Source organism: Seriola dumerili, unplaced genomic scaffold (genome assembly GCF_002260705.1).
Source record: "Seriola dumerili isolate Sdu_G_001 unplaced genomic scaffold, Sdu_1.0 BDQW01000378.1, whole genome shotgun sequence".
Taxonomy (NCBI): Eukaryota; Metazoa; Chordata; class Actinopteri; order Carangiformes; family Carangidae; genus Seriola; species Seriola dumerili.
Window position 1 is genome coordinate 968,684 of NW_019174633.1, and position 71,614 is coordinate 1,040,297.

Sequence of the window (71,614 nt, forward strand, 5' to 3'; positions counted from 1 at the left end):
ACACTCAAAGTTTGGGGGCAAAAAGTCTTAGGCTTACACGTTTAGACAGTCTATCCTTAAAGGCTTCATACTGTTGCACTGGGAACAAAAAGTGATGAAAGAATTTGTGTGAACAAATGAAAATATAGAGATTGTGTTGTCTCCTGCCTTTGCTTGTCAAATTGCCAATTTTGGAAATTGTCAGATGCAGCTGTCTCTGCAGATTACAATGTCAGACAGGTGTGTTTCATGCACTTTGATTGAAGCGCAGTAACCACTTCAGCAAACTGCCATATGATATAGGAGAGGTCTGACTGGACTGCGGTTTAAGAAGGATCATCAGACCAGGACATCCCAGTTAGATGTAAAGTGCGATCCTACACAGCTCCGCTCCTCTCCAATGAAAAGTGGCTGCCATATTTGCTCAATGACAATGTCTTTTTTTTTTCTTTCTTTTTTTTTTTAGTCCCCTCCTTTCGTTCCACAGCTACACATTTGTCTCGCCGAGTCTTTTATCCTGCGAGGTAAAAATCATACATTAGTATTCAAATGGTTCCCACAAATCTCCCTCTCGCACACACCAGGAATGATCAAATGATCCACAAGAATATTCTAAAATCACCTACTCAGCGTCTTACATATCGGCCCCGCCACCTGGTAGATATCAGAAAGTGAGAGGGAGACAGAGAGAGACGGCGGGAGAGAGAGGGGGCCCCAGTCGTCAGATAAAAAAGTAAGGAATGGACAGTGCTGAATGGATTTTCAACACTATATTATGAAGACATATCTCCTCTTTTCCATTCACGCCCCACATGCACTGACACACTGCTCTCTCCACACACTATCCTCCCCATGGCGTTATCTCTCTCACCCTTTATTACTCTCACACAAAGCACTGAGCGCAGAGCCTTGCAGATGTTCTCTCTCCCACAGGCAGCCCAACCACATTCTCACATTTCAGCAGACTAGCCTTATTATCATATTGGGTGTAATTGAATTAAGGATCAGTTTAAACTGGGTATATTTGTGCAATCAAATAAGCGCAATCAAAACTAAAATGGTTTTGACGCTTCATAATTGAGTTTTTACTCTGCAAACATGCTCCTTGATGCTATTAGCCTCTTTACGTGGTGCGTGTTATTTTTATCTAAATGTGCAAAGGACTTTTTCTCTTGTTGTGTTGTCTACCTGCAGAGAGCTGAATCCTGCTTGATGTTTCATCATGAATAGCCTGCCATGGAGATGATGCAAAACAGGGCAGACATTTGCCTATGAAGCCTCTTTGCTGGATAAACTACAATCTCCCTACAAATGAAAATGATCTAAAAAAAAAAAAGAAAAAAGCATTCAGCACACAGAGATGTGTAGATCTGTAGATGGAGTTCTCTTAACTGCTTCAAAATCTGGTCACAAAAACAGCCCCTGTGGACCAAGTACAATTCACAAATGCTGCATCTTGTTTTCAGACACAACTAAAAACCTCATCTTGATGAAATTGCACTTAATCAACATCTAGTTGTTTGCCCTCATCGTGCTGTAGCAGCTGTATTGTTAATTTGCTTGTAGGAAGTGCAGTGTGGTTTCTCAATATTGCTGACTCAGCCTGGATGGGCAATGGCCACTAATGAGGTCGACAGTATGGGTCTTCCTGTTTGTTAATTTGAATCCTTTTCTCTCTTTAATTCACTGGAATTTGAATTTGGATGGGAAAAACAGGGCATTGATTGCAGGGTTCGTTATATCTAAATTCATAGCCGGTGGAGAGTGGGAGACTTACAGCAGAAGTGACCCTTCCCCGGTGAACATCAGTTTAAAACCCCTTCGGTTATACGCCTTGCTTTGCTCTTATGATTCCATTACAGAGGCAGTCTTTACTGTATGGCATTGACTAATGGATAGCCTTTGCTGCTCTGCAAAGTGTAGGCTGCTGGATGATGTGCTTCAGCAGGCTTAGAAATGAGAAAGGTATAAGAACTCACAAAGGAGGCCCTGTGAAATCAGACACGATGAGTCCCAGCTACAGCCCTTCGGACTGGATCTGAGAGCATTTGAATGCTGCCTCCGTAGCACAGATTGGCGCCGCGTGTTTGTGTTATTTGATACCGGTGGAGAACTACTATCCAGCGAGCAGTGTCCTCTGATTTATCTCTGCACCAGCACACCTGCTGAAGGCTGTGAATTCTCAGCCCTTGTGGCTCGGCTGAGTGAAGCTCAGCCCTGTAAGCCCGTGGCTACTCTGTGAGTGCATGAATCTATGAACAATATTTATTCTTGTCTGCTCAGAAATTGTAATCATGGGAAAGTATCTCAGCCATGCTACAGTTGACTTGACCTCCCACGCTCTCTCTAACAGGGGGAAAGAGCCAGTCTGACAGCAGCGAATGCCCCATTATTTCTATTTTATTTGTACAACATTGCCCCCTAAAGTTTTTTTCTGGTCTATCTCCCCAGGCTCCCACTGAGGTCCATGTCAGAGGACAATGCTGCATCACAATATAGTGCAGTAATTTTCCACTACCTGCTCCCGGCAAATTGACCACAGATGCACCTCACCTGTATTACTCTGTCACATTCAATTTGAGAAAAACACTGGGGATCCTTGGCTGTTCACACACACGGCATCTCAAAACCTGAGGGAGCCATGCAGATCCAAGACGGAGAGGTGCCTGAACAATGCTGGAGGGTGTGCAGAATGGAGCGAAGGGTGAGAAACAATGACTTTGTAAGAACACTGTATTGTAAAATCATGTGTCCTCTTGTACTCCCCATAATAACTGGTCTGGTACTTGAATGATGATTAAATTAGCTTGCAATTTAAACAATGTTTCCAGCTGAGAATTAAACAAACCCAGTCCTAATGTATATAGTTATTGTTTGGGTTATGTATTGCACCCATTAGTGAAGGTGGGTAAATGTGAGTAAAATTATTTGTGAGGCTGGTGCGTCCTCTGGTGGCAGGAAGTCGCCATTATATTTTGACGTTTCCGTCTCCGGCAGACATATTGCTTACAGGAGCAGATTCTGGAAAGCTAGAAGAGGAAAAGGACCGAAAATTGATTTATATCATCGCGACTTGACACACTCACAACACGTAGGAAACAATGGGTAAGCCGTTCGACCACTCAGGAGTACAGATATACCTTGGGTTGTTAAAAGATTTAGCTGTGTCGTCGGGGGTAATGATTATGAAATCCTCATCCCTTCACTGTTGTTTAGCTAGTTAGCTAACTCATTAGCTAGGTAGCTCGTTGCTACGTAGTAGCGCAACACGAGTTGCTATTTTTTGCCAGTTCACTCGGTGTATATCAAACTGTCACCGAACAGTATAATCTTAGGACAGTGTTGAATGTGTAATCATTTGTCATACAAGATGTACTACCATTATTTAAACCCGAGAAAACAACCAGTACCATTTATTAACCAACTTAGGAAACTTGGCTAATAGCTACGTTAGCACGGCGATATGCCATCTACTCGTAATTAGATAGGTGGGGAGACACCCTTATAGCTTCGATTTAAAGTTATAGTCAGTGATGTCAACATATTGGTTTGCTTCTCGGCAACCGCAACGATATAAATCGCCAGTCACTCTGGCTCCAGTCCTTTACAACGCAGGTGCTGATAGCGGTAACATTAGCAAAATGTTGTGGTGCAAATCTTACGCTAGTGCTGTTTAGTGGAGATTTCTAACGCAACGAAGCTGTTTATTGGAAAGAAACATTTAACAACTAAGACAGATATTTAATTCTTCACTTCAGATGACACAATTCAACAATTGTATTATTAGGCGATTTGTGTGCGCGCAGCGGCTAGTGCTAACGTTAGCTTAGCTGTGTTAGCCGTGTCATTTAGCCTTATTCTCCAAACCTGTAAAATTACCATATATCGTAAATACAATTATATTAAATTTGTTATTATTTTTGATTATTTTGACAGTAAAATGGAAACCATTGAGCTAGTAAATTATATACTAAAGGAAATCATGAAACACTTTTGACAGCTTGCTAACATTAGTGAGCAATAATACTCGTATGTCTGACAGTACACTCATAAACCAGCGCGTACATGTGACATGAGGGTTGCCCGTGTTTTCCAGACTATTCCCGCACAGGATTATACTCGTTTTTTCCCTTCGACATTAGTTAGTGACGGCAACATTACTGGCGATTAGCATTTCTAAAAAGACAAATTAAATGGGTCGTCAGTATGCAAACTGTGAAAACACCATCCAGCTTAATTTGAATATGTCAAATTTAAGTTCTACATGCAGAAGTCAAGTTGGACCACACGTCTCTAGACATAATGTTTTATTACTGTAACAGGAGTCCTGTTCCTGCCTCCCGCAGGCTCCATAAGGGTTTTAATATTGGATGTCCTTGAGTAGGGGCACTCTTGGTGCTGGACCTGTCACCAGAGCAGGCTGTTGTACTTAACTTATTCAGACTTAAGTAAAGCTTCAGATGGCTCACCAAAATCACATATACACCGTCACATATAACTTCAGATTCATTTGTACAGGCACTGCTTTTGAGATTTCTGTCACCACTCTACAGCAGAAGGTTTTTCTAGTCGACAGCCATTGTAGTAGCCAGCATATAAAACTTCAGTGTGGCTAGATACCAGTAGGCATAAGTGGGTTTTTTTCCCTGATTTGAGTCAACAAACTCTTAAACACCTCCCACCTTCTGCTCTCTTTCCTATAGAGACTCCTTGCTATAGGTAGGGTCTCCTGTGAAATGCCAGTGTAGACATGTGCTCTCAGCAGGGCTATTTCTGTGCCATCCAGCACAAATAACAGTCAGTGCAGTTCACATACAGCAAATCTAATCTAGCTAACACAGTACAGAAACCAGAGCATCCAGCTGCAACCTGTGCTCGTGTGCCGTCCCCGCCCTGTGGCTTTACCATCTGGACACATTACACACATGCATGAGCTTTTTATGAGGCTGGTTGTGCTGATGCCCTCAAGCCATAACATGACCTCAATTTGCGCCACTTGTTCCGATATTTAACCCCCGGGAACCCCCGCTATTACGATTGGGGGCTCTTTGGCACAGAAGGATGGCACCAGTCTGTGCTGGTGGCAGGTTTTTAAATGTTGTTCCCACCTCTTTCTCTCCCCAGTAGCCCCCGGGTGACTCAGGGATCTGCCCAGTGCCCTGTTCTGGTGGCATGACTGCACAAATGCTGAGAATGGGCAGTTTGTCCTGTGTGGGCACCAGTTTATGCTAACTCTGCGATTTAACTCTACTGAATAAATACGTTTGTTCTGCCCGCCAGCTGACTGGTTGATGAATAGCTTAGCTGTGTGTGTGTGTGTGTGCGTGCGTGCGTGCATGTATGTGTGTATTTTTAGGCTGTGTTGTCTAGTTTCTATGAGGTTGTTTATACAAGGCCTTTTTATATATAGACCTGTGTACAGGCAGTTTCATCATCATGACCTATTATTAGAGATGTCAGTGGAAACAAACTCTTTTCTTGGATGCTCACTTACTCTTTCTTAACACATGGTGTTCTCGTTAACTTCAATTTAGATGGTGCAAATTCTGCACAACTTTGTTTCCTCATTGTGTCTTAATCATGATGTTTACCTGTGTCTGTGGCCCATCAGAGCCGTCAGCCAGTCCGGCCAAGGATAACTACAGGATGAACCGCTACAAGAACAAAGCACTGAACCCAGAAGAGATGAGACGCAGGAGAGAGGAGGAGGGCATCCAACTCAGGAAACAGAAACGAGAACAACAGGTATTACACCAGACCTGTTCTTTAACTGTTTGAGATTACATCAGTATGTAGTTTATGTACTTGAAAAGAGACAACTTGACTCTTTGTGGGCTCTGACAATTTTTTTGTAATCGTAGCTTTTCAAGAGGAGGAATGTGGACATTCTCAATGAAGAGGAAGCTATGTTTGAGAGCCCACTAGTGGACTCCTACCTTAGCTCTCCAGTAACAGTGAGTATCTATTGTCCTAATACCACTCTGAGTCTCTCACACCCTAGACAAAGAGAGACCCATGCAGGACCCACCAGAGGTTTATTTTACATTGTATTTCAGTTTGTTATTTATTGTTTTCTAGCCTCTTTAGAATTGCAGAGTCTGTGCTGAGTGGATCAAGTGTTTAGCGCGTGTGTGTGTGTTGTTGTTGTTGTAGGAAGGAGTCATTACCAGAGACATGGTTGAGATGCTTTTCTCAGAGGACCCGGAGCTTCAGCTCGCCACAACACAAAAGTTCAGAAAACTACTTTCCAAAGGTAAAGACTGTGCACTTACAGGGGCTTTATATCACTGTGGTAACAGCCACTAATACACTGGACCAAAACCAAACCAAAATGCTCACATCCAGTTTTATATTTGTTCATTTCAGAGCCCAACCCACCTATTGATGAAGTTATAAACACACCTGGAGTAGTGGAGAGGTTTGTTGAGTTCCTGAAGAAGAGTGTCAACTGCACACTACAGGTCAGTTTGTTAAAACACTCACTCGCACAGTCAGAACATCTTCTGTGTGTGGGATGTGTTCATACCAAACTGAATAGATGTGAAGTGAGAAATTTTGGTAAACTTTGTGTCTCACTCACACTGATAAAACAGGGAGTGTCACCTTCTTTGCAGGGTGTTGCCCTTCTCAAACAAGGGCAGCACCCTTGTACCACCCAATATCAAATGCATTCCATTATGTTATACACAGCATCCTATGTTAGATTTTGCTGAATGGAGGCCACCATACACATTATCTTCTGCCACTCTGCACAAGGCACTCAGGGGTAAACTCTTATCTGTGGTTAAAAAAAAAAAAAAAAAAAGTTTTAAATGCTGCTTATCTTAATGACATTCTGTGCCATTGCAGTTTGAAGCTGCTTGGGCACTGACCAACATAGCATCAGGCACATCCATACAGACAAAGACGGTGATTGAGGCAGGAGCCGTGCCAATCTTCATAGAATTACTTAACTCGGATTTTGAGGATGTCCAAGAACAGGTAACGCACAGTGGGACTGGCATGATATTTTATATTATATTGTGCCTCATGTGTTTTGTCTTGCATTGTTCCATACTCGTATATCCACCATGTTTTTTTTTTGTTTTTTTTTTCTGCAGGCTGTGTGGGCCTTAGGTAATATTGCAGGGGATAGTGCAGTTTGCAGGGATTATGTGCTAAATTGCAACATCCTTCCACCACTATTAATGTGAGTTCTTTCTTTTCTTTTCCTGTTTAGAGACATTACTTATTCAAGCCTCGAGCTTTACAACCTATAATATATGCTTGCTGTTCTTTGTAATTTCAGGCTTCTGACCAAATCCACTAGATTGACCATGACTAGGAATGCAGTCTGGGCCCTGTCTAATCTCTGCAGAGGAAAAAATCCTCCACCTGCTTTTGAAAAGGTAGCACTTCGCCTGATGACATTAACACCAAACACATTGTGACAATTTATCATGACTTAACTACAACTGAAGTTTGATAGTTACCATTGTGAAACCATACAAAAAATGCATCTGCTTCTATATGTTATCAACTCTCAGCTGAGTCATTGTGACAATATTTACACTGGAGAGTGACTGTTGCAGACGGTGCAGGAAAAGTATTGGAACTCCAGAGGATTGCTTTTCTTCCTCCTAAATGAAAAAGTAACTCAAACGCATACACTCTGTTAAAATCGTCTATGTCAACTGGAAATTCAGCCGCCGTAAACCTCAGAGCCAGACGGCACTGCTATTTACCTCTGATATCACACAGCCAGTCAGGTTATTAAAACTGTATTTATCCATTCAGACCAACAGATCTGATTTATCCCAGGTCACAACTGCAGTAAGAATGATCGTTTTTAAATAACTATACAGGCCCATATACTGTATTTTTAAATACCTCTACACTCTCATACCCAGCACTGTGAGTATCTGAAACAGTATTTACAAGGATTTTTTTGTCTGAATTCCAGTCTTCAGTTTACAGAAGTGTTTGAAACTTGTGTTGAATCTTTTCACTTAACATAATGAGTAATAATTGATGCATGTGTGAATGTAATAATCATCTAAATCATAAGTATCATGTTGAAAAACCTGTTGCTCCCTGTTCATATTTTGGTGACCTTGACAAAATTAAATGTTATCGAGCCAATCTGCTTTTCCCCTCAACTGCCAGTCTGCTACGAAGCCTTGACTTGATTTTTCTGTGTGACTTATTCGCGTTGTAGAGTGCATGTTGTTTCTGAAAATAAATAAGCATTATGTTTGTTCTGTCTAGGTGTCACCCTGTCTGCCAGTGCTGTCCAGACTTTTATTTAGCAGTGACCCAGACTTGCTGGCAGATGCCTGCTGGGCCCTTTCCTACCTCTCAGACGGCCCCAATGACAAGATCCAGGCTGTCATTGACTCTGGCGTCTGCAGGCGCCTTGTAGAACTACTCATGTAAGTCCCGCTATGCTCTCTGGTATCTTTGTCACAGTAAATATGGCCTGTAAATTCTTAAAATTCTCTCTCTATTAACCCTCCCTTTGTGCAGGCACACTGACTATAAGGTGGCCTCCCCTGCCTTGAGAGCTGTAGGAAACATTGTCACTGGAGATGATATCCAAACACAGGTGAGGGTATATTAAATTTAAGTTTCCTTCATGCCCGTCTGCCCACAACTTACTAAGACAAAAACTATTAAACATCTGAGAGAGCCAGTTTTATAAACTGCTTGTATGTTTTTTTTTTACCCTCTGTGTTGCTGTGTATAGGTGGTGTTGAACTGCTCAGCCCTGCCCTGTCTGCTGCACCTTCTCAGCAGCGCTAAAGAATCGATTCGCAAAGAGGCTTGCTGGACCATCTCGAACATCACAGCAGGAAACAGAGCCCAGATACAGGTGACACATACCACAAAGCTTAGAAATGAAATGAGTACCACCGGCAGAAAACCCAAATTTACCCATGAGAAGTGAGTAAATTTGCTTGGGTTGGTTGGGATATCCTGATCACACTTCCCGATACTGGGGCCCAATCTGATATTTAGGGGAAAAAAGCAAACAATTTTGTTGTACATGAAACAAAAGCTTCTTTCTGGTCATTTTTTTGTATGCAACACAATTGGTTAATTTATGTATGTGGTTATATGTATGAAAAATAGACAGACTGGATTAAACATCATGGTTCCAGTTCAGTCAGTTTTGTTATTTTGCCATATACCGAACATTTATCTGTAAAGACGTAGATCATGTTCTATTTGATATTGGTGTTTGAGACACAGTACATAAAGGCTGATGGCTCCATCTATCATGGCCCCAACAGGTGCTCCCAAGGTTTGCCTCTGTGAAGCTCGATCACAATAAAGCAATATTTCATGATACACTTCATATCTTTTTCTCACCCACAGACGGTAATTGATGCCAACATCTTCCCAGTGCTGATCGACATTCTACAGAAAGCCGAGTTCAGGACCAGGAAAGAGGCGGCCTGGGCCATCACCAACGCCACCTCCGGAGGAACACCGGAGCAGATCAGGTCAGACTTGCACTAAATAAAATACTATCCCATATTATCCCCTAGTATCCCCTCAGCAAATTACAAGATCGATTTGGACAAGATTGCCTCCAGTTTATTATGTCTTTCCTTGAGTAAATGAATCATGTCAGTACCACATCTGTTGGATCAATGTTTAATGCTAAAGCTTCTGTAACATCTGTTCCTAAATTGGCACAAATCATTCACCCAAAAAATAAAAACACATTTTGGCTGGTTGGAAATAATGAGTAAAAATATGAGGTGATGCTCTAATTGTTAAGAAATTAGCATATTAAATGAAGACTGACTTGAAATGAAGATCCCCATGGAGAAATAAAGTGATTAAAATAAGACAATTTTATGCACAAGGAGTTGCCATGGTGCTGAAAATATAGGTGATAATAATTAGATGAATTAAAGAAAATATTTTTGATACAAGTAATTAAATGTGTAGCATAATCAGGTCATTATGAAGAACACTATATTTTAAATTGAGTTGTGACCTTGAAACATGAGAAATCTTTAGTCACTTAGTCTTCAAACACCTGTGTTGTTTGTGTGTCTGTTCGCATATAGATATCTGGTGAACCTGGGCTGCATTAAGCCACTGTGTGATCTGCTGACGGTGATGGACTCGAAGATCGTTCAGGTCGCTCTCAACGGGCTGGAGAACATCCTGAGGCTCGGGGAGCAGGAGGCCAAGCAGGAGAACAACGGCACTGGAGTCAACCCTTACTGCAGCCTCATCGAGGAAGCCTATGGTACAGTACAGGAAACGCATGCAAACACACGCATACTGGAAATTCATATGATATGGCTCTGATAAACTGTACATACTACAAAGTTATTGGAAATGAAGCCGCTGATGACAGAATTGTGGTGTACACACACTATATTCAGTTTTTTCAGACAGCACTAAGATTATCATATGATACTTTAAACCTGTATTGAAACCAAACACACACATGATAAAAACACAAGTCATTTATTCTCAAGTGGAATCCCATTCAGAAACGGGGTTAAATTCAATTTTTGTGATTTTTGTTAGGTCAACAAAAACCAAAGACATTTTAGTCTAGTTTTCATCTGGGGGATTTTAGTGGTGAATTGTGTTCTTAATACTATGAGGCAACAGCTGTCACCATCTTTATTGTGTACAGTTAGCATAGTTTCAGGTGTCGTTCTTGTCTATTGTGAGGTTAGAACATTGTCTACTTGTTCAGTGTCCATGTGACTCCGCTCTGAACTAATACAATGCACTGAATCTCCTCAGTGAATCTGGTTTTCATTTCCAAACTCTGGATGTTCGTTCTTGGTGACCTAGCATTAGCTTTAGCATTAGCAGTGATTCATTCAGGAGCTGGGTGGGCTACAGTACTGTTCACTGTCCGGGTTTAGCTTGAGAGGAGAAGCTAAGTGATATTTCAGTAGTAAAGATTTAGAGTAAGGTTGTAATGGTTGATTGCTGATGTTACTTCTGTACTTTCTTAAAACAAAAGATAGTGAGAGACTGAAGCTGACTGAAAACAACTTTAACCATATATATCCACGTCCACAGCAGCTGATAATGATATGTAAGCTTACCTTTTTATAAATGCCAGTTACCAGTGCTGTTGTTGTAATCATGAGCTAGAGATTACAGTGCAATGCCACCCATGCATATATTAAGCTGTTCATTTGTCCATTCATCCATCTTTCAAATTATTTGGTATTTATTTATTTTAGTCTAGTATTTTTTGTATTGATGAAGTTAACACTGCCTAGAGTACTGCGTCACCACTGACAAATGTGTAGTAGTGGTATTTTTGTTAAAGCAATGTCATCTTTAGAATTACTTACTTATTGGACATTAACAGGTAGCAGTAACAGGCCCAGATGTAACTTCAATTTTTTTTTTAATCAGTGAATTTGAGCTTCAGCATGAGCACCAAGACAATGCTATATTGAGATGATTAAAAATCTTTTATCCCCTTTTTCATTGGTTGCACAGACCTAAGACAACAGTGATTGGTCTTGAGCTGATTATTTTTTGCTTCTAGAATAAAAGTCACATTTCTTTGGCAGATAACTTTGCAAACATACGTTGATTTAACGATTAACATTATTTGATTTCCCAGGTTTGGACAAGATCGAGTTCCTTCAGAGCCACGACAACCAGGAGATCTACCAGAAGGCCTTTGACCTAATTGAGCACTACTTCGGAGTGGAGGACGAAGACACCAGTCTAGCCCCTCAGGTGGACCAGGCCAACCAGCAGTTCCTTTTCCCCCAGCAGGAGGCCCCCATGGAGGGCTTCCAGCTATAAATCAGCACCCCTCTTCTCTAAAATACACCATTTACCCCCACCATATCTCTCTATCTCATGGAGGGCCCATAGATACCTGAGTAGTACCTCCAAGCCCCCACCCCACCCTCTACCCCCCACCACTACTATCACCACAAACACACACACAACTTTGCCCCTTGGAGGAAAACAAAAACTGTCCTGCTCTCCAGCCTAAAAGAAATGCCCCCTTCGCTTCATACTCCTCAAGCAGTGGGCCGACTTCTCACAGGGTAGACTCATGTGTTTCCTGATCAGTAAGGAAGCACAGCACAAACTCCATTATTACACTTAGAAGAGGAAGTGATCACCTCACAGCCCAAAGTGTGAGTCTGCCCTGGCTTAAAATGCACACACATCCATCTTCCTGCCATGTGACAGTTCTTAGATTCTCTCATTGGCAGTAACGGTGGCTTGTTGGTTGATATCTTTATATACACTTCCCCCCCCCCAATGGGACATTCCTATTTTCAGGACTACCCATGCATCCTCATGCAAAGTCTACAGACTGCAGGGGTGCATGAGGTGAAATATGCCCAGCTATTGATGTCAGTTTGACTTAGTGCAATTCAAAAAAAGAAAAGAAAAAAAAAGAAAATACGTGTAACATTATCCCTTTGTAGTTATATGATAAGTTCTTTTTCCCCCAGTCTTATTTATCTTCTTATTAGTGCTGGGGACTTTTTTTCTTTTTACTTTTTTTTTTGTTCTTTTCTTTCTTTAATGGAAAGCAAGTGGTTTGCTACCAAGAAACTGTCTGATCATTAGGCTTAGGGCTGGTCTCTGCATATCTGCTCATGGGGAAAAAGATTCCTATCTTTTATGGGGGAGTTCAGAGACACAAATGTCCAACAAAAGTCAAGGGCTGTCCACTGCCCTGAGTCTGATGCCCAAACTAAGAAGTGTGTTCCTTTTTCTTTTTTTTTTTTTAGGTTTTAGTTTTTGTCCCCACCCCCCCCATCTATCAATATGTTTTTTTTAAGTGGGACAAATTTCAAGGGGGGGGGGGGTTCCAGGTGGGAAGATGTGAAAAACTTAAGAAAACAGAATTATCTAACCATAGGAAGGGCTCTGGATGGGATACTGGAAATGGGATTGGGTTTTTTTTTAGATGATGTGTTAAAAGATCTAAAAAGAAAAAAAAGAAAAAAAAATCCAGGTTTCGAGGGTGGTATAGTTAGAGATCCAATGTTCGTCGTGTGCTGTGTTATTAATAACAATACATTTGAATTATGAAGTGATTTAACTATTAAACAAGGCATAGCTGGGGTGTTGGGGGGGGGGGGCCAACAGCAGCAAACCAAACTTATTTTTATATTTAAATAAATTGAAGGGATTGCAGATGTTTGAATCAGAGTGACAGACGCGTCATGGAGACGGCATAATACGATATGATTTTAGTTTCGACTTTCTGATTCCACTGAAGCCCAGTGGAAATGGGTTGCTGCTCGTTCGCTAGGCCCCGTGCTCCCCCCCCCTACCCAGTGGTATGTGGTAGGGTTTTTGCATGGTGTTATATTACCCTGCCTACAGTCACTGAGTATCCCTGGCCAAACACAGACGGTTGGCGCAGAGAGATGGAGAACAGTGTGAACAAACACTGTGAGACATTGCTGTATGCTGCTCGTCGTTCCTTGTTGGCAGCATTTGGAGTTAAAAAGCAGGAACTAGGCCATAACTAATTGGTTTGGTGGTGTTAACAGTGATAGTGTAGTGACGGTGGTGGTGTTTTGTATAGCGGTAGAGTTGATATATAACCCTATGGCATTCTATATCACTATATTTATGAGGAATGGGAATGACAACTGATAATGATTTTGCATGGGTCCATTGTGATATGTACAGGTATTGATGTAAATAGCCTATCCTCTGCCTGGCTAGGAAAGTCTGTGCCGCTTCTTCGTCCCCTCATGGGTGTAACAACAACCAGAGTTTGGCTAGGGATATATCCGAGAAAAGTGACAAGCCTAACTGCAACAAAAAATTCAAGTATAAATATATATTTGAATTTTGATGTATTAGCATTATATATATATATATATTTGCGCACACTTCATGTACACTTGCATACAACACCAGCAGACACTGTACACACACCTCACACAGATGAGTGGCTAGTAGCAAGTAAAATAGTTTCCATAGTCATTTTATTTTGAAGTTTAACTTTAAAAATGTGAAAAAAGCCATTTTGGCTTTGTTTGTTTTTCTTTTTTTTCTGTTTCAGAGCACTTAGTATATTTTCCTTATTTTTAAAAACATTGGCTCCTTTTTTTAATTTAGGTTGGTGTCAGTTTTAATTGAGACAATGAAAAGAAGGGTTTCTTGAATTCGTTGCACACGTAGATCTTATGGAAACTTTTTTGCTGTTTCTAGCCACATGACTTATGATGGATTGAATTAGTCCTGTAAACCCTGACCTCAGATCAGCGCTGCCTCTGACAGAAGCTGATCTTGGTTCAGAGTTCAGGCTTTGTGGATGGAGCAGTGGTCGTGTGATGTTTGACTGACAGGCACTGTGTGAGGAAGAGGTTGATTGACTCTATGACTATGTAACCCATCAGAGTCTGGGAGCCCCTGTTCTGTGGATCACAGCAGCAGCCCTAACATTTAATTATGGAGCTGTGTGCAAAATTATGGTTCTGTTAACCAAAATAGAAATGCTGTAGTCTGTTGAATATTGCGTAAAATCGAGAACATAACTTTTATCTTTTTGGATGCAAAGGCTTATCTTCTCCATTTGGTTTGTTCCAGTATTGCATTTTTGCATTTGCCTTCAATTTCCTATGTCAATGCAAAATATCTTAGTGTAAGATGCCACTATTACACACAACGGTTCAAGCATTCATTGACAGACGACTATATGTTAGAGAGGCTGTCTGTTTTGGCTTCATGAGTTCAAATGTTGTCCACAGAACATGTGTGCTCCCAGTAGACATAAGAGGTCAAATCATGTATAATTGAGCATCAAGAACTTATCTCTAAATGACAGATGTGTAGAGCAGCATTTATAACTGAAGTCTTCGATTTCACGGCCGATTCTGTGCTTGGCCTACAAATAATGCCAGAATTGCAATGTTTAAAAAAAAAAAAAAAATCAGTGCATCAACCAGGAAAAATATTATATATATTATATTTCTGAAAAATGAAAATGCACTCCTATTCACAAAAGTGCCAACCCGACCAACAAAGACTGGAGGTTCTTATGTATCTGTCTTTGACTTATCGATTTTGTTTTTCCTTTATATCTTTTATTTACTTGAATGTGCACACATTTTGTGCAAAACATTGCTGCTCTATTTTCCTTATCTTTAAAGTTACATTATTAGCCATTATTTCTTTGGAAAAGTGGCATTCTTTACTGTGGGCACCTAAATAAGGAATTAAGGAAATGTAATTGTCTGGGGCGGGAAAGGACTCGATTTACTGCATAAAACTGGTCTCTCCAGCGACTTGTTGTCCGTTGGTGTGATGGTCCCCACTCTTACAGTCTTCTAATGGTTTTCACTGTGCATAGCTAAGCTGCAAATGTTTTTGGAATTAATTAATGAATTGATTTCATGTGGTGGATACAGTGGAGTATAATATTTAGCATTTCCTTGAGGTCACGGCCTGCAGCCAGTCCCTCTTTGTTCAAAAAGAAACTCTGCGCCGACAAAAAATATTGTAGTACTTAAATGTGGCACATGATGCAAATTGTGGAAACTGAAGCGACTATCATAGCGGACAATTGCAGGTACTAACCTTTTATTGTCATACTTAGTTTACCAAAGTTTTGTCATCCTGAAGGCTGGTTTAAATTATTTTCTTGATGTTTTGTTTTCAATAGTTGATGTAATTGGCTTGTGTTGACCCAGTCAGTATGACTGAGAGATTGCTTCAGGCCATTTAAAACTTGCTTCTTTTCATTAGAAGCTGCATGAGCTCAGTCCCTCTTATCTCAGTTTTCTTTTCTCTTGAGTTTATGTACTGTTTAGGGAGGTAGATTTGCAAAATAATCCAGAAGACTGCAATAAATACTGTCCAAAAATCAGGCACCCTGGAAGCAAAGATCCACCTACAAACTGCTCTCAAAGGTGACACTCCTTCCACTGGGTGGAGCTAAAAGAGGCAACTACTTGACACTTTTCTAAGATAAAAAATCTGGGATTCAGAAATTGTGCAGTGATTTACATTAAAAAGTATTATAAGTTAAACTATATGTATGTTCTGATACATTCACAGGGATTCAGATGCAATTCTAATCACTTCTGAGAAGTGGAGAAAAAGTCTCATTAGAACATGTCACAGGAAAAAAAATAAAATAGGAGGTGAGGATAAAAGCCTTTTCTGCTTTTCTTGATCTTTTTCTTGATCAGGATATTCTGGGCTATATTTTTGGATAATTGTGTTTAGAGTAAAAGTTTGTCTTAGTCAGGCTGCATGATCAGGAACCTTGTTGTCTGGGGGATTGAAGAGACATCACTAAATATATCAAATCTGACTTGTCTTCCGTCCTAGAAGCTGTTAATGTCTATATCAAAATCTAAAGCCATGCTTGGCTTGGTCAAGTAATGTTGTCTACGCTACAAATGTTTACAATGCTACATGTTTGTAAAGTACTTTTCATATGCCATCACTGACCAGTCCTGACATATTCTCGACTCTGGTCCTCTCATTTCTTTTACATGTATTTATTTTCTCTTTTCCTGTTGATGATTTTTCATTTGCTCAAAATTACCCATCTTAAACTGTGACTTGACTTGACTTAACCGACGGTATGAATGAGTGACGAGAAACTAATACACTTCAGCTGAACATGACACACAAACATGAACATGAAAAAAAGAAATACATACAGGAAACGGCAACAATATTAAAAATGTAAAGAAAATATATTGAATTTAAGATTGTTCAGTGGAAATACTGTACAAAACAAATAAAGTTATGTTGCAACTCTTTAATGCTCATTTTTCTTATATTTCTGATTTTTGTGTGTGTATATACTGCATTTAGCCTACAAGCCAATCAGTGTCTTTACCTCAGGGAGAAATCATCCTCACTCAGTGGAGATGGATATATATAAATGTTAATTTGACTTTAAAAAAAGTAAATGTGAAATAAATAAACCTAATGTGAAATGATTTGCCCCATATACTGTATACTATGATGAAATGAGAAATGCCTGCTGTTGCATTTTATAGGACTTATTGATAAATTTAAGGCTCAAACATTTAATCAGGCCATTACTGAATATTTTGTTAATTCAAATTTGCTTTAACTTAATTGGAGTACAATTTCTATTTTACATATCACTGTCCATGAATTTATGAGAGCAAACTGCAAAGGCATGTGTTTTCCAGATGTTTCAACCTCATGTAATACATTTCAGCAGCAAGTGGTTAAAATAGATTTTTGTTGTTTTCTAAAAAGAGACTGAACAGCTTGAGAAGGGGCTATCAATACAAAATAGCTTGGAAAAGATCTAATATCTAGTTTTGAAGGTATTTGTTTAATTATTTAATCCAAAAGAGTGTTTTTGTTCTAGGTTATGCTGTAATTTCTTAAATTAAAATTGTATTTTCATTTTATTCCATTGAAACACATGTATTAATCTATTAGTCCTGCAGATGGCAGCATAGCATCAAGCTGGGATGTAAACTGCAGTTAAAAAGTATGACGAAGAAGAGGTATCCAAAGTTATGACCGGAAGTCATTTTTTTCAGTCTCACGCCGTTGAGGAAACCTGCAGTTCACAGGCACATTAGCTATTTCCTCCTGGAGTCTGAAGGTAAACAATTCGCTAATACCTTGGAATGCAAGATATACTTCAGAGACAAGTACATGTGTAGTCTACCTATGTTTGTAGATTTTAATGTCCAGTATACATGAGCTACCAATGGCTAACGGCTAGGCGTGTAAGCTATTTTAGCTGCATCTGGCGGCGAGTTAGCGTTAGCGTGTGCTAGCTAACATAATGTGAGTGCTCGATAGCAAGTGGGAAAACGAAAGCTAGTGAGGACAGGACAAGACTGGATATGAAATCTAGCTGAAATTTTCTATGAAATTTGTTAGTCCTCATGCCAAGCTTGAGCTTAAAATATTTAGGTATGTACATGTCGTACATTTGTAACGAGTAGGTTCACTAACTAACTAACCCAGCTCAGAGAGGGCTGTTAAAGAATTGATGTTAGCTTCAATTATGGCAGTTGAAAGTTTCTCTGCAAATTATCCAATACACATAGATATTAGAAGAATCATAATTAAACTTCCAGGCATCAGTTCAGCGTTCACCAAACACGAAACAGTGGTTATCTTTAACATTTCAGTATGTTTGTGGCTCCTAATACCAACGTTAAACATCCCTGTACCGCGGAGGACGACAGTTAGCATAATTAGGTTCACATTTCTTTAAATTTATTGTCAACTTGGTGCTTCATTTGTTTGTTTTTTTACGTGAGACTGTAACCTCAGAGCTGAGCCGGTATTGGACCCAGGAAAGAAAAGCATGTTTATGGTGATTCATTTTTCACTGCGTCATTGGGAGGGATTTCCAAAAGCACCGAAACAGTCGGTTTAAATATCAACAAGTCACACTACATGTTGTTTAAAAATTGAAACTAGATATCCTTGCCCTTTTTACTTGCCATGCAGATGAAAAAGCAAGACACTGATGAGTCTGCCACCCAAGGCAGTGAGGACTCTCCACTTACAGCAGAAGGGACTGAGTCGCCTCCAGCTGCAAAAGACAGCTCTGACAGCAACAGCCCCAAAGAGTCTGAACCACAGACCCCACAGACAGACACACCTCCGCAAGGGGAAGAGGCTGTAAGTGAAGGTAAACTTGTGATTATTTTCAATGTAAATTGTATGTTGTTGACATGACTGTCTCACTGTCTTTTTTTACATGAGAATTTACAACATGGTCAGTAGGATTGGATTTTGCTGTCTGTCACTGTGGTTGTCAAATCCTGAAAGGATAGGTTAATTTGTAATTTTATAAAGGATATTTTGTAATATGACTCCTTCTGATAATCTACATCAGGGTCCCTGTGTCTTGCACAATTACATGTTGAATAAAACTGCACACCAAATCCCATTTTTAATTTTAATATGGCGCTTATTACCAGCCATATGTACCCAGTTGTAGATGCTTATACAAACTTTAAAGGTTCTAACAGTAATTACAACATGTCTTATTGACCACCGGGTGTATCAAATAGGTTCCTATCTTTCTCTAGAAAGGTAGATAAACATTTGCCTTCTTTTTGAATCATGGTTTTTCCTTCCATTGTGTCTAGTTGCAACAGCAGCACTGTCTAAGTGTGACATGGCTGAGGAGCTGAGTCGTCAGTTAGAGGACATCCTCAGCACCTACTGCCGGGAAAGCATCTCAGACGATGCCAGCGCCCTGCCCAATGGCCAGTCACACAGCCTGGAGCTCAATGGTCTGACCAATGAGAAGGAAGACAGCAAGTCAGAGAAGGGCAAAGTCAATGGAGGTGACATTGGGGTGGAGAAGGAGCAGAAGAAGACTCAGGAGAAGAAGAAAGTGAAGGGTCTGGGTAAGGAGCAGCTCACAGTTTCCATAAAGAGCTCTGGAGAGAGACTTAATATCTTTTGTGCTGCCCCCAAGAGAGGAACTGCTTTTTGTAGAGACACTCTGTATATTTTAATGGATTTGTGATACTATTAGACTATCACAGATACAAAAACTATCATCTTAAAAGTATGGTATCCTATAAACAGGGTAGTTTGCCAAAGGAACTTAACACTATTCTGTCATCTAGCTGGTTCCCTGATTCAGTCATATCTGTTTTTCTTCTCTGTGTAGGTAAGGAGATCACCCTCCTCATGCAGACTTTGAACACACTGAGCACACCAGAGGAAAAGCTTGCAGGCCTCTGTAAGAAGTATGCTGAACTGGTGAGTGGTTCCTGAAAATGTGATTAATTCTTAAATCTTGTTGGTGGCACTACACTTCACCTTAATCTTTTTTAAATGGACTTAAAACATTGTTAGTGTGCAAATGCATAATTTTCTTCAGTGTGTAAAAGTTAGATCCAGTCCATACAAATTTAATTAAGAATGACTCAAGAGGAATCTGTTTTTATTTTTTTTATCGAAATTAGTATTTTAGACACTTATTTTACGTATAATAATTACTTGAAGACATTACTTTGGTTTTCTACTTTCAACAACTCATCTGCTAGTCAGTAAACCACCAGATGTCACAGATGAAATATGGGTTTAGTCAGTCAGATCAGAGAATGTGGAGTTGAACAGCTCCATATTCCAAAACAACTATGTAGACAACCCTCAAATCAAATTAAGGAGAAAAAAGTAGCAATAACAAAGTGCCTGGTTCAGCTGCCTGATAGAAATGACCACGTGCTGTTTATTTAAAAAGGAACATTCTTTATTTGTAAACATTCCAAACTTTATCCTAAAATAAAGGACTTAATTAAACTGTATGTATATACATTTGTGTTTGTGCTGACTTAAAATAGAAAAATAGGAAAAAAAATGCTCTTCTTATCATGTGAGTCAGGACACACAGTAGTGTGTGGGTGCAAACAGGGAGTGTACTTGAAGGTGATGCAGTGATCTTTGTCAGACACAGAGTGGTGCAATGAAGAGCCTTGTCCTATGACCTCAATATGTGTCAGGGTGTTGTGTCGCATTTTGCAGTTTTAATGATGACCACTTATGTTCTACAGTGTCTGTAGGAAGTTTTTATATTGATTTTGCTTGTGCATATAGGTTTGCAAGACAGATCATCTGTTTGAATGTGTGTGACTTTCAATGAGAAACAAAGCAGCAAAAAAAATGAATTGATGAGCTTAAAAAACAGCTCAATACATTTTAACTTTAAAACATGCATTTAATCAACAAACAGCATAATATTAAAGGAAACTATGGTTGGAAGATATTTCAGTATTCAACAAAAGCCAATATATGTCTAATCTTGCATTTGTTCGTGACAGCTTGAAGAGCACCGCAACACCCAGAAGCAGATGAGAGTGCTGCAGAAGAAGCAGAGCCAGCTGGTGCAGGAGAAAGACAACCTGAGGAACGAGCACAGCAAGGCCATCCTGGCTCGCAGCAAGCTGGAGAGCCTCTGCAGGGAGCTGCAGAGACACAACCGCACACTCAAGGTACACAACAGACACCAGTCATAGTGAATATAGACTTTTAACTGTTGCAGTGATTTGATAAAATACTTCCTGCAACAATAGTGTCTCTATACTCGAGTTTCTGTGTATTGATCAGTTTATTTGAAAGTGGTCTTGGGTCGGTCTCTAATTTAAGTAAGGATTAGCTATAACATACAATGTTTTTGAAGTAATTGACTTGTCAGACAAATGTTTTACAAACTGTAGTTGTTGGACATCTATTACAAGAGTGAAATGCCTGCTGCATCTTTCTTATCAGAATTTCTGTCCTCAGATTATGATTTTGAGGTAAGGCAGCTTTCTGAGGGGGAAGCAGGTAACACAGCATGAATGTTCCTTTCACACAAATTATATTTGTCATGTTCCACTTCTTCCCCTCTGCAGGAAGAAGGGATGCAAAGAACGCGTCTAGAGGAGGAGAAAAGGAAGGAGGTGACCTCTCATTTCCAGGTGACGCTGAATGACATCCAGACTCAGATGGAGCAGCACAATGAAAGAAATGCCAGCCTCCGGCAGGAGAACACCGAGCTGGCTGAGAAACTGAAGAAACTTTATGAGCAGTACAAATTACGGGAAGAGGTGAGTGGCCAGTTTCCCTTTTTCTCCACATCTGCGTGTTTAGGTGCAGTATGTGAGTTCTCTTTCATTTCAAGCTGCCAGTTTAATGTCTTATAAACACAATCATGTCAATTCACCCCATTGATACAGTTAGTTTAGCAGGCATTTTTATCCCTCTGCCCTTGTGTAACCCTCTCCAGCACATAGACAAAGTGGTGAAGCACAAAGACCTGCAGCAACAGCTGGTGGACGCCAAGCTGCACCAGGCTCAGGAGCTGCTGAAGGAGTCGGAGGACCGCCACGACAGAGAGAAAGACTTTGTAATGATCCACTTTATCAACACACTCAAATACATAAATAGAATATAATCATGAGGACAGTTTTTTTTTTCCTGTTGTTATACACAAATGTAACCATTATGTGTCTGGTACCCCCCCCAGCTGCTGAAAGAAGCTGTGGAATCTCAAAGGATGTGTGAGCTGATGAAGCAGCAGGAAGTTCACCTCAAACAGCAGGTTTTCCACAAGTCTTTATTCTTACTTTTTATAGTTAAACTGTGCTTGACTTCACATTGACAACATTTGTTTTGGTGCAACAAGTGTCTTTATATGATCAAACCATGTGTTGTATTGTTTTCCAGCTGTCACTGTACACAGAGAAGTTTGAAGAGTTCCAGACAACTTTGTCCAAGAGCAACGAAGTCTTCACCACTTTCAAACAGGAGATGGAGAAGGTGAGGTGTCAGTGCAATTGTGAGGGTGTCGGAGAGAGAGAGAGAGAGAGAGAGAGAGAGAGAGAGGAGTTGTTGACAGGAAGATGTGACAGTCTTGTTTTCTTTGATTCACAGATGACTAAAAAGATCAAAAAGCTGGAGAAGGAGACGGCCATGTATCGATCCAGATGGGAGAGCAGCAACAAGGCTCTTCTGGAGATGGCAGAGGAGGTAAAGCAGCTTTTGGATTTATTATTGTTGTGCGTAGCGTTCACAAAAATGCTAGATGCTGAATAACTCTGGCCAGATAAATACTGTATATATTGGGCACCAACATCAGGGAATCTCATAGATTTTCTCTGATCACTGAAAACCAAAAAATCTAAAACCAATCCAGAACAAATAACCAAATAAAGTCTGTAAGCTTTTCCATTTGTTGTTAAAACACTTTGATATTTCCACTGTATTCATCTTCCGTAAAAGCACATTATGTGGTGATTTTAACACAATCGTATGAGCTACACTTTTGTGTTTGTTCAGTTTTTGATGAATGTGTGCTCCACACTCAAATGAAATAACTTCAGTCAGTGCTAATTATTTTTATGTTATTGGCCTAATAAATACAATGAGAATGTGACAGGGAATATTATACTAAGTTTGTAGTTTTTCAAGTTGTGTCAGTTCAAGTAACTATTACGCAAAAAGCATAAAGACACATATTTTGATGTGTGTGTATGTGTGTACAGAAAGCTGTGCGGGACCGGGAGTTTGAGGCTCTTCAGGGTAAAGTCCAGCGGCTGGAGAAACTGCGGCGGGCGCTCAAAGTTGAGCGGAACGAGCTCAACAAGAAGGTCCAGAACCTCAGTGGTCAGCAAGGTGGCACCGCAGGAGCCCCCACCTCCGACCCAGGGACTGACTCCCCCTCTCCACCACCTACAGACTCTCTGCTGGAGCCCAGCGCCTGTCCCGTTCCGGACACCACCCCCTGCTCCCACTCCTGCCACTGTGACCCAGAACTGGACACAGAGCCCCTAGTAAAAGAGGCAAACGCTCAGCCTGTCAGCGTGCAGGAATGAAGCTACGCTGCTCACAGATCTCCACTCCCCCCCCTTCAGCATCAAGCCACCAAAAGATAAGCCACCAGCCTGCAAGCCGCTACTCCTCTGCTGGAAGAAGCTGACGTTAAACACTGGTCCAGGAGCAGATCAGAAAGTCACACCTTCATATATTTTAGGCAGAATATCTGATCAACTTTTGATGGAGGGATTAACTTGTTTCCTCCCACTATCCTGTGCAGGCTTCATAAGGTGATGAAAAGATTGTGCCTCATCTGTCAGCACATTTACATGCACATTATGAATCAGTAACTGTGAATGATTTGATTAAGATAATAGTATGATTAAAGCATTTACATGCTTTGCAATAAGCCAATTTCCCACTATAATCAGATTTTCATGATTCATTTATTATTCCTCGAGCATGCCTGGCAGCCTACAGGAAAAATAGAGAAAGACCAACGAATTTTGCGTTTCTTTTTCAAATTGGTGAATCATTTTATTTATTAGTTACAAAATAAAAGCTCCAAATAAAGTCTCAGATATCCATTCCCAGAAATCATACTAAAGGTGTATACATATCAGAGTAAATTAGAAGATCTATAAGTTATCCAGCTCTGTTATACTTTCCCTAACACAACACTGTTTACATGATAGATTATTAGTGTGTATGTAAATGTACTGACTGATTCTGTGTTGTGCTGTTTGACTACACATTCCCTTTCTAACTTGCATCAACCATAGAATTGCTTGACAAGATAAATAACATTGCTGCTTGGGATGACACAAGCCTAACAGGTGTATGGCAAAAGGAGTCATCAGAGGTTGAATGATTTGTGTGTTTGTGTGTGTGCATCCACTCAGTCTGTCTCATTTGCATCGTGAGCAACAATTTGTTTGGGAAGGGGTTTAATTCATAGCTTGCAGTACTCTAAAGGCCACTTTTAGAAACGTCATGTTTTTCTTTCAGGTGAGGTCTTGACGGAGAGGTCAAACAAAATATGTCTTTACAGCGTCTGTGTTTTCAGTTTTTGCTCATAGACCACTTTAGGGAAAAGTTGTTTTCCTGTTTGTGTCACACTTCTCCATGTGCAGTGTTTGATTTTTTTTTGGGTCTGTATTTATTGTTTTAAACATAATCTCTGATATTGAAATGTATCTATTTTACAGAGCACCATTGTAAAACTAAATCAGTTTAGTTTTTATTGATTTAGACTGTTTATAAAGGTGGTACTTATATGACAAACTTTTCATTCCTAACCTGTCTGGGTTCAGTTGCCCTTTTCTTGTTTTACATGTTTTTCAGTCTGCCTATAACCATGTAATGACGACCACTTTATTCCCATCTTTATGTTTCGGTGTGGATGCTGTGTGTGTGGGTTGGGTGGGGTGGGGTGGGGTTACGTGGCGAAGATTGTGTCCTTCCAGCCCTGGTAATTGCAGTAGTTTGTAATCAGGTTTTATCAAGAGAATGTTCAAGGACCTCTATGCAATGTTTGCCTCTTGGTTTTATTCTGTGGCAGTCTGAACTGACAAGCACTTAGCTGAGAATGTATATTCATTATATCCACTGTCCTGCATGGATGTACTGTATAAACAGACAACATATCTCACAGCAGAACTTTTTTGCTTAAGTTTGAACCCTGTTTGTTGAGCTACTTTCAGTTGTTTGACATCGAGTGAAATATTGTGCATCTCCCAGATGCTTTAAAAGGTGACTGTGCCAAGTGGGAATAAGGAGGAAAAATTAGAGAAAATGTTATTGGAATTCTGAATTGTAGTTTTACTCCAAAATGTGTCCATTTCTCTTCAGACATTCTTATGTATTAGTCAATATGTAGCATCAATAACAAGGACAACTGATCAAATCAGTCATTTTCAACTTGAATATCAATGGCAAACCTAATTTCTTCCATTGTCCCACAGGACATTCATTATATCTCCAGTCCCGTGTCAAATATCGAAGTTCATTGACCATGAGAAGGAACCAAAGATGTTTCCTTTTTTGTCTTTTGCAGTACTTTTATCTGGCTGTGTATATTTTGTTTCTTGTTAAATAAAAGATGTAACAGTGTATATTTGATTTGTTGGCTCATTTAAAAAAGAATACATGTATCAATGTCTGCAATTGCATGAGCAGCCACTGTTTCTTCAAATTGAGCTTATGATATGTGTCAGGGATTCCTCAGATCTGCTCACATTACACCAGAGTCTGCCTTGAAAGTTGAATTTTAGCAACATCTTGCACTGAGCTGTATAATTACACTCCTTCAATCCATGTTCTTGTTGCTTTCAAAAGTAAAGTTCTCAATGCCGTATTCCTCTACATGGCAAGGTGTTGATGCAGCACCAGACTAGACTAAAAACAGTGAAACCTTGCACCTTGTTTTAGTTACAACACTTCTCAAGCAAAACACACCTTTGGACACCCCATTCTATTATATTATTTATCAAAAATATATGTTGTTCATATTATAAAATTCATATGTTCATATTATATGATCATTTAATTTTTATTTGTTATATTTTGGGAAAAAATTTTACCCCTTAAAAATCTTAAACCAGGGAGAAAACCCATAAAACACCGTAACGTATTATAGTGCTACAGTGCGGTATTATAGCTAGGGGGCGCACTGACGCCATCTTGCTGTTTGACACAGGAATTACGTCACTTTCCTTTTCCGCCGCGGCTCTGGCGCTTGAAGCACGAGTGTTCATCTTTTCTCTCTTTACGGGAGACGTAGTGAACATACTGGACAGAGTGGCAACACATAGTTGACAAAAATGGTTAGTGTATTCCTTGTTAAAGAATTTCCTACGACTTATATTTTGACCCGAATGATGCTCATTGTCTTTCTGAGACTGTTAGCTCCGGTTTAGCTAGCATATCTGCCTTGGCTAACCGTTAGCTTAGCTTCCAAATGAGCCAGCGTTTACATTAATTTTAGCTAGCTAGTGTTAGCGATGTGATGTAGGTGATGCACGATGATTCACCGGCCTGTATCAGCTGGTAGACCTGGACAGATGTACCTTATATAGTAATGTACAAGTAAATATAACATTACTTGCTAGTTTGTTAGCACAGAGCCAACATGTTTACTTGTTAAAAACACGTTAACTTTTGGACGCCTGTTCAGTGGAAGACTTATAACTGACCCAACATCTAGTTGACAGCTGCTGGTGTTTTTATAAATCGGTAAGACTGTCCAAGTGTTGATGTCTATTCCTCCCCACAGAAACCCATTCTGCTCCAGGGCCATGAGAGGTCCATCACTCAAATCAAGTACAACAGAGAAGGAGACCTGCTGTTCTCTGTAGCTAAAGACACGGTGAGTTGATAGCTATTAAGATATGCACTGACTCCTGTTATTATCACATTGTTCACCATGCAAGTTTGTTTAGTAACTCATTTGTTATATCTGCTGCAATGTTCCCCACCATAGGTAACCAACGTGTGGTACTCTGTCAATGGTGAGAGGCTCGGCACCTACAATGGACACACAGGAGCTGTGTGGTGTGTTGACTGTGACTGTATCCTTTTCATGAAGTGCACTTCTATGTGTTGTTTTTATCACAAACATATGTATGATCTCATATTCCAGTGATAGTGTCTGTAGCTATGCTAGCTGATGTTGTACATGTTGGGTTCCTTAACGTCCTCTCTCAGGGGACACTAAAAATGTATTGACAGGATCAGCAGACAACAGCTGTCGACTATGGGACTGTGAGACCGGTAGGTGAAAACAAGTTGCAGACTGAGATTGAAGCATGTGTGTTCTGTGTTTCACAATCTGTCAGTTAGACTTCTCCATGTCAGAAAGTGTAAAGTGTCCAGTTCCAGCAGTAGTTTGAGATCCTACACCTGAAAAACTCTGTGCCTCTGTGCTGCACAGGTAAACAGCTGGCCCTGCTCCACACCAACTCTGCTGTTAGAACGTGCGGCTTCGACTTCAGCGGCAACATCATCATGTTCTCCACAGACAAGCAGATGGGTTATCAGTGCTACCTGAACTTCTTTGACCTGAGGGATCCACAGCAGATTGGTACATACCACACACTGCAAACAAACTGATGCTTCACTCAGCAGGAGCTTTTCTTTTTTTTACCTTAAAGATAGTTACTAGACCAGACACATCAACCTTTTCTCAACATTTACCTTGGGTTAATGTGTTTGTTAAACATGGATTGTACAAATATCTGTTACACCCTTCTTAAACTAACTACATCGCATACTATGAAGTAATGATTTCACATATTCCTCTTTTTGTTATTAGTTGCTATTAAATGTTAGCTCACATGTGGCTGTTTTAGAATGTAAGGAGAGAGTTGGATATTTCTTGATGGAAATTCATGTATGATGACTGAAAAACATTCTGTTTAAAAAAAAAATGTCATGTCATGTAGTTTTAAACAGTATTTAACAAAGCAATGAGGTCACAAGTCACTGTATGAATACTCCCTTATGTATTTACCTTTTGACAGTTACACTGTTGAACATAGTGATCAGCAGGAATATGCTCCTCTTAGTGCTATAACAAGTGAATCTGTCTTTCTGTCTCTGCAGAAGACAACCAGCCCTATCTGTCGATACCCTGCAGTGACCACAAAATCACCAGTGCTGTGTGGGGACCTTTGGGAGAGTTTGTTATTGCCGGCCATGAGAACGGCGAATTCAACCAGTTCAGTGCTAAGGTACTGGGAACTTATAGGAATGTACTAAACTGCACATGTCACTGACTGCAAAAAAAAATCTGATATTGATTATGAAAAACCATAAATTACCTAGAAATACCTACGTACTTTGCCAGCAAATATGTTTAAATAAATGTCAGTAATTAAGGATATGAAGCGTATAAATGGGCAAATGTATCCTGGAGGTTTGAGAGAACTATTTTGAAGTTTCTACGTGAATTTACTGATGTTTGTCTTATTTGTGGACAGTCTGGAGAGATCCTGAAGAAGGCCAAAGAGCACACCAAGCAGATCAATGACATCCAGACATCAGTCGATCTCACGATGTTCATCAGTGCGTCAAAGGACAACACTGCCAAGGTAAGACCCCTATCTACTCTCAAGGTCTGTGGGCACAGCCATAAACACACTGTTTGGAATATTTGGGTTATACTTGAAAAGTAAAAGTTGTCCTGTATCATGTTTTTTTATTCTTTTTCTTCTTCTTTGTGTAGCAGCTTCAACACTTAAATCATTTTGTCTGTCTTTGTTAGACTAGACATTTATGGGTAATTATATTGTTTACAACTACTGGTGATAGAATGGCAACTGAATTTATAAGATGAATGCTCACACAACCTCTGACTCTGTCTGGTATTGCAGCTTGTAGAGTTGATTATTCATGGTTCCCTGAAGGGTAGATGGTAGTCTATGTGAAGGATTTAATTTATCAAACATTATTATGACTGAAATTAGCTCAGTTAGAGAGTCACCATTCCCTGGTTAAATCCATAATCCATTTATTCTGAATCTGATTTTCACCTTGACTTGCCCACTCTATACTGTGACTCAGTATTGGTCGTCTTCTGTGTTTCCTCTCAGCTGTTTGACTCCACTTCTCTGGATCACATCAAGACTTTTAAGACAGAGAGACCTGTCAACTCTGCTGCCATCTCCCCCATTATGGAGCATGTAAGATAAAACTCTGTCAGTACAATATGTATCCAACTATGACATACATTTACTTCATTTGGTGTTTTCTTCATTGAATCTTGCAACAAAAAAGCTGTATCTCATAACTGACTTTTGAAACTTGTGTATGGTGTGTGTGATTCAGGTGGTGATGGGAGGTGGACAGGAAGCCATGGAGGTCACCACTACCTCCACCAGGATCGGCAAGTTTGAGGCCAGGTGAGGTCAAATGTGGGGAAGGTGGATTAGAGGTCAAGAACGATAACCTCCTCCCTACTGTAATCTAAACCTAAACGTCATTGTAAGGCATATAAGCCTGTCTTAGTAAAGTAAGTCACAAAAACGTCATAGTATAGTAATGCATAAAACGTCAGTAAGGCATAAAACGACATAGTATAGTAAGTCAAAAAAATGTCATAGGTATAGTAAGGCATAAAAAACATCAAAAACATCATAATATAGTAAGGTGTGAAAAACATAGTATAGTAAGGCATGAAAAAATCATACTATAGTAAGGCACAGAAAAACTCAAAAAAGGTCATAATAGAATAAGGCGTACAAATGTCAAAAAATGTCATAGTATAGTAAGGCATAAAAAAATGTCACTGTACAGTGAGTTTAAAAAAAAAAGGTCATAATAACATCATAGTATCGAAAGCCACGAAAAACGTTAAAAAACGTCATAGTATACTAAGGCATAAGAATGTCAAAAAAATGTCAAAGAATCATAGTATAGTAAGGCATGAAAAAATCTTAGTATAGTAAGGCATAAAAACGTCATAGTATAGTAGGGCATAAAAACGTCATAATATACCAAGGCATAAAAACATCACATAGTAAGGCATAAAAACGTGAAAAGATAGTAGGGCATAAAAACGTCGTCATAATATACCAAGGCATGAAAACATCACATAGTAAGGCATAAAAACGTGAAAAGATGTCATAGTATAGTAAGGCATATAAAAAGTCATAAAAACATCATAGTATAGTAAGGCATAAAAAAAGTCATAAAAACATCATAGTATAGCAAGGCATGAAAAACATAGTATAGTAAGGCATAAAAACGTGAAACTTCATAGTATACTAAGGCATAAGAATATCATAAAACGTCATAAAAGCATCATAGTATAGTAAGGCATGAAAAACATAGTATAGTAAGGCATAAAAACGTCATAGTATAGTAAGGCATAAAAACGTCATAATATACCAAGGCATGAAAACATCACATAGTAAGGCATAAAAACGTGAAAAGATGTCATAGTATAGTAAGGCATATAAAAAGTCATAAAAACATCATAGTATAGTAAGGCATAAAAAAAGTCATAAAAACATCATAGTATAGCAAGGCATGAAAAACATAGTATAGTAAGGCATAAAAACGTGAAAAAACTTCATAGTATACTAAGGCATAAGAATGTCATAAAACGTCATAAAAGCATCATAGTATAGTAAGGCATATAAAAAGTCATAAAAACATCATAGTATAGTAAGGCATATAAAAAGTCATAAAAGCATCATAGTATAGTAAGGCATATAAAAAGTCATAAAAACATCATAGTATAGTAAGGCATATAAAAAGTCATAAAAACATCATAGTATAGTAAGGCATATAAAAAGTCATAAAAACATCATAGTATAGTAAGGCATATAAAAAGTCATAAAAACATCATAGTATAGTAAGGCATATAAAAAGTCATAAAAGCATCATAGTATAGTAAGGCATATAAAAAGTCATAAAAACATCATAGTATAGTAAGGCATATAAAAAGTCATAAAAACATCATAGTATAGTAAGGCATATAAAAAGTCATAAAAACATCATAGTATAGTAAGGCATATAAAAAGTCATAAAAACATCATAGTATAGTAAGGCATATAAAAAGTCATAAAAACATCATAGTATAGTAAGGCATATAAAAAGTCATAAAAACATCATAGTATAGTAAGGCATATAAAAAGTCATAAAAACATCATAGTATAGTAAGGCATATAAAAAGTCATAAAAACATCATAGTATAGTAAGGCATATAAAAAGTCATAAAAACATCATAGTATAGTAAGGCATATAAAAAGTCATAAAAACATCATAGTATAGTAAGGCATATAAAAAGTCATAAAAACATCATAGTATAGTAAGGCATATAAAAAGTCATAAAAACATCATAGTATAGTAAGGCATATAAAACGTCATAAAAACATCATAGTATAGTAAGGCATATAAAAAGTCATAAAAGCATCATAGTATAGTAAGGCATATAAAAAGTCATAAAAACATCATAGTATAGTAAGGCATATAAAAAGTCATAAAAACATCATAGTATAGTAAGGCATATAAAAAGTCATAAAAACATCATAGTATAGTAAGGCATATAAAAAGTCATAAAAGCATCATAGTATAGTAAGGCATATAAAAAGTCATAAAAACATCATAGTATAGTAAGGCATATAAAAAGTCATAAAAGCATCATAGTATAGTAAGGCATATAAAAAGTCATAAAAACATCATAGTATAGTAAGGCATATAAAAAGTCATAAAAACATCATAGTATAGTAAGGCATATAAAAAGTCATAAAAACATCATAGTATAGTAAGGCATATAAAAAGTCATAAAAACATCATAGTATAGTAAGGCATATAAAAAGTCATAAAAACATCATAGTATAGTAAGGCATATAAAAAGTCATAAAAACATCATAGTATAGTAAGGCATATAAAAAGTCATAAAAACATCATAGTATAGTAAGGCATATAAAAAGTCATAAAAACATCATAGTATAGTAAGGCATATAAAAAGTCATAAAAACATCATAGTATAGTAAGGCATATAAAAAGTCATAAAAACATCATAGTATAGTAAGGCATATAAAAAGTCATAAAAACATCATAGTATAGTAAGGCATATAAAAAGTCATAAAAACATCATAGTATAGTAAGGCATATAAAAAGTCATAAAAACATCATAGTATAGTAAGGCATATAAAAAGTCATAAAAACATCATAGTATAGTAAGGCATATAAAAAGTCATAAAAACATCATAGTATAGTAAGGCATATAAAAAGTCATAAAAACATCATAGTATAGTAAGGCATAAAAAAAGTCATAAAAACATCATAGTATAGCAAGGCATGAAAAACATAGTATAGTAAGGCATAAAAACGTGAAAAAACTTCATAGTATACTAAGGCATAAGAATGTCATAAAACGTCATAAAAGCATCATAGTATAGTAAGGCATATAAAAAGTCATAAAAACATCATAGTATAGTAAGGCATAAAAAAAGTCATAAAAACATCATAGTATAGCAAGGCATGAAAAACATAGTATAGTAAGGCATAAAAACGTGAAAAAACTTCATAGTATACTAAGGCATAAGAATGTCATAAAACGTCATAAAAGCATCATAGTATAGTAAGGCATATAAAAAGTCATAAAAACATCATAGTATAGTAAGGCATAAAAAAAGTCATAAAAACATCATAGTATAGCAAGGCATGAAAAACATAGTATAGTAAGGCATAAAAACGTGAAAAAACTTCATAGTATACTAAGGCATAAGAATGTCATAAAACGTCATAAAAGCATCATAGTATAGTAAGGCATATAAAAAGTCATAAAAACATCGTAGTATAGTAAGGCATACAAAAAGTCATAAAAACATCATAGTATAGTAAGGCATAAAAAAAATCATAAAAACATCATAGTATAGTAAGGCATAAAAAAAGTCATAAAAACATCATAGTATAGCAAGGCATGAAAAACATAGTATAGTAAGGCATAAAAACGTGAAAAAACTTCATAGTATACTAAGGCATAAGAATGTCATAAAACATCAAAAACGCATCATAGTATAGTAAGGCATGAAAAACATAGTATAGTAAGGCATAAAAACGTCATAATATAGCAAGGCATGAAAACATCACATAGTAAGGCATAAAAACGTGAAAAGATGTCATAGTATAGTAAGGCATATAAAAAGTCATAAAAACATCATAGTATAGTAAGGCATAAAAAAAGTCATAAAAACATCATAGTATAGTAAGGCATATAAAAAGTCATAAAAACATCATAGTATAGCAAGGCATGAAAAACATAGTATAGTAAGGCATAAAACGTGAAAAAACTTCATAGTATACTAAGGCATAAGAATGTCAAAAAAATGTCAAAGCATCATAGTATAGTAAGGCATGAAAAAATCTTAGTATAGTAAGGCATCAAAATGTCATAATATACTAAGGCATAAAAACATGAAAAGATGTCATAGTATAGTAAGGCATGAAAAATGTCATAGTATAGTCAGGCAAAAAAACGTCAAACGTCATAGTACAGCAAGGCATAAAAAATCTTAGTATAGTAAGGCATAAAAACGCCATAGTATACTAAGGCATAAAAACATGAAAAGATGTCATAGTATACTAAGGCATAAAAAACGTCATAGTATATTAAGGTGTAAAAAATGTCATAGTATAGTAAGGCATGAAAAACACAGTATAGTCAGGCCAAAAAAGTCAAACGTCATAGTACAGCAAGGCATAAAAAATCTTAGTATAGTAAGGCATAACAATGCCAAAAAACGTTATAGTATAGTAAGGCATGAAAAAAATCTTAGTATGTAGTAAGGCTTAAAAACCCACCCACATTTGTTTTCTATCCTCAGGTTCTTCCATGCTGCCTATGAAGAGGAGTTTGGAAGGGTGAAAGGTCATTTCGGCCCCATCAATTGTGTGGCATTCCACCCTGATGGCAAGAGGTAAGAGACGAATGTGCCTTTAAAAATACGCTGCTCTAAAACATAAAGAAGTCCAGTCCAAACTGCTTTATGTGTTGTCACTGTGCTGATGTGTTTCTCCTGTTGTTGTTATTGTCTACAGTTACAGCAGTGGAGGAGAAGATGGATATGTAAGGATTCATTACTTTGACCCACAGTACTTTGACTTTGAGCTGGAGGCATAAACAGTCAGGCTCCTGAACCCCACAGCTTCAACTACCATCGCATTCAGCCCAGTCAGGAAGAGGGAGTATTGGACTAGAGTCACAGTCAGCTTACTTCAAATAAAGAAGTGGTCACAAGAGTTTTGTGACTGCATCTCAGTGACAAGAGTGTGGTGTTTTTTTAAAATCATTTTTGTAGCATTGCTTGGAAACTGTCTCGGTGGGATCAGAAGCATAAGAGTTCCGATTTTTGTACCCTGGATCTGCAAAGCTAATGTGACTGGACTTTAAGCCACACTCCCTGATTCCTGAAGTTTATTTAATCTGATTCTGCAACTAAGTGGAATTTGAATTAATAACTGTTAAAAGCCATTCCACCATGAAAACTCATTAAATTACTTATTGAAGTCATGTCTGTGTGAGCTGTGTAACTCCAAGTCATTCAACAACTGTCAATGTATATTGGTACCATAAGAAATAACATGTTTACAAAAAAAACAGCTGTGGTAGGATTTCTGTTTTGAGACCATAGTATGAGGTGGAGGTAAACATTGATATTTTGTTCATGCTACCCAAAACCAGGCTGAATTATCTGCTGAAAGGTATCAAACCATAACATGACAACCTGAATTAACTGCACAAGGATTTCAATGTTTTCTGGTTAGATCATTGTAAATGATGAAATCAGAACACAAATGTAGATCAGTTTTCTTTATTTTTTTATAACAAAGTTATGATAATGCACATTTCACAAGGATAGAACTCCAAACAACCACATGTAGAGGGCCATTTTCTCAGCTCACTCCACCTTTATGTATAATGATACAAAATATCTAAAACAGGTCATTCGCTTCCCAACATAACCCTCTGAAGAGGTTCACACCCATTCACACATGAACATACAAACAATTCAGGAAGAAAAAGGAAAAACACTGACCAGATATTCATAAGAAAATGGGCTAAAAGGGACAGACCGTGTATTCATGATTTAAAATAACTTACTGAGCAGAGACTAGGGACTGTCTGAAAAGGGGACTGTCTGGGCAAAGGGAGAGTAATATGTACATGCTAAAGGCAAGATCATTCTAAACATGCATTCACTGGTAAATTAACACAGCAAGCTAAACATCAGTTTGTGAAATGCTGGTTATTCTAACAGTATCATAAATAGATGTTTCAAAACTAACAAAAGCCTCTTTGCATGTAAGCACTAGACTTTAACATCATCTACATCTCTGCAGGTATTTTAGCAGGAGCCCCACAACAAGTTAAATCTGAATTGACATAATAGGAGCAGTAACGCTCTGGGTGGTTTTCTTCACATTAAAGCACACCTGGTTCACACAACAGCTGGAAAGGATTCATGGCATTTGTTTTGGACTATATGGAGCTCCAGGTGGGTGGGGTAGTTTACACAGGGCACACAACATAAGGGGAAACACATCAGAAATTCATTGTTTATCATTGAACTCTGACGAGACTGTAAACTTTGTGGTCAACACCCACACAACTGGTGCTTCACTGAGGTCAGAAACAAATGCAAATAATACAATGTAAACCAGGTTTGCCCTTAATACATAATAAAACAGGAATACAAGAAGCTCCTATCGTCATAGGAGGAGAGTATAGGAATCAGTGGGGCTTGAGAACAACAGTACAACCATGACTTTCTCCTTGTCCTTAACTTCAAGTTGTCTTCACCTCTTCTTTTGGTCTGAAACATAAGTGGACAAGAATTTAAAGCACAGTCAGCAAGGTAAGTTCCTTTTACGGCAACAGCTGTGACCAGCATAGTTTTAAAGAAACCACACAGATACTTTGATCTTTCCTAAAGTTCAAATATCATTTCAGTTGTTGAGTGGTAACCATTTTATCACTGTTCTCCATTTATACAATTGGAGCTTCTAATAAGATGAGAAGCTAAGGTCTATTATAAATGTTTTGTCCCCACCGCTCGGAAGAAATGTCCTGCAATGGGCCTCAGGAGTGTAAGAAAAACGATGTCTTTTGATAAGCAAGGTTTCTATTCAAGCAGCCTGACACTTTGATTCCACCCAAAAAACAAATTTTTGTGGTGAGAATTAACCGCAGGAAGATGCCACCTTCAATCTCTGAGGAAAAGGGAGCCCAAAAGTAAGTCATAAAAGACCTTGTAGTATACTAAGTAATGAAAAGGAAATATTACAGTAAGGCATAAAAAACGTCATAATATAGTAAGGCATAAAAAACATTATTGTATAGTAAGTCACAAAAAGTCATAGCATAATAAGGCATAAAAAGTCATTAAAGTAAGTCACAAAAACGTCATAGTATAGTAAGGCATAAAAAACGTCATAGTATAATAAGACACAAATGTCACAAAAACGTCATAGTATAGTAAGCATTAAAAACATATTATAGTCAGTCACAAAAAAGTCAGAGTAGTAAGGTATAAAAACGTCAGCAACAACTTAGTATAGTAAGGCATAAAAATGTCATAGTATAGTAAGGAATAAAAACATCATACTATAATAGGGCATGAAAACTTCATAAAAACATAGTATAGTAAGGCATAAAAAATGTCGTAGTATAATAAGGCACAAAAAAAGTCACAAAAAACGTCATTGTATAGTAAGGCATTAAAAACATTATAGTCAGTCACAAAAAAGTCAGAGTAGTAAGGTATAAAAACGTCATAGCAACAACTTAGTATAGTAAGGCATAAAAATGTCATAGTATAGTAGGGCATGAAAACTTCATAAAAACATAGTATAGTAAGGCATAAAAAACATGTTATAGTAAGTCACAAAAAAGTCATCTAGTAGTAAGGCATAAAAACGTCATAGTATAGTAAGGCATAAAAAACTATTATAGTAAGTCCCAAAAACGTCATAGAATAGTAAGGCATAAAAACGTCATAAAAATATCATAGTATAGTCAGGTATTAAAAACATATTGTAAGTCACAAAAAAAACATAATAGTAAAGTAAGGCATACAAATGTCAAAAAAAGTCATAGTATAGTAAGGCATAAAAAACGTCATAGCATAATAAGGCATAAAAAAAGTAACAAAAACGTCATAGTATAGTAAGGCATAAAACCGTCATAGTATAGTAAGGCATAAAAAAACGTCATAGCATAATAAGGCATAAAAAAGTCATAGTATAGTAAGGTATAAAAACATCATAGTATAATAGGGCATGAAAACTTCATAAAAACATAGTATAGTAAGGCATAAAAAACGTCGTAGTATAATAAGGCACAAAAAAAGTCACAAAAACGTCATAGTATAGTAAGGCATAAAACCGTCATATAATAAGTCACAAAAATGTCATAGTATAGTAAGGCATAAAAACGTCATAGAATAGTAAGGCATTAAAAACATATTATAGTCAGTCACAAAAAAGTCAGAGTAGTAAGGTATAAAAACGTCATAGCGACAACTTAGTATAGTAAGGCATAAAAAAGTCATAGTATAGTAGGGCATGAAAACTTCATAAAAACATAGTATAGTAAGGCATAAAAAAGTCAGTGTATTAAGGCATAAAAAAAGTCATAGTATAGTAAGGCATTAAAAAACGTCAGAATAATAAGGCATTAAAAAGTCATAGTATAGTAAGGCATAAAAAATGTCGTAGTATAATAAGGCACAAAAAAAGTCACAAAAACGTCATAGTATAGTAAGGCATAAAACCGTCATATAATAAGTCACAAAAACGTCATAGTATAGTAAGGCATTAAAAACATAGTCAGTCACAAAAAAGTCAGAGTAGTAAGGTATAAAAACGTCATAGCGACAACTTAGTATAGTAAGGCATAAAAATGTCATAGTATAGTAAGGCATAAAAAAGTCATAGTATAGTAGGGCATGAAAACTTCATAAAAACATAGTATAGTAAGGCATAAAAAAGTCAGTGTATTAAGGCATAAAAAAGGTCATAGTATAGTAAGGCATAAAAAAGTCATAGTATAGTAAGGCATAAAAAAATGTCATAGTAAAATAAGGCATAAAAAAGTCATAGTATAGTAAGGCATAAAAAACGACATAGTATATTAAGGCATAAAAAAGTCATAGTATAGTAAGGCATTAAAAAACTTCATAGAATAATAAGGCATAAAAAAGTCATAGTATAGTAAGGTATAAAAACTTCATATTATAGTAAGGCATAAAAAACGACATAGTATAGCAAGGTATAAAAACAGCAATTCACAAAAAAGTCATAATATACTATGGTATATAAAACGACATAAAAAAGTCAAAATCCAGCATGCACAAAAATGAATAAACTGCCAGTCACGCTGCAGGAAAAGAGGTATGCTTTTCGTAAATTAGGTTTTAAATTAATTAGATTACATTTTATCACCAATTGTTTTGAATGTTGTAAACATAAAACAAATGTTTCAAACCACAAATCCCAATCTGGTTTCTTCAACTTTTGGGAGCAAAAATCAGTCGTTTAACAATACTATAAAGTATACTAAACTATAATAATGATTTGACACTTATGGTAATAACTGATAATGGCTGATATGAAAATTTTACGACGACATTTTTGTCCATGCTGTCCAGCACTATCCACCAGTTTTGCACCTCAAGTAAGTGCACTAATTGTTATACAGCTTTGAAGGATAGCTTTCTGTTGATTGTGACATTTATAGTGCTAGACCTTATGTCACTAGATCATACTCATCAAACAAAAATCTACCAAAGGTAGCACAGTTGCCGTTTCCAAATCCTCTGCATGTATAGTTTATGCAGAGAATATAATAAATAAATGGCTCCAAGCCGGAGGTCTGGTGTCACAAATTGCATGTTTCCACATAAAAATATTCATTTATAAGATACAATGAATATGCATTTCTCTTACCCTGACGTGTCCATCTTCTCTTCCTCCTTCTCCTCCTCTTTCACTTCTAGGGATCAAAGCAACAGGACAAATCAAAACAATATTAAAAATAATAATAATTATAATAATAATAATAATACTTGTTAGTTCATCTACAAATACAAGGTTGTCTTTTGAATCAGTCTTACCTTTCTTTTCCTCTCCTTCCTTCTCTTCCTCCTTCTTCACTCGTTTTGCCTTCTTGTGGTTGGCTGCGTTCCTGCGGCCTCCTCCCTGCCCCTCGGCCTCGTCCTCAGAGTCAGAGAACTCCTCCTCACAGGCTATCCTCTTGTCGTGGGCCCGGACTGAAAACACAGAACACAACACGCACAGTTCACAGAGTAGAACTTGACCACAGTCAACTCCCATGCCTTCTGTGACCCAATGTTAAGAGAATTCTGAGCCTATATTTGTCTCTTACTAGAGACGCGCTTGTCGGGGTCCTCCTCATCCTCGTCCCCGCTGTCTGGGTGGGGGGCATCCTCGGGGATAGCCTGCATCTGGACACCAGGGGCATGAGGCAGCATGCGGAGGTTTTCAAACAGACGCTGCTTGATCTTCTCCAGGTACTCGTTGGTGTTCTGGTTGGTCATGTTGGACGGGCTGATGTGCAGCTTGAAGTCAGGCCCAAAGTACTCAAAGTAATCATTGTAGGGCAGCTCGTTGGGGATGGAGCAGTCCAAGGCGACAGCTGTTTCGTAAGTCCAGCAGCGGGCCACATTACGAATGGTGTAGCCACCGCCGCCCAGCATCAGCAGAGGCAGGTTGAAACTTTTGATGTACTCAACACATTTGGCATGGCCTGGAAGAGTCAACACACACTCATGTTACACTCTCAACAATACAAAAGTTTTTCAGAGTTTTTTTTTTTTAGTGTGAGGTGTTTATACCTTTGATGGTGAGATTGAAGCAGCCCAGTCTGTCTCCAGAAAGAGAATCAGCTCCACACTGCAGTACCACGGCACTTGGCTGATACATCTCCATTACTTTAGCCATGATCTAAACACACACACAAACACATATTAAAACTCTTGCTTCGAGAAAGAGTGTGATTATGGTGATTACATAATAAAAAACAAACATACCGGTTTGAAGATGGCTTCATAGGACTCATCATCAATGCCGTCTCTTAGTGGGTAGTTTACTGCGTAGTACTTGCCTTTTCCAGCTCCGATGTCCTGCACAGATTGAACACATCACTGCATTACTGCCCTGTGCACGTGTAATGACAACTTGGTTTTTAGAAGCAAAATCAGAACAAACAGACAACTAACTCTCAGGTCTCCAGTGCCAGGGAAGTACTCCCCATACTTGTGGAAAGAGACAGTCATGACCCTGTCTGTGGTGTAAAAGGCCTCCTCCACTCCATCACCATGGTGGATGTCAATGTCTATGTATAACACCCTCTGGTGGTACCTAGACAGAACAGAGAATTCAGTTAATGACACATTAAGACGGATTCAAGTTCTATGACAGACAAAATAAAACATACACCAGCTACAAGATTATACATAAATGTTAGCATGGTTTGCATCTTCAGTGAAAAAACATCTAATCCCTCTGTACAAAGAGTTCAGATGCATCTACTTATGCAAACATCTGTTCAGCTACCTTAAAAGCAAAGTGAAAATGCTGTATGTTTAACTAAAACCAAATAAATTCTCATGCAAATCAAACAGTTCAAAAGTTCAGACAGACTGAAAAGATTATATAGATGGATGGAGAGTGAGCAAACAAGGCCCTTATGCCATCTTTGAGAAGGCATAAACAAAGAAAGAAAATTAGAAAAGGCAGCAATCTGGTGTTTGGCATGGAAGGAACATAGAGACATAAAGCTCCATGGCAGGTATAGATGCAATCCAGCTAAATCATAATCAAAAATGTACATGCCAGATTCCTTTTGGGTCCAAATAAACAAATAAATCTGTCAGATCGGTGGAGAAAATAGGACAGTTATGTTTAAAAAGTAATAGCATAACAGCGACGCCCAGCTTACTTGAGCAGCTCGAGGATGGCCAGGACAATGTCATTGACGTAGCAGAAACCGGAGGCCTCAGACTTCTTGGCGTGGTGGAGTCCACCTGCCCAGTTGATGGCGATATCTGTCTGCTGCTTGTTCAGCTTCACTGCTCCAGCTACAGGAAGGAATGAACAGAGTAAAAAAAAAAAGTCAATTACAACTTTTCTGAGAAACATCTGGACAGTGCTGTGTGAACAGATTCTCCAAATGGCTCAAATTATTCTTAATTAACTCCATCCAAGACTCCATTGTGAAGTCACACAAGTAACTAATCCAAATTGAAGATGTCAGAATGATTATCGTAAGTGTAGTTGTGATAACATACCGACAGAGCCACCTGTCGAGAGCTGGCAAAACTCAAACAGACCATCAAACACTGGACAGTCCTCTCCGACATTGACTGTGAGGAAAAGAACAGGACAGACAGATTTAACACATGTGGACAGTGAGAATACTTCAGCGTCTGTTGGAAGAAAAGCAAACACTCACATCTCTGCATCTGTTTACTGTACTCAGACATGTTGTCTGGTCGGATGGACCTCAGGAACTTAATGTAGTCGTCACTGTGGTATTTTGTCATCTCCTCACCACTGGCTTTGTGTGGTCTCTGGAAACAGACAGACAGGTAATAAGGAAAAAAGTGAGGGTTGGAAATTCTGTTTGTCAGTAATAGTTTTTATCAGTAAAAACACACTTTACATGTTTTGGTTGGTCTTAGATTGTTATGTCTAAATTCATCTACCCATGAACAATGTTAACTAAAAATTCTAAGACTATATAACTTGAAGTGTTTGTGTCATTTTTTATATTTGCAGTAGCCAATAAGATATGAGCACAACATCTAGCAGTCACAAACTATCCCAGTCAATAGGTGTCAAAACCTTCAGGGTGGCATTCACACTTCTGAATTTATGTTCCACAAAAGACGCAACATAACTCCCAATGCACGAGCTTCTGTTAATGTGACTTACTGGCTAATGTTAGCAACTTCTTAAACAGTCAGTTCCAATTAAACACATTATAACATCTGTTTTAACACAGCTTTCTGCTGTCATCTTGCATTGAATCCATTGTGACCAAAGTTTTGCTCCTTTCCCTGCAGCTAAAGCGACTTTAGTCTCCAAAAGCACACACACAACCCAATGTCACTAGAAACATGTTCTCTGTTAACATCAGCTAATGAAAAAATTACTGACTTTGTCTTAAGCTAAGGTTTCATATCTCGTTATTCAAGGTTAGGAAACTATAAGTCTACATAGAAAATATGGGAAGTAATGCACTAAGCTGAAATGATCAGTCATTTACTTTCACACTCCACACAGTGGAAAAACACTGAGAAAGTGCTGTTTAGACCTGCACCCTTTTGTTTCGTCAGATGTGTGCTTGAACCCCCAACCCTGATTCAAAAATCAAGGTCTGAACCAAACCATGGATTTGTAGAATCATTACAGCCCTAATATGCAGTAATCACCACCTGACCTGTCATGTAACATCTTGACAAAGCAATTAAAGAGACGGAGAATTAATGTTTATGTGATATGAAGCATCACATTGGAAACTCTTGTCAAAACATACTTGTCTCAATTAAGGGGTCAGGTTTTTGACATCCCTCGCTTTAAAGAATACAGTGCAATTTGGTGTGGTTAGTGCTTGAGAAACAGTGAAACGTAAAGTGTGTGCATCTAAAAGTGTCTGAGGCTTGTGTTGAGTCGTCTAACTCACATAGATCTCCATTTTCCTGTACAGTCCATAATTGAGGAGGAGGTTGTGTGTCATGCGGATCCTGTGGGGTTTCATGGGATGGCCCTGGCCATAGTAATAGTTTCCCACATCACCTTTAAGGAAAAAAGATTACAGATTATTTTACATGACAAAATTAACCTTAAAACCCACTAGTATGTTGTTATGCCAAACTCCATTCAAAAATCTGCCTTAGTTATCTGCAAATGTTGCATATCTTTAAAAAATAAAAAAAAAATCAAAGCAAACTAGTTTTCAATTTGGCCTAAGTCCAACCCACCGAAGTTTTATTGTGACTTTAATGAGCTGTTCACCTGTTATACCTATAGTGAGTAGTACACTGTGAACGCAGATATATTTAAAATTAAGGAATAAATACTAGAAAATGGTACTTTTTTCTTGACTGTAGCTTTAATTTCTCTTTTTATAATTTCTACCTGTCCTATATGTTTGCCAACACAAAAGATAGGAGTCAGGCGTTGAGGCAGCTAAACCAGCCTACATGTAATATGCACATGGCATTTTCTTTTTAATATTTGTGCATAACAGAAAAGTAAAATGCAAGAGGACTGCCCTTACGCGCAAATGATTATTTGCACGAAAACTTTTCGCTAAATAATCAAACTCTGGCAACCAGAGCATCGGTCCCCCACTTCTTGGAAGTTGATAGCAAGTTGGGGGGAACACTGATGTGAGCGCCGGTTAGCTTGATGGGTCGTCTATGATCCCAGAATGATCAAATTAGCTCACATGCACAACTCACATGGCAACAAAATGCTGTAATAAATTAAGGAAATCGGTCTGGTCATTGGATAACGTTAAAGTGAGGTGAACACCGGCTGATATACTGCGTGCACTTTTAAGCTAAATGCCAGCTAAGCATAGCATGTAGCTAAAATAGGCTACTTAGCCAATCGAGGAAGCTAGCGTTAGCTCGCTACACCGGCTAGCTAGCTTGGTGGTACGGCACACTTTTTAAAAAACGAATACGTGTAAAAATTTCCTGAACATTTACACGCCTTCAAGGCCACTTCATCCGATAGAGAATCCGAGATGCACAAGATGTATATTTACCGTCATAGTAATAGCAAACTTTTTTCTTTGTTCCTTGAGACAGCGCCATTTTACACCAATTACCCCACTGATTCGTGCCCACCGGTTCCTCTCTTGCACTGGGGAGCTCGCGCTGAGTTCTTGTCAACCAATCGCAAATGCTCAACCGCCCGACTGGGAGGCGCCGGTTTTACAAACCGAGGACCGCCGAGACTGCAGCTACAACCAGACAGTGTCTAGACTGTAACTTATTGCCCACAGAGCACAAGTGTTTTGTGTTTCAGTTAGTGATGTAGACGTGAGTAAAATAGCTTTGGGTGACTTGTAATGTCCAGCAACAGTTAATGAATCAGTTAACGACAATAATTAGTTAATGACATGCATGAACAACTTCTTCTCTCTTCTTTGCAGGGAGGTCTCAAGGAGGATACTCCACTGGGGACACACCAATGTCACCAATATTTTATTTAGTTGCCATTTTATAATTATTTTTAATATTCTATTTTATTTTATTTGATCATTAGTGAGTTATTTATCCTACCTCAATTCAATACAATATTGCCCTCCATGCCTTAAATACAAATTGTATCACATAGAAACAGAGAAAAAACAGAATGGCCCTTAAATTAAAAGCTGTTTTTTATCAGATATCCCTGGGTAGACATTAAGAAGGCACTACTAGGCCATGCATTCAAATGCTGCAAATAATATAACATGTTCTTACCAGTTTCTGCACTTTTGAAAACACAACTCTAAATGTAATTTGAAGAATGCATGAAATATAACATATGATATATAATATATATTGTTCTATTTTATACTGCAGTGTTCGTTTAGACTCATTATGCATATTGATGCAGGCCTAGGACAGTGGTAGAACAGATTAAAAAACCAGACAATAGGTGATCAGCTCTGTGCCACTGCATGTAATGGCCACTAGGTGACAGTGTAAGATCACCTCTGTTTGACTTACAACTCTGCAGACCCTGTTTCTGCTAAATGAGAGACGCAGTACCTCTGAAGTAATCAGTCACAGAATCTCATGTATAGTATGCAGTGCAAACAAAACAGTGATGTAGAGAATAAACAAAACACTCTCATTGTGGAGCAGTCGTGAATAATTTACAGCTTACTGCTCCTACTTCCTCGTGTACGGTGTAAGGTTTTATAAAAGATTTACACAGATTCACTTTGTCTTGCAATGATTTTGCCTGCAATTTAAAGACTGTTACTTGAAAAAAATACAATTAAAGGTTAACAAATGCATCTGCTACAAGAGGAAAAAGGATATATGAAGAGGGAGCTCTAGATTTGTTTAAATAATTCAGAATTGTTTGAAGCCTGGGTCCAAATGTAGCTCAGATCTCAATTCATCATATCACCATGTGAACTAGGTCAGTTCCCTCAGAGCAGGACTGCTGTGTTCAGTTAGCCATGTTCAGGAGCATGCTCGCCTTCAAATGGAGGGAATACTGTACATGTGAAGGAGGAGGGGGGTGGGGGATCGGCGTAATGGTGCTGATCTCAGGGCCACAAGTCTAATAGAGGGCCAGGGATCATTGGAGCTAACAATGTAGTGTTGATGTGTTCAGTTATCTCCAAACCAATCACCCAGAAACATGTGGGTGTTTCCTGTTTCAGAGAAAATCACAGATTATGTGATTATGAGGAGAGCCACGTGTAATAAATTTCACACCTAATCCTATAGGATTTAAAATACTAGGCTTTTGCTTTTATAGTGAATGATGGATCATTGTTTTTTGTTAAATTATTATGTTTTTTGTGTTTGTTTAAAGCTGGACTGGAAGGAGTGTCAATCCAATAATGGCTAATAATTACATGAATGAGAAGAATAAAACTTTATTGATGTGTTTGGCCTATTGAGATTCTCTGGTTTGCAAGTGATAAAAATATAGGGCTAATAAACCTTATAACGCCCTGCTGTAATGTACCACTTTCTTACTCTGTACTGTAACCACCTGGGGTTGTATTATTCACTAATGTCCCATCTCTTGAAAAAAGCCTTTACTTATGAAAATGACTTGTATATCTAAGTGAAACTGTCACTTTTACTGAATAACAGCCCTTGTAGCCATGGTACACCTTCAAATACTGGTCATACCAGACCAGAGAGCATTAAACTAAGAGTGTATTTTATATCTTATGAGTTCAACTTTTGATTTCTAAAAGGCAAAATGTGTAATTTCATCTTTCAAAAGTTACATAGTGTAGCTTTAAATCAGGCTTTGAGGTCAGTAGTGTAACTGCTCCAGTTTAAGATTTTTTCTTTGTACTTTCATTTGTCTAACATGGAGACACCAAAACAATGTGAAATGTCAGTCAATGGAGCATCAGGCTTTAAACTGTCTCTTCAGTTTCAACTGTTATGATAATTGGATAATTTCAAATCCTGTATCCCTTATCGTGCTGCTATTAAACTTCTGATGGTGGCTTTTAGTTGATACTAGAGTGCAATAAAATGTTTTATATGACAGGCAGGCTCCAGACCCTGTCATTAAGGTACACTACTTTGTAATAACAAATGTGATGCATGATTCAAATAACCGTAAAGACACATACGCCGGCAGGTAACCAACATTTATTTACCATTATCAACTTTACAATAAAACCAGGAACATCTGTCAACATTAGCAAAATAAAGAACAGAAATCAATCCAATGTATTTACAGAGACAAAGCAGATTCAGGCTCACACACGACAGATAAACAACTCTGCTTCATATCAAACCGCAACAGTGAACATAGCAAGCTTAAGTGTTCTTTTTTCATAGTAAGGTAAAAATCAAAATTGTCTATTTTTTTTTCTTTAAACAAACAAGACATAGCTTCTCTGAATCTTTAAGATGGTTCTCTATAATACACCACAAAATACTTCAAATTTGGGTTAAAATATAGGAATGTAAAAAGTTGGCAAGTCTCTTAATTTTCTGATTTCTTTTTTTTTTTTCACTATTTAACAGTCATTTCAAGTGGTGGTGGTGTCCTAGTATCTCATCTAGCTTCATTCCTTCAGCAAGGAGGCATCTTCTTTTGTAGATTTTCAGGGAAAAGATGCTCCATCCTTCTCCATCCATCCTTCATCCGTCTATACTTCATGGTATCATTAGCTCGCATTCTAGCCACCAAAATCCATTTTCCACATAGCGACCAACCCACAGCCTCAAACTCAGTCCAGGTCCAGATGTCGAGCAGTAACCAGGGAAGTGATCTAGTGAATCTAGTCTGTCGTCTTGTTATCATGACGAAAAGTGGCACGTCGAAGGAGTCTCTCACATACATGTGTATATATTTACATATACATATATCCATATACATATGTATACATATACACATATATATATAAATATATATATATACTCTTAAATTTTCTCTCTCTCTCTTGAAAAACAGTTCACCCAGTTCATTATGAGCTAAAGGTACAATCACTCTTTCTTTTCAGAGGGAGCGGGGGTCGAGCTGCTCTCCTCTGTTGGTTTTGTGGCCTCAGGGGCCGGAGCAGCTGCCTCCTTGGCCTCCTCCTTGGGGGCCTCCTCTTTAGCTGGAGCCTCCTCTGCCTTCGGGGCCTCGGCTGCAGCGGCAGCCTCCTCTTTCACCTCCTCCTCCTTCTTCTCCTCTGCGGGAGCGGCATCTCCATTCTCAGCAGGCTTCTCCTCAGAGGGGGTGGCGGCAGGCGCTTCCTCTTTGACAGCCTCACTTTTCTTGCTCTTCTTCAGATTCAGTTTGAAGTTGAAGGACTTCTTCAGGGAGAACTTCTTCTTCTTCTTCTTGGGGGTCTCCTTAGCTGCAGCCTCACCCTCAGGTTTGGCAGCATCTCCATCTGCAGCAGGTGCCGGCTCAATAGCGTCGCCTCCTGCACCAGCTTCAGACTCCTTGGCTGCCTCGGCTGAGCCATTGGTGGCGGCAGCATCCCCATCAGGCTTTGTAGAGACATCGCCATTGGTTTTCACATGTCCATTCTCCTGGAAAAAGGTTAAGAAACAAAAGTGTCACAAGATAAGTAACATTTCTTTGAAGAAACATCCATTCACATGCATACAATACATAGAGGGCCGATTCATGTTGAGGATTTCTCCTTTCTTTTCGGCACATCGTCGTGCTCATCAATTAACCACTGTGTCGCCTGCTCAGAGGCGACGCCTTGCAGTACCCTAATCAGGCGATAGGCGGCGGTAGCTCCTCACAGACCGCCTAAGGTACCAGACAGACATCGGCTCAACAAAGACAAGGCTGGAGCTCATCGATGTAAGAATGAAAACACTTTAATTGATGTTTTTTTTCTCCCGAATTAATCGCTGATATTTAAAAACTTCAATTATTAATTCATTCTTAAAACAAGTCAGATTTTGTGTCACTCATTAAGTGTGGCGGTAATTTGCATTCATAATGATCCAATAACAGTAACAAATTAATGACTAAATGTGTGATTTCTCTCACCCCACAACGTCTCACTATCTGAATTTCGGAAATTCCCAGTATGTAAATCAGTCGTCCAGACGACACCCAGGCTTGTATTTTATAAAGGGAGGAGTAGTAGACTGCCTACGTGCGCTCAAGCTGACCCCCTCCCCCTTTAAGCCTGGCACTATCAAACACGTTGTGCGGATATTGGGTTAGACCTCAGTCACAGATAAACACATACTCACTTTGAACTTATCCTACATAACAACACCACTCTGGCTCATTTTTTTTTAAGTTATGAGGGGTCTCTGTGACCAGCCCATCAGCAGGAGACGGTGATGCTCAAAGCCCCACCTGACTTATCCTCACATTCAAGTTTAATCAATTCTGCGTCGACTAAATTTGAGAAAACTGGTGTGTGATAAATACAACTTTTATCCATTTCCACTCAACTCTATTGTAAAATAAAGATACGGAGAGAGTAATAGCGGGTGAGTTGAGTGCAATTACCTGTCCGTTGGTTTTGACAGCTGCAGCATCAGCGGCGGCAGCGTTTGCCTCGGCGGCCACCTCTCCCTTAGATGACTGGGATCCCATTGTCTTCGGTGAGTTGCTGTGTCTTCTAAAGCAAATTCAAAGCAAAAAAGAAAAACTAAAAAAAGAGTGGTTTTAAGTTAATCCAACCCCAGGCCGAGTTACGTATCCAGCGGTGAAACGACGAAAAGTGTGGGCTTTTCTTCTAACGGCTGCTACGTCCCGTCGGTTGCTCCTGTGCTCGGACTTGTCACCCCGATAGACAGAGACCCTCTAAACTCAACACTGGTTGAACGCAACGCTTCAACATACAGCAGGTTCAAGGCGCCACCCGTGGGCGGGACCTGCCTCGGTCTGACCAATCAGCGTCCCGACTAAGGGCAAGTCTCGCCATCTTCGGCCAATCACCTCTGACTCCCTAATTGTCCCCGCCCCTCTAGAACACCCTCAGCAATGAAATCAATTCATTTCAACTGAATCTTGTGTTTTATAGGCATGGAAGTGAAAAAAAAACAATATTGACATGGCATCAAGATAAATGATGGACATTTCTTCCATGAAATAATTTCCTCGCCTTACATCAGTGTGTCTGTCACCATATGCGTGTTTTTTTTTTCCTTCTGCTCTTAAAGTAGTTAAATTTTCAGTCAAAGATAAGATGAGGAATACATACCAAACTTAGGTTTTTTTTATTACTACAGCATTTGCATGTGTAGGCTATATAAGTGTGCGTAAGTGCCCTGACAATTGAAGACCTTGGTTGCCTCACTACAACCTGAGTAATACTGCAACTTTAAGTTGGTGTTTAACAAATCTATAATAGGAATGAATTAATTAGTTTTAAAACTTGATTTATTTTTAACACTTGTAACTTCAGTTTATTCACTGTATCCAGACTGACTCATACTTTGGCAGTTGTTAATTCATTATCTTTAAATGACTGTCTCGGTCAACTGATTGACTTACATTTACAACTGAGAAGCTGGAACCAGATACTTTTCTAATTTTCATCTTAAAAATGTCATATTTGATAAATCAATTAACACAATAGTTTCAGATTCATTTAAATCTCACTTGATTGATTAATCCTTTCAGTTCTGTTTTCCACTGGCTTAAGTTCATGGCAAGAAGTAATGCACTCCACTGCAGCTGTTTCACTTAAGCAAGCAGGGAAGTTTCTGAGTGTGTCTTTTGGTTTCAGTATAACTAAAAGATGCTCTCAGATGCACATCTACGATGACAGTCTGATTCAGCACTTAGTCACACTTTCAGTAAAATTTAACATAGCAAGTGTTGCCTCAAGCCGATATCTGTCAGATGTCTATAAAGCCGTGATTCAGGGTCACGTTATGACATGATAAGACAGTTTGTAGTGAATCATATATCTCTATACAATATATCTGTCCATTTCATGTAGGAAATGTTGAAAATTCAAACCTAGTCTTTTTTTCTGCTTTACTAAAACACTCCTTACAAACAGAACACCTTGGTGTTTTCATTAGCCGTAGCTGCCCAGTTTGCACAGCGATGATTTGAAATAAGTGACTTATAATGGTCATGACATCACAGTCATGGTCTCTCAGAAATAACTGCAAAATATATGACAGGTGACATGATACAGGATTAAAATTTCTGACAGGATGCACAGGTGAAAAGTTCAGTAGGAAGAGAAAGAAAATGTGGATTTTAAAATGTATGCTGTATGAGAGTTGCTTGTGTCTTGTTGTCCCTTCTCTCCAGGTGCATCGTTCCTTTCTCAGTCTGTTTGTCTCCACCAGCAGGAGCAGCTGAAAAGTAATATGGACTTTTGTCATACAATGGTGAATGGGGGGTTTAATCTGTTGTTCTGTTGTGCTCCAATTGTGGATATGGGGACACATTTTGTCGGTGATCTGACTGGGGAGCGGGATCCACATTGGGACTAATAGCGTGTCACGCTGTCTCCTCATGGCCCCATGACTAGATTCGTTGTTCACTTCCGCTTGTCAACAACATACCAAGAGCAAAATATGTCAGTGTGATGATCATGCACATTCCACCTGATCATTTTCTCCCACACACATTCCTTGCATCAGCTGTTAAAGCTACACATTTCAGTTATGGGAGGAAAAGACTTCACTGTTCAATGTCACAAATTAATCTTTACTGCAGCCAATCAGCCTAATTGATTTTGCAAGACTTGGGAACATTGGAATGCGTGTCAGCAGCCGTCTTTATGCTAAATCCCCCGGCTCTCCAGTTTGCATGTAAACTTAAAGCACACTTTAATGACATATCTAAATCAGGGCAACTGCGACTGCAACTAGCATTATATTATTTCAAAAATGCAAACATTTTATTAATGTGGTAAATATCATATTATATCCTATAGAACTACAAAGGCCATATACACATGACTGTATTAATGGGATTACACTAGTAAAGTATTTAACATAACATGCAGAGTGTACTAACATGGACACAAGTGTGTGGACACATACAAAACAAATGGGTGCACCTGAATATTACACCTTTACGTGATTGATGAACATCTCATACCAAAACTATTGATATTATAATAGTTTAAAGTTATTTTTCCTATTTGCTTTCTTGTTGACAGTTAATTGAGAAGATTAATACCATTTTCTTGTGCGTATGCTGAATTTGAAGCCACAGCCAGCAGCTGATTAGAAGTTGTGTTTTATAGGGGAGTTTTGTGCTGAAGAAGATTTTGTTACCATCAACCAGAGCCAGGCTAGCTGTCTCTCTGTGCTAAGCTAAGATAACCGTGTGCTGGCTTTAGCTTCGGAGTTACCACACAGACATGTGAGTGGTATCAACCTTCTCATCCATCTCTCAGCAAAAAATAAGCAACACACATTTATTTCTCAAAATATCAAACTGTTCCTTTACTATATGACTGTAACTGCATCCATTCTTCTGGGAAGTCTTTCCACAGAAAATGTAGAAAACCCTTTTCCTTGTGGACCACACTTGGTCCACAGGGACAGTGTCATGTTGAAACAGGAAAGCGCCTATCCCAAAGTGTTGCCACAAAGTTGGAAGAATACTGTTGTCTAAAATATAATTGTATGCTCAGTTCCACGAAAAGACAAACCACGGAAAACATCCCAGAAAGTACACAGACGTAGGTGTCCACATACTTTCCCATCATTTAGTATACCTTTCACTGGAATGTGGCAGAGTTGTCTTTAAAGTGGCAGCAGGGATCAATGCAAGGAGTTTGGAAGATATGGACTTGTTATGTTGAACAGCTGATTGAAATCTTAAAATGACACAAAACATAATTCACAAATGTATTATTCAGAAAAGTCTATAATTCCCACCTTCTCTGGATCTGAATAAGTAGCAGTTCTTTGCTGAAGAAAGCAGGATCATTATGGGGAGTTGTGAGTGGTTTTATTGCTGCATTTGCATGACTGGATTTTTGTACGCATTACTGATAAAATATCAGTGCACTGCGCATAAACTCTGCAGTCGTTCAATCTTGAATGTATTAAATTCCATCAGAGGCTTATTGGTTTCCTTCAGTCGGTCTCACGCTGTACTCCGGTTTGCCATCGCTGTGCTCACAATGAGAGGACAACCTTTCCTCACACATGTATCACGCTGTATCTATCTAGCTAGGCCATGTAAATGTCATAATAATGTGTCCACTGTGTACTGTGGAATGCCTGGCACGCAGGCCCTCCCGTCTCCTCAAGCCATCTTCTCCTGTGAATGGACTTCTTCAGCCTGCCTGAGGTAACTCAGCCCTGTGGGGAGAGGCAGCAAGAGAGAGACCTCATCTTGGTTAACTTTTGCAGATGAGACTAAATGAAGTGCTCCTTTCTTCTTCTATGAAAACCCCCGTCCCTACGTGACGGTAATGACGACAGTGTTGAGGGTAGTGACGAGGCGCAGGCTCATCATCCCTTCATCCTCAACGCCACACTTGACACTTTGCTCTGTGTAATGTGCGTCTGTGTGTGTTTGCACATGTGCGTCTGTGTGTTTTGTGCATATAAGGGAAGCATTGTCATGGGACCAGTGAGCGTCAGGGAGTGAAAGGCACAGAGAAGCAATCCTTCACACATTATGCACACATACACACACACACACCCAAAGCAAGGAAGGCATCAGCTGTGAGTTCATATAGATGTGCCGAGCGCTGGAATGCAGAGTGGAGGAGAAAGTGGAGGAGGGGGCTTTCTGATCTGTATGATAGAGCCGAGGCCGTAGATGGAGGGAAAGGGATGGTGGGAGACAAAGAAGACAGACAGGAGTTGAGGCAGTCGCATTATTGTTTGGATGTGACGGGGAAAGGAATGACGTGCTGATAGCATGAGTGATAGCGTTAGGTGTAGCCAGGGGGCTGTGATAAGAGGTCATCAAACAACAGTTAACACCCCCCACCACATATACAGACCTCCATGAGGGATCCCTACATGGAGAAACGTGTGTTTAAGAGTCAGCAGTATTCACACAGTTTAGAATGAGTGGGAAATTTGTGATTGTGCTAACGTCACTGATATCATTTGACCATTCAAGCTAATGTTATTAGCGTTAAAACTGAGGTATATGTGTGATTTCCGTTAAATGTCATCTCACAAAACTTCCCCGTTTCTATCATTATCATACAGCATTTTTGTCGTGCCACTCTATCCTATGACGTCTTTTAACTCCTGACTCCAAACGGGCAACATCATATCAAGCTAACATTAGCTTTGTCAGTTGGTCGGGTTACCTAGCAAACAGTTACACCTGGCAGTTACTGGGTGAAAATATTTAGTAATATCTAATCTCTATGCAAGAACTAGTTTGTGTTGCGTAACCTTATCTACTCAGTAAACATGTTATTGCTATGCTAGGCTAGGCTACAAGAATAATGATCATAAATCTAATCATTCTCATATAACCCAATCAAAATTTTGGGGTCAATTCATGTTGGGGGCCTCCTATAAACAGCAGATGTAGCATTGATAAATTATTGCCTAAATATGTGCTGACATAATTATCCATCATATTAGAGTTGGATGAGATGACTGTCCAATCAAGCAAGTAATATTTTCAAGTCAATATATCACTCTGTCCCTGGCTCCAAGGTTAATGGAACCAGAGGAAAGGACCATTAAAATGAGTGAAAGGAAGAATCAAAAGTGAGGATGCGATTGAAATTAAAAATGGGACTGACGTAAAATAGATTTTTCTGGTACAATGATGGTACTTTGTTTTTTCAGGGACACAACAGTGGGAATCACAGCATAATTACTGGGCATTTTTCAGTGGGCTGAAATTTACAGTAGGTAAACTATCAGGGGCATTTTACTTTCTGCATAGGAAGTCACCTAACTCTCTCTTGTCTGTGATTTTTATTTCTACTGATTCAGGGTGTCTCATCGTGAGAAAGGTGCTTTCCCATCACACAGTGGTATCAGTAAATAGGAAAGTGGAACTGAAAGTATTATGTCATATCCAAAAGGTCAATAACCCCCAATTTGAAATGGATCATTCAGGACTTTAAAGAACCCCAGTTGTAATTTCTATTGGTTTGACACAACACAGAATTACTTATAATTGATAGTCCACACTTAAACAGCAGACAAATCTTGTCCTGCATATCAAAAGACTTGCCCATAACTCGATTAAAGCTTCAAAGGGCAGATGTCAGATTAGTTTTTCAGCCCGAATAAGCCACAAACTGACTATGAGGAACTTGTTACCTCATTGGAAGTCTAATTGAGCCAATCATACCCTTTAATTTTCTCCATTGCTTGCTGTCACTTTGTCACGCCAAGCTAAACTGCTCTGCCTCAGAGCCAACTCCAAGTTGCGTCTACCCTTTGACCCGGCCTACCTTCACACTTTGATCCTATGATTGGAGGTCATCGCCTAAGGCTCGTCATACAGCTTTACCCCGAACCAGAATGCTTTGCTCTCAACACAGGAATGCTGACTTCATCTCTGGGTTACTGTTACCTGCCCTGTGCCTTTTATCCTGTGGCAGTCATAATTTATTTTCATGTCAGCTGCGTCTTTTAAGTAATGTATGATCCCAACCCCGCCCCCCTGCTCTCTTTTTGTCTGACTGCAGTCAATGAAGCTTTGTGTGTGTATTCCTCAATGTTGGGCTGTGGGTGCGCTCTGTCTCCCAAAGGCTCCATTGTTCTGCGCCTCATCATCCTATGGATGAGCATCACAAGTCCGGCTGGAGGGGTAGAGAAGAGGTAGCACTGGGTGGGTGAAGACGTTGAAGGAAAGAGACAGAGATTGAGGGGACAGAGGATTATAGGTATTAAATGAGCAGAAACTGAGTTGATCACTGAAGAGAGTGCACTGAAAGTTCATGAATGGCTTTTTCCCTTTACTGTTTTTTGTATTTTGCCATCCTAAACATTTTTAGATGATCGAGTCAAATTTTTTTGAACAGCATACAGTCGCTCCCCTGGATTATAATCAGCCATTTTAATCAAAAGCAGCCTAGATGTGGTCAATATCTAAGTGCTTGCTCAATCGTATAAGTACTGATTCCTGGACCTCACAGAGGGACAATAGATAGCATATGGCTTAGCGCTTGAGCTGACAGATGTCCACGCTTGACAAATAGAGAGCAGAGAAAAAATAATCATGACTTTAGCTTCGAGCTGCCTCAGTGGCCAGGGGTCAAGGGGGTCACAGTTGGGGGGCAAACAACAATGGGGCAAAGAAATGGGGAGGTGGAGTGTTGTGGTACACCAGTCCTGTTAAAAACCAACTGAGTAGGCCACATTAACATGTTGTTTAGAGTGACAAAGAGGAACTTGGACTTTACAGTGCAGGACAGGAGGTTTTTCTGTGACAGAGCCGAATGGGAGGTCTCAAAAAGTCTCACAGAAGTGTTTGGGACTTTCCATGTACAACTGAAATATTACAATTGACCCATTTAGACCAATTGATCATCATGTTAAACATATTGATGATGTTTCACTTTCACTTCCTGTACACTTCTTTCTCCTACCTTTATTGCTTTATGGTCAGACAGGGAAAACCCCTGAGGGAAATCCCCTGGAGTAGGTGTTTCATGTGTTTGTATCACACTGTAAATACTATAGTGAAGAGAAGATGGGCTGGCTGAGGATTTTTTTTGAATGGCGTAAAAGGTATTTTCTAAGCAATGTGGAAATTTCCAATATTTTCTATGGACCATTGTTGCAAGCCTTGATTCTGAAAAAGTCTTTTATGTTTAAGAAAAAAAGCTTAGCTTGTCCTTAATGTGGAAGTTCAGCCTCACTGTTACTCACCAATGAAGGAACTACCAGACTCAGCCTCCCAGTCAGTCTTTGTCTACTGTGCACACACACAAACACACACTCACACACACACAGAGTAATACACACACGCCTGGCACATGCAGCACTGGAAATGGTGTCAGCCCAGTATAAATCCCTTTTGACATATGAACATGCCAGTGACCTTATTACCATGACAACAGTTTCTACAGGATAATCACGCTGTGGCAATGCTGACACAATATGACACAACAACGCAGACACATACTGTTCGATGTGTAGCCGAGACATGAACCACTCACTTTTTATTTTTTGTTTCTTTTTTCTCTCCTCTCCTTTTTCTTTTCTTTATTTGCCCTGATTTTTATGTGTTTCTATGTGTGTGTGTGTGTGTGTGTGTGTGTGTGTGTGTGTGTTGTGTGTGTGTGTGTGTGTGTTGGATAGTATGTAATGCATTTGGAGAATTCAGGTATATGGAAACGTCTTGGAGCTAGAGAGAAAAGCATCCTTCCTCTAGCTTTCAAAACAAGATTGATATAAAGGTAGGTCAGGCCTATCTCTGGGCTTGTGAGCTCTCACTTCCCCAGTGTGTGTGTGTGTGTGTGTGTGTGTGTGTGTGTGTGTGCATGCACGTGTGTGTATGTGTGTGTTTCAAATCTGTGTACACCCACGCGAGACTCCTAAAATAAATCCTTCTTCTTTCATACATGTGAGCACATTCAGCAGAACTGAACAACACATCCACCCCCTCCCTCTTTCCTCTCCTGCCTCCTCCTTTCTCCTTCACTTTCCTCCTTCCATCCACAGAGGGAGAGAGAGAATGTCAAAGGAAAGGAGGGGAATGGGAAGACCGGGAAAGAGAGAAAATCAGGTTTCTGCAGAGTGTTTTGAATCTTAGGCTCAGTTAGACTCTTTTGTGTTTATCTCATGAATGTATGGAGAGAGGCAGCATCGAGGAAACGGAGAATTAAAAAGAGAGACTGCGCTTGTGGAATCTTTTACAGACTGTGGAGACTGTTGGATCCCATCTCAATACATTTTACATTAAAGGGGTCCTACATCCACCTCACACATGAGGTTCAGTTTACTCATTACTTCAATTACTACAAAGGTTGAGAAAATAACCCTGATGAAGTCATCTTCATTTTGAAGCTATACGCTGTATACGGTTGCATTGTGGGAAATGTAGGTTTCTGTGTTTTCGGAGCATCTCTCGACTATTCTTGCTTTAATTTATCTCTTGTGACTCCTCAGCTTTTATAAAAGTGACGTACTAACCCTTTAACAATAAGATGAACTGCAACCATCTCACTCAGACTAAACTGAACCGATATGTTTTTGATTTCATTTTTTATGAAAACGATCAGCCTTTGGGTCACCCGTTTAAAGGAATACTCCACCAATTTAGCATTGCACTCCTGTAACATTGTCAGGCTAAATCCACACTACTACGTTTTAGTTTTTAAATGCATCACTTTTGCTGCATTTAGTTTTCGAGCACCGATAAAACAACGACTTTTGGACACAACCGCAAAACTCCAGGGGCTGCATTGTAATCTGGACGGGCAAAAGCAGAGACCTTTGGAAATGATGACGTGGACATCGTGGTCACTTACTGGTTGGGTCTTATCAGCCTTGCCTACCAGTGGTGAATGCACCATGGGTAATGAAATACATGCATTGTTGTTTTTGCTAGCAGCTGTTGTGGAGTTAACTTCTGCATCTTATCGATACAACCGTCTTTGCTGTTCCTCGTTTTTAATATTTTCTGCAAATAATCAACTGCAGAGAAGACAATCTGCTTCCTGTTTACACTGGCACACGCATGTCCAGTGTACATGTATGTTGTGATTGTATGGATCGTTTCTGATACGGAGCTAAAACAGTCGTCTGGATGGAGATTGTTTTCCCATTTAAAACCCAATTTTAAAATGGAAACGTATCAGTGTGGATGTTGCCTAAGATTCACTGTTTGGACAGTTTGAAAAAAAATATGTCAAAATTAATGGAGCAGAACCTGAGATATTGTCTTTTTTATTCACACATTCTTCCCACTTGTCAAAATCTACATTATCCACACTGCAATTTCACAGACAGTTCGGTTGGAGTTTCAGGTGTGTTAAGCTGAAAGTGGTCGATGTAGCCTTGAGTCGCTGAGCTCGAGCGAAGATAAACTCGCTTCTTTCTTGCGCCATAGCACCAGATTTCTCTCATTTTCTAACTTGTACTCTTCAGCCCCTACACTGATTCAAGTGACATCACTTGAGGAGACTTATCCGATTTCAAAAGCTTTTATGCAATTTTTATTTTTTTTGACATAATGTAGTTCTCCCCAGCAACTAAACAGGCTTTGATGTGTAAAATCCCCTTGAAGAGGAAGATATTGGACTCTCTTATCTACCTCCTACATTCATTTTATTTCATGTTGTGGTGCTCTGTGTATGTAATAGTTTCCTATTTCCACCCACTGTGATCATCTGACCTTAGTGATATTTAAGGGAAGTATCTCAGCAGATATTGGATGATCTTGTGCTGCTATTTGTGTCTTTCTAGTAAGTCAGGCCCATTATGTCTTAATATAACATTATATAATAGGTTGAATAAGTTTTAGCATGAATTTCAAGAATCTAATATCTAAGCTCATTTTGGACAGTGCTGAGCTTCACCACCACCTGCACATCTCCATCTGCCACGTCCTTGCATTTTGCCCCGATTGTGTGCGTGCCACCTTGTTAGCTGACTACATTTACACACCTCACCTGGCATCTCGAATTCATTCAGAACCTGAAGATACTCTGCACATGGACACTTACATGAGTAGAAGAGAGAGTGAGAGGTAGGTAGTGGGGGATGGATGGATGGATGGATGGATGGATGGATGGGTGGGTGGTGAGTCAGAGGGGAGATGGAGGCAGAGAGATGAGAGGGAGAAGTGCTGATGAATGAGTTGATGGCACACTGACCCACTAATGTTGCAGCTGCATTGCCAGTGGCTCTGCCTGGCCTGGTGCAACACGCACACATACTCACACTGACACGTGCACGTCCACATGCAAATTAACAAGCCCCTTTTTACTCCCTTACACCACACATAGGGATGAAGATTTTAAGCAAGGGTTACTTGTGCATTATGCATTTCCATAGTTACACTGCTGAACAGAATGAAGCATGGAAACTGCACACTGGCTCATGTCACGGCCTGACTGCTGCTAAAGGTTGTGAAATGGAGGAAGCAGTGATGCACAGGAAACATACCAGGTTTCACAACTTCTAAAGCTTTTTAATAAGTCAAATGTATTTGTGGGTTATGACGCCCAATGAGTTTCAGAATATAGACATTAGTCTTGACGGCGTGGGCGAGAGTCTTTGGTTCAGATCATCATGTGACCAGTCATCTCAAAGGTCCTCAACCTTTTATAGTGCCATGGCTTAGAATTCATAATGGGTGAGGAGTTGTGTTTCTAAAAATGCCGTTGTAATGTTGTTATTCGATTTTTCGCCTTGTTGTTTTTGTGTTGAAGCCTGCTGCAGAAGAAAATGTGAAATCGAAATTGCATTGTTGAAATTAAAGTGTGCCAGCTCCACTATCTATCACTAATAGTTGGACTGCAGAGCCACCATAGAGGTCAGTTTCTCATTCTGCCAACTCTCTTTCTCCTTCATCACCATCCTCTTCCTCCCAGCCTCGCTGTTTGTGTGTTTGCTGTCCACTTCCATCTGGACAAACTTGTTCTTTTATGTCCCAGTACAACAGCACTACTGTCTTTGTTTTCATTCTTTGATTTACTTTAGGAACAGAGGGTTTAAAAGCTCTCATTCTCATCCTATGAAGCCGCCGAGGGAACCACCTGTCAGAAGCAACTGGCTGCACTGGTTGCTTTGTTCCAGCCAGTGTGTGGAGCAGGAGAGGCTCACTATCTGTGATGTCAAGCCCAAGTGTAGGTGTGTTTTTTTAACTTAAACTTGAATGAATAGAGGAGAGAAAAACTGAAACCAAACTGGCATCAGATTAGAAAAAATCTTTATGGTATCAAAGTACAGAGCTCAGCCCTTTAGACTATGAATTGCCTCCATATTGAATGACTCCACACCTCATGATTTACAGTGGAAGTAGTGTGCCCTAAGTATAGGGAGGCAGAGAGCTAAGGGGGTGGAAGTTAGAGAGCATGTCGCTTGCCAGACGATCATGCGGAAGACCAGAGTTCACAACCACAGACCTGCAATTAACTGTCGCTTTTTTATTAATCGTGACCGTGATCTTTCCCTAGCCGTGACCGAGCGTTTTAGCTGCCTCACAACAAAAGAAGTTCATCATATATATACAGTATATATATATATACTGTATATATATATATATATGCTGATTTTCTGCCAGGTTGTTAAAATTAAACTGAACTTATAATGCCAAATATGCCAATCCTAACGGGACCTGAGTCAAAAATCATGTGGCGAAAAGTGGCAAAAATAATGTAAGCGGAGCCTGCAATACAAAGTTGAATAGATACTACGTACATGTGCAGCATCCCAGTTCAGGCACCATTTCTTGCTCTTCATTCTGCCACTCTCCTCGCTCTACCTCGCACAACACTTGCCCTTGGTCGAAACTACCACTACTATCCAGATGCCCAAACTCCGGGATTCAATGAGATGGTCTTTATTATTGGGGTTGAAATGCCTTTCTAGCAACATTTAGACCATCATGGCACACTAAAATTTTATGCCCATATCTGCATTTATTGTTATTATTGCTATAAAAGAAGCACATAACCAGTCATTGACACCATGAGTGCATCCTTACTGCTGAGCAATGACTAATTAACTCTGAGAGACTGTTTGTTGAGAAGATATAGATCTAATTAAAAGCTCAGCACCTTCCTAAGACATCAGTGCTGCAGTGATGGATGCAGCGCTAGAGTTATGTTTAATACACAAACAGACACAAAGAAATACCATGATGACACATATCCCCAGGGACAGGAATCACACACACACACACACACACACACACACACAGAGTGCACAGTATTAGGATGGGATGTGACTGAGAGCTAGTGACAGGTCTGTGTGAGGAGGCTGGCTGTAGATGTGTGCTCTTTCAGGGTGGCATGACACTGCCCCTTTAATATCACCATTAGAGACCTTCCACGACAAAAACACACACCAGTGGGATGCCATCTCCTCTCTGAACAAAAACAGGCCAGACAGAGTGGCGGGGACTCAGCGAATGCAATGTCTTTGTTTGTATTCGTAGTTGCTCGCACCATAAAACATTTCATCTTCCCATTTGGCGTGAATGAATTATAGTAGAAGAAGAAGGTGAGGCAGGTTCTCTGCCAACCAGTATGAGGCTTTAGCCTACAATGCTGTTTACATAAGATAAGCCAGTCAGCTGGTTAAGGGGGAATAAAGGTCCGCTATGTGAAAAACCCAAGACATGAAACCACACCGTCCCCAGCCTAACCCAACCCGGGGGCTGCACAGACCATCAGCAGGTCACATCGTTTCCAAAGAATGTGGAGAATCTGTTTCATTCACAGCATGAGGTGAATTTGTTTAACGTGTGGTCCGTGTGACGGTGAGGTAATGAGGTCAAGTATGGGTGAGGGAAGGAGGCAGGATTGGTGGGAAAATGTAGACTTGTAAAGAAAAGGGCAGTGGCACTGACATACTGGCAGCCTGAAAAGCTACAGTAGCAAGGCTGCCCTTGGCATTCGCACACACACACACACACACACACACACACACACACACACACACACACACACACACACACACACAAAGACACTGGCTTTGCCCTCCCAGCACACCCTCTAGGCTGGCACATGGAGTGGTGGGGGTGGTGGAGGGAGGGAGAGAGGCTGCATGCCCAAGGATGAGACTGAAAAGAGAGAGCGATCCGGGGATGGCAAGATGGCTGCTCAGCCTGCCGCTCGCCGTGCCATTAAATTACAGACTGTATACGAATAATTCATCTGCCGAGATCAGAACATCTGCAGCTTCGCCATCAGCAATCACAGGCTGAGCGTTTGAAAGTTCCATATCAAAGAAACACACATCACATATTGGGCAAATCCCAAAATGATTTTTCACTGGAAACGCTTTCAAGTCTCGACGCAGCTCGTGCACCTTTGAAACGGCGCCTAAAAGACATCTCGAGTTTGATCTCTACATTGAACCAAATGTGTGCACAGTGTATGCACACATTATATAAATTACAGTAAAGAAAATTGATAATCAGGAAGCTGGATGAGGCAAACGAGTTGGTAATCAGCAAAGACAGAGAAGGAGAGAAGGAGGGGTGCTGTGTGGAGAAGTGTTGACCTAATTCTGTGCAAATGGCTGCTCGTGTTGTAGACAGAATTGTTGGTGCTATATATTGTAACGCCTGAGACTGGGGTTGAGCCAGGCTTGTGCTTGTTTGTGTGTGTCTTCAGCTTGTACACCAATATGCAATGTATGTATGTGTATATATGATTTTTTTTTGTTTGCCATGCTGCTTAGAAATGTGTGTATCTGGATGTTGGGGGAGTGCAGGCAGTGCTGCAAAGAGGAGTAAGGGGGAGAACATGGAAACAAATTTATGCATTTACTCAAACAAACTGAGCATTTAGGGTTTAGGTTTTTGAATTTCATGGAATTCTGAGAAATCTAGACGAGATGCTAGAAGGCAGGGATTTTGTTCAATTCTGTGGAGAAGTAACAGGAAATATTAAAAGTTGTATACTTTACATAAATATGGCAGACTAATTGTTTTGATTTTTTGCACAACACTGTGATGGAAGCCAATTTTACATTGGCAATAGCAAGAGGAATCACATTTTTAGGTCACAGTTTCAGGGAAATACACAGACAGAAATTTCCTCTGCAACAACCAAAGGATCCCCTGGAAATAAATATGTTTTCTTCTTCCCTGTCTTTGTCTTTCTCTGTCTCATGTTACCTGTCGTCCAAGTTGACAGAATCATATGTGGCACCAATTACCTCGGTCTCAGCCTGTCAAGCAGAGAGCAAAGCCAGAGGAACTCGAAATGACAGCAGAGCATCTCTTTACCCTCCACCCTGCACACTTTTAAGTAAAAAGTCTCAAACTATTGAATGGATTGCCATAAAATTTGGCACACACATCCGTGTTCCACTCAGGAGGAATTGTAAAAACTGAAATGATCCCCTGACTTTTCATGTAGTGCAAATCCAATAAAGAGCCAAAGTGAAACTGGAAATTCCTGAAACAATCTAATGTTGTTTACTCAAGATTTCTGTGTTTAGCAGATTTCACAATTTGGACTGTCACAGGTTTAACATTGGCAAAAGACAAAAAGTCCACTGGAGCCAAATCAACTTTCGAACATCATCATCTTTACAGCCAAAAAGTCTGGAAAATTTACTTTAGAGGAAAGAATTTGTGTATTTTCTTGGATTTGAGTTACAATGGCATGATGCCACATTCAGGGCAAACCATTTAAACCGTAATTACATTGAGCCACTGGAGTGGAGAACCTCTTTGTTTCCCTCCGTTTTGTATGATGCGTGATAGAGAGTTAACATTGGCATTGGTTTCCATCTCTGGAGACAGCTCTTGGTGGGTAAAGGAATGAAGTTTGATGCTGAACTCGCAACGTTTCTTCTAGACTGGTAAGTAAACAGCTGTTAATGCTAACATTAGCTATGTCGCAATAGCAAAATTATTACAAATAGCTCCTTTAAATGAAAGATTGCAACGATAGTGGAAGCTAGTCATGACTTCAGCTCTCACTACTACTAAATACCATCAAAACTAAAACCATTATCAGCTTAGTGTCTATTGTTAATTAGCAAATGTTAGCATGCTAGCTCACTAAAATAAGATGGTGCACGTAGTAAATGTGATAACTGCTAAACATGGCCACGTTAGCGTTGTCATTTCAAGCATGTTAGCATGTAGACATCTAGGTCTGTAACTATTTAACTTTGTTAGCATTTAGCTATCTGAACTAAACTTAAAATCTGAATTTAATAGTAAATGAGGCCAATTTTGAGTGTGTATTTAATATACAGTATTATTCTTCACAGATTATTTATAGAGAGGTCCTGAATTGAGTACAGTGCAATATTTTAATTGGATTCTAGACAAGTATCCATAAATGTGTTCTATTAGTATAGTTAAGCTGGACTTTAGAGCACTGTTATCTTAATGCTGCTGCAGAAGCTCTCCCACCCTGCCAAGAACAAAACCCAATGAACTGTAATTGTGTTGCATTAAAGTTGTCACATTAAATGTCACTGATCAGCACAAAACATCTACTACTGGCAGTTTCAGTCCAACAGCATAAAATCCATAATCAGTGTAAGAACGCAACGTTTTCCAACATGTGCCTGTGTTTGAGCCCACTAAGATCTGTGCTGGAATATCTTTGTGTCCTGTAGTCATAAAACGCCAAAATGAAACCAAACAAATGTTTTCGCTTTCCAAATGAGTGTCTGAAGTGCATCCACCAGAAGTGAAGAAACCGCCTTGATCTGCAGTCAGCGATCAACAGATGGCTGATTAGCATTTCCAAATCTGTAGTCAAACTCTGGAATGATTGGGGAATGATTGGAATTCAGCGAGAGACTTTATCTGCTCACACACCATTGAACAGCTTCTTTCTCTCTCTTTTCTTTGCCTTTCCTCCTTTTTATTAGCAAGTCAAACATTTTTCTGATGGCTCACTCGCCTGGGAGTTTTACACAGATAGACAGTATTTATGGTTGTGTGCCTGTGGAAAAACACACACACAAGAGCAGCGCAATTTACTTATCCTTTCACAGCACTATCTCCTCATCTATAACACACACACACACGCTCTCTCTCTCTCTCACCACTGGCACTTTGTTCCATCTCTGTCTTTCTTTCACTTTCTCTATCTCACTCACCCTCTTCCATATCACTTTCCAATCAGCTAAATTCCCCTGGCACAGCTGACTAATGTGTCATCATTCACTATAGCAAGCGCCTGTGCAAACAAACATACACACACACACACACACACACACACTAGTCCTGCCCTATAATGTCTTTATAGCACCGACTGAGTCAAATTACACTGAATCAATAGGTCTTGTTTATCTGTTGGGGGCCTCCCTGCTCTCAATTACAGCCCGGGGCAACATGTAGGGAGGGAGGACGCATGTGTGCATGCATGCACTATGGAGTGATGTGTTTAGTGTGTGCGTGTGTGTGTGTGTGTGTGTGTGTGGAGTCTCTTCTAAGATGGCCCTGTTGTTATCAGTGGCCGGCGTGCCTCTACCTGACTCCATGTAAAGGAACTGTTGTGAGTTCATGTGGACAGTCCCTTTCTCCTGGCCCTGCGTAGAGACGACAACAACTACATAAAGGCTGATATTGCCAATAGCCAGATAAGCTAATTGACTCCCTGACTGTCTCAATGAAAAGCCCATTGAAATGCAGCCTAGCGTCTGAAAAGCGGCACACAACAATGAGGAGAATGTTAATGACTCGCTTTTTTAACTGCAAGGTAAACAGCACAGCAGCCCGAATGCCTCTCAGCATTAATTCTGCCACATTATCACATGGCACACAATGCGGCCGTTGGAGGATTCGGTGATAAACATTCCAGGAATCACAGGCACGTTTTGCAGAACATGGTTAGCGTTAGAATGAGGCCAGCTGGAGGGGTTGTCCTAAAGTAACACAAGGGAGGGATGCACAGGTAAAACTTCACTTTCATCTTACTTCTCCCATAAAATTGATTGTCGTGAGTGATGTAATTCTTCTTTTGATTGGCTCAACAACTGAGAACAAGGACAAGCAATGACTTGTGACTGGCAAGATATTATTTGGTTAGTGAGGTACTGTTTGCTCAGAGAGGACATCTGCCCTGATTAGGGCCTGGTAATATGACAGAAAAATGTTGTCACAATTATGATTTTCATATCAGTCAACACAGCTAGTTATCATATAATAAATTAAAGCTACGTCCAACCTACTACGTCTTCATTTTAAGACTTCATTTATAATCTCCGTCTGAAAACACATATCACTTGACCATTCACATACACCGGGCATATGCATCTCGGTGTAAAGAGGAAGCAGATTGTCAACTCTGCAGTTGGTTAGCACAACAGCAGCTAGCAAATACAACAATGTCAGCAACGCTATCCTTTATCCATACTGCATCCACCACTGGTAGTCGTGACCGATGAGACCCGATCAGGGAGGAACAGTGGGTGACTACGCCATCATTTCCTGTAATGCCACAGCTAAGACTGGTGACATCACATTTCAAGGTTAGGGGTTGTCAGAGTAATATAACAGTTTCCCAGTTGTGAATTGTGAAGAGATTTGTCTCTCCAGATAAAACAAGTCAGAGTGATTGAGAATAGTCCTGTGTTATTTCACTTAATACTGATGTTCATAAACAGTATGTCACATATTTTACATACGTTTGGTAAAACAGATTCAGGTTCTCTTTGGTGTCATTTGTAGCTGAAAAGGCTGCATGTTTATGCACCTATCTGTTCTGTGTGACTTCAAGTTATATCAGCCAAGCACCAGCTAACGACACTTTACATAGGGGGCTTTAAAGTATCACCACACCACCAATGTGTCTTTACCTCATTTACAATAGCATGTTTAGCTAACTCATCCAACCCCAATGTGCCTATTCTCGCTAGCAGGACTGTCCATTCAAGAGACTGACATATGATGGATAGAAATAGCTTCTTTTGTGTTGGGACAGGGTTATGAACGCATTGTTGAGCAACGTAAGTCATAAATGGTACATCAATGTTTCTATTGTCCTGATGCCACTGATTTTAAAATATCATTTCCCAATGAAGGTCTGATTTTTATCTTGTGCTTCTGTTGTAATGGGATTCAAATTGGAAGTGACTTTTGGGTAAGATATGGCGATTGTCCAATTCTTCTTTATCCACATGACACCCATGATTGGCATACAGCATCAACAGATTCATTCGTTTGGAGTTTTTCTTGCAGTCTCCTCCCAGGGGGCATTGTGGGTGGCCTGCAGTGACTGACAGTCAAGGCGATAAACCCTTCCCATGGGGGTTGGTCAACCCTTGTATGGACACTCTCACAGATAAGCAATTACCACCCTGAATACAGACCAGACAACCAATTAGCACACTACTGTTAAGCCCTCCTGTATGTAAATCAGGCCAGGACTTTGCAGAGAAGCACTCAAGTGCTGCAGGAGATGGCGAAAGGTTTGTCCGCAGAATTGAAAAACGAATGCAGATGTAATTAGGAAGTTGCAGAGAGCGGAACAAGATGAGGAATATATATATATGTGTTTGAAAGAGAGGAATCCAGATTATGAGAGTGGGAAGAGAGCAGGGTGATAAAAGGAGGGGTGGGAGATTAAGCAAGAAGTAAGGTGAAGGACAAGTGGGTGAGGGGGTGGAAACAGAGCAGAAGAAGAGAGAGAGACTGGGATGAGACCAAATGCAGGCCCACATGAATGTTTCAGAAACGTAGTGAAACAGTCTTCCAGTCATCCTGCATACTAACTAATGCAACATCGCTGTGTATTTATAGGGCATTGAGGGGGGGGGTTGAGTGCGGGGCTGTATGCAGGTGCAGACTCAAGGCACTGCTTTTGATCATACGTATAGACCAGAATATGTGTGTGTGTGTGTGTGTGTGGGAGGATAAGTTCAGCTGCAGAGACTTGATGAAAATCCTGCCATGTGGTGAATTTTGTATGGGATCACGCTGCCGCACTAGATCAGTTGAAAGACGTGCCGTGCGGCACATGCGACGCCTCTTAACACCTTCAAGATGTGCACAAACACACACAACATCAACCCCCCTCCCTCCCATGGGGTTTTCATTACACTTCATTTATTGGAACACACTACACACCTCCAAGCCTGTATTTGCTTTTTAAATAAGTAGTGTATTATCTTATGGTCTTGTGAGGTTGTCTCCAGCCCTGGTTGGCCGGCGACGCCTGTCATGTCATTAGCTCATGCGTTCAGCTTCTCATCACATCTACTCATGTTCAGTAATCTCAGGATGTCACACACAGCTGCTCGACTGGAGCCGTGATTTAGCAGAGACTGAGTATATGTGTGGTAATGGGATTGAGCTCATGAGGGTAAATCCTGTCACATCAACAGTATTTCCCTCATAATTTTCCATCAACGCGACTCCCTGATTATATTGCTAAAATGTTATTTGGTGATATAATCTGTCACTGGAGGCTAGATAACTGCAACTGCTTTTTAATGGTTATTTTTTTTTGTGTCTAATTGTCTAATATATATAAATGTTGGTTATTTGCTTACCTCAATGAGAAGATTGATGCCACTTCTACATCTGTCAGTTCAATATGATTCTGGAGGCAGGAGACGGTTAGCTTATCTTAGCATAAGGGTTGGAAACTAGTCCAGCTTTGTACAACTGTTACAAAAATCCATCCACCAGAACCTCGACAGTTAATTTGCTTTTGTTTTTTCTTGGAAAAACCGAAGAATAAAACAACACAAATTGTGGTTTTATGCTCAGCTGTCAACCTCACAGTGACACCAGGAAGTCACTGCCTCCATTTATACCCAGCATTGAAATGCGTCTCCTATCAGGTTGTATGATTTGAACCTGGTGACATATACGCATGCTATTAATATGTGTCCGATTGAGATCCGATCGTTCTGTCCAGCACATGTCACATCCTAAAAAAAAAAAAAAAAAAAAAAAAAAAACACAAAAAAGTGGATGAAGAAGAATAGATGATGTTAGACATCCATGAAGCTGTGTCGTTGTGTTTGCGTGGTTTTCAAACCGAGGAAAGACGCCATCTTCAACGACTAGAATTCAATTCAGATTTATTTGTACAGCACCATCTCATACCAAAGCAGCTTCACATAAAAACAGAATAAAACTGCAAAAATGTGCTCTTACACAGAAATATCAATGTATACGTACACGTAAATACACACATACGTAATTACAAATATACATGAATTAAAAATTGTATCAATATGGTGTGTCCATCTAAGGAAAGCTTGACTGAAATTTTTCTTTCATTTGGATTTAAGAGACTGCAGCAGGAATACCGAAGATGAAACCAGAGGAGAATCCTGATTTATGCAGCTGCTTTTATTCCAGCTGTGGTCAGTGCCACGACTGTCCAGAGGATAATCTGGATGTGGGAACGCAGTCAAGACTGGTGGGAGAGGACAGTGCTTTGTGTGTTTACTGGTTAATGGCTGCTAGCTGCTACCTCGCCGGTCTGGAACAATGGCCCGTGATTACCTATTGCCACCCATGTAGTTATTGTATGTGGATTTGACAACTCATTTGCATTTACACTGTTCAATGTGGTCACACTGCATCCCTGACTACCTCACAATCCATCCTCAATGTGTCTTGGATGCATTTACACCTCTACTTTCATGTGGTCAAGCACTATCTTTTGCAATCCGATCACCCAAAATGCCCATAAATCCATCAGTTTAACTCAAGCTGTGTAAACAAAATGTATCATGTTATTTAGAGACCTTTAAAGACACGAGTCGGCTTGATTTTGTTATCTTCGAATGGAGCCATGCTAGCTGTTTCCAGTCTTTATGCTAAGCTAATCATCTCCGTCAGCTTCATATTAAACGGACAGATATTAGAGTGGTATGGATCTTCTCATCTAACACTTGGCAAAAACAAATACAGGCATATTTCCCAACAATGTCGAACTATCGTTTTAATATCAAAGTGAAAGAAGTTCTTTGTTGGAACTTCTTTCACTTGTATTTTAGAAAAATTCATCTGAACCCCGGCAGCATTTTTGAACAGTTTTGAGATTGTCAAGATACATATTGTTAAGGATTCTCTGTCTAATCCTCTGTTTACATCTGGCCTCTCTCTCCCCTGCCCCATATCTCCCTCTTCCATCCTTCTTCCATCCTGTGTATTGACTCTCTGTATAGTCTGCCTGTTTACTGAGAGAGTAAACAGTGGAATGAATGTGCGGGTCACTGTCAGGGTCACTTTCTCTGCATCCTCTCCACTCCTCTCCTCCCACCATCCGTCCTACGCTCCCCCCGGCCCCATCGCCCCGTCCTTCCCCTGCCCCCTGATTATATGCTGGTAATGAGAGGTCTAGACATGCTTGATCAGGATTAAGGCCCGGGAAGGCAGGCAGGCAGAGCGAGGTCAAGCAGGGAGAGCTTGGATTGTAGCTTGGACACATACACCCTTGTGGGCCTAGGATGGGCACCGAAAGGCCCAGCCAGAGGTTTTTGAGGAATGTTTAAGGGTCATGGAGACGGAGAGGAGTCAGGAGACAGAGGGGATAAACAAATGTGGCTGTCAGAGGAGTCCTACTTTCTGCAGGCTTGCTGTGTACTGATGCTCCTCTGGGGCTCCAATATTAGAAAAAAACCGTGCTGTAGCAGGATGTCACCGCTTTTCTTCTAAGTGAGAGGTGAAATCTGTTCCATTACTCCATTCACAGATCTTTTGTGGTGTCAAATAGCAATTTTTAACACTGTCAAACTAATTTCAATAACTTTACAGATTCTAGGTTCCTGTTACAATAAAAAAAAAAAAAAAAACCCACTTAATAAGCCGCTGCAATTCTTCACAAAAATATCATCTTCAAGTGTCTCTGGCGAGGTGCCAACAAGCTAACATGAGTTTATTTAGCTTCATCCCTTTGTAAGAGCAGCTTTCAGGATTCGGGAATTTTCGGGAATTGCCAGAAAAATCAACAAGATAAAATACTAATCAATTACGGGCTTCCATCCATTGTGCGAACATTACGATATGGCCACAATGGTGCTAGTACTCCATGTATGCCGCTAAAGAGTTGCAGAAGAAGAGAGTCCAACAAGATGACGTAATAAACAGTGTCTGTCACACTTAATATGAACAAAAACAATGTAGGAAATGTGATGAAATATGGCATTTATGTTTGTTTTATGTATTAATCTGAGGGAAGTTACAGTCTCCACGTTACTTCACACGGATCTGATGTATATCTCTCCGTGTTTAAGTCACATGGTTCATGTGGGTTATGATTATTTTTGTTAAGTCTGGTTCCATTGGACTCGATACACCAACTTTTCCACCTCAACCAAGCACAACAACAACTTTTTTCTGTTTTCATTTTTGCATTTCCACTCAGTCTTCTGCACAAATTATAAAAAAAAATAAATAAAAATAGGTTGATGGAAAGGCACTTATAAACAACAAGAGGAACGTTCCAGGTTGCCAGTCCAAGACTTTTTTTTTCCTAACACACACACACACACACCCACGCACACACACACACACACACACACACTTCATGGTTTAAGTTGCCCACTTCACTTCGTTGCTGATTTCGAGATGGATCTGAGCTGAATAAAGCCAACGTAGAGATGTCGCAGTTACATAAACCTACATTTGTCACTTGGCCTATTGTTTCTCTGGCATTCTGGTAGACTGGAGGCTTATAATGGTGAGTGGCAGCAGGAAGTGAATGCTTCCGCTACAGTGGAAGAACCCGAGGTGGGTAGACTGCTGCAACATCATGGTGTACTCCGAAAGTCTTCTTCCATCCATCTTTAAAGCATGTTCTCATCAATATGCCAAATATGTCACTTCACCAGGTTTTTATTGGTTGTTTGTTTTCCTTTGGCGCTATTTAAAACCTCACAGTATCTTACAGCTTCTGTTCAAATTGATTGAATCATTAATTCATGTTGATTTTTGTATTTTTTTTTCTTAAATTGGAATTAAATAGTCTAAATGTAGGTACATTCTAGGGTTAGGGTTAGTCATATGTTTTTCATTTGCAGTGTATTTGAAGCACAGCCTTGACATCTAACCCTTCCATCTGTGTTTATTGACTCGTCGGTTTTCGGGTGCATGCAGATATGTGTGAATGTGTTTGAAGTACAGGACACCAGCTGTTGACATA

At 39.4% G+C, this 71,614-nt stretch overlaps 5 protein-coding genes across 5 annotated transcripts; 3 read left to right on the top strand and 2 right to left on the bottom strand.

The window, feature by feature from the left end:
- The first annotated feature begins 2,990 nt into the window (after window positions 1-2,990).
- On the top strand, window positions 2,991-13,994 carry kpna6 (karyopherin subunit alpha 6). Its single transcript, XM_022760918.1, has 14 exons — window positions 2,991-3,084; window positions 5,591-5,724; window positions 5,841-5,933; window positions 6,133-6,232; window positions 6,346-6,440; window positions 6,829-6,960; window positions 7,080-7,168; window positions 7,268-7,367; window positions 8,227-8,390; window positions 8,485-8,563; window positions 8,705-8,830; window positions 9,337-9,464; window positions 10,041-10,225; window positions 11,582-13,994. The coding sequence occupies exons 1-14, from the start codon at window positions 3,081-3,083 to the stop codon at window positions 11,767-11,769; spliced, it is 1,617 nt and encodes a 538-aa protein (XP_022616639.1). The 5' UTR covers window positions 2,991-3,080; the 3' UTR covers window positions 11,770-13,994.
- Window positions 13,995-17,508: 3,514 nt separating this feature from the next.
- Window positions 17,509-25,340, top strand: LOC111233197 (alpha-taxilin-like). The gene is made up of 11 exons (XM_022760956.1): window positions 17,509-17,554; window positions 18,418-18,601; window positions 19,065-19,328; window positions 19,598-19,689; window positions 20,751-20,921; window positions 21,324-21,518; window positions 21,698-21,817; window positions 21,938-22,012; window positions 22,138-22,230; window positions 22,345-22,440; window positions 22,956-25,340. Exons 2-11 carry the CDS (start codon window positions 18,418-18,420, stop codon window positions 23,283-23,285), a joined length of 1,620 nt encoding a protein of 539 aa, XP_022616677.1. The 5' UTR covers window positions 17,509-17,554; the 3' UTR covers window positions 23,286-25,340.
- A 588-nt stretch (window positions 25,341-25,928) lies between these two features.
- On the top strand, window positions 25,929-34,249 carry eif3i (eukaryotic translation initiation factor 3 subunit I). Its single transcript, XM_022760919.1, has 11 exons — window positions 25,929-26,051; window positions 26,501-26,593; window positions 26,708-26,795; window positions 26,932-26,997; window positions 27,158-27,307; window positions 27,829-27,956; window positions 28,206-28,316; window positions 28,818-28,907; window positions 29,053-29,126; window positions 33,564-33,656; window positions 33,778-34,249. The coding sequence occupies exons 1-11, from the start codon at window positions 26,049-26,051 to the stop codon at window positions 33,857-33,859; spliced, it is 978 nt and encodes a 325-aa protein (XP_022616640.1). The 5' UTR covers window positions 25,929-26,048; the 3' UTR covers window positions 33,860-34,249.
- Window positions 34,250-34,534: 285 nt separating this feature from the next.
- On the bottom strand, window positions 34,535-43,634 carry LOC111233164 (probable histone deacetylase 1-B). The gene is made up of 12 exons (XM_022760920.1): window positions 43,538-43,634; window positions 42,446-42,558; window positions 41,213-41,330; window positions 41,049-41,123; window positions 40,700-40,838; window positions 39,978-40,119; window positions 39,789-39,881; window positions 39,594-39,702; window positions 39,125-39,505; window positions 38,853-39,008; window positions 38,686-38,731; window positions 34,535-35,552 (listed from the first exon to the last, which is right to left on the bottom strand). Exons 1-12 carry the CDS (start codon window positions 43,584-43,586, stop codon window positions 35,525-35,527), a joined length of 1,449 nt encoding a protein of 482 aa, XP_022616641.1. The 5' UTR covers window positions 43,587-43,634; the 3' UTR covers window positions 34,535-35,524.
- Window positions 43,635-46,095: 2,461 nt separating this feature from the next.
- On the bottom strand, window positions 46,096-48,735 carry LOC111233174 (MARCKS-related protein-like). Its single transcript, XM_022760929.1, has 2 exons — window positions 48,445-48,735; window positions 46,096-47,495 (listed from the first exon to the last, which is right to left on the bottom strand). The coding sequence occupies exons 1-2, from the start codon at window positions 48,529-48,531 to the stop codon at window positions 46,959-46,961; spliced, it is 624 nt and encodes a 207-aa protein (XP_022616650.1). The 5' UTR covers window positions 48,532-48,735; the 3' UTR covers window positions 46,096-46,958.
- Window positions 48,736-71,614: the final 22,879 nt, after the last annotated feature.

Coding starts and splice junctions, on each gene's coding strand:
- LOC111233197 (XM_022760956.1), top strand. CDS start 18,418: ATGAAAAAGCAAGACACTGATGAGTCTGCCACCCAAGGCAGTGAGGAC. Junction 19,690..20,750: donor GTAAGAAGTATGCTGAACTG/GTGAGTGGTTCC, acceptor TGTTCGTGACAG/CTTGAAGAGCACCGCAACAC. Junction 22,013..22,137: donor AAGTTCACCTCAAACAGCAG/GTTTTCCACAAG, acceptor ATTGTTTTCCAG/CTGTCACTGTACACAGAGAA.
- LOC111233164 (XM_022760920.1), bottom strand. CDS start 43,586: ATGGCGCTGTCTCAAGGAACAAAGAAAAAAGTTTGCTATTACTATGAC. Junction 42,559..43,537: donor AGTTTGCTATTACTATGACG/GTAAATATACAT, acceptor TTTTCCTTAAAG/GTGATGTGGGAAACTATTAC. Junction 40,839..41,048: donor CTCGACAGGTGGCTCTGTCG/GTATGTTATCAC, acceptor TCCTTCCTGTAG/CTGGAGCAGTGAAGCTGAAC.
- eif3i (XM_022760919.1), top strand. Junction 27,957..28,205: donor TCAACCAGTTCAGTGCTAAG/GTACTGGGAACT, acceptor ATTTGTGGACAG/TCTGGAGAGATCCTGAAGAA. Junction 28,317..28,817: donor CAAAGGACAACACTGCCAAG/GTAAGACCCCTA, acceptor GTTTCCTCTCAG/CTGTTTGACTCCACTTCTCT.
- kpna6 (XM_022760918.1), top strand. Junction 8,831..9,336: donor GAAACAGAGCCCAGATACAG/GTGACACATACC, acceptor TCTCACCCACAG/ACGGTAATTGATGCCAACAT. Junction 10,226..11,581: donor CCTCATCGAGGAAGCCTATG/GTACAGTACAGG, acceptor TTGATTTCCCAG/GTTTGGACAAGATCGAGTTC.
- LOC111233174 (XM_022760929.1), bottom strand. CDS start 48,531: ATGGGATCCCAGTCATCTAAGGGAGAGGTGGCCGCCGAGGCAAACGCT. Junction 47,496..48,444: donor CTGTCAAAACCAACGGACAG/GTAATTGCACTC, acceptor ACCTTTTTCCAG/GAGAATGGACATGTGAAAAC.